Consider the following 70229-nt stretch of genomic DNA (forward strand, 5'->3'; position numbering starts at 1 on the left):
CCTGGCCCGCTCGGCCTCATACGGGGTGTTGTCAGACGTCACCAGCGTGGTGCTCTGTTCTTGTTCGATGATAACAGTCGGCTGCGTGCGTGTGTCCCCTCAGTGTGCTGTCCCGGCTCTGCAGACCCCGATACAGCAGACCCCAAGAGAACCCCCAATGACCTCTGTTAAGGTCCGAAGGCCCCCGGCCAGGTTTATTGTCAAACGACGCACAGGAATAGTTCCCTACAGACTCTACAGGACATACTACGAAGATGTGCCCCTGACAATGGACCGGCTCAGTCAGTGGCGGGACTCTCCACTGCCCCCTAGGCCTGACCCAGACACCGCCCCGGGGGTGAATTCTTATACACAGGTACAAACGTAGAAAGGTGCCGCCACTCACCTTGTACAAGTTGGTTCAAACAAAACAACCCCATCCATTAGGGTTACCATCCGTCCATATTTCCCCGGACATGTCCGGCTTTTGCGTCTCTAAATAGCCGTCCGGGAGGAATTGGTAACAAGGTTAAAATGTCTGGGGGGGTTTTCTCCCTCGCCTCCCTCCCTCCCTCCCTTCCATGCACAGTGCGGCTGCTGATTGGGTGGCTGGGCCGATTGAGCAGCTCCCATTGGCCTCCAGCAGCCAGAGCCCTCCCCTGCTCCCCCCTCCCTCTGTCTGCAGCCCTGTGTAACACACAAACCGACACATCAGGCAGCGTGTTTTGCCTACACGTGGAGCCAGAATGGTAAGGGGAGTCCAGGGGTGGGCAGTCAGGGAGCAGGGGAGTGTTGGATGGGTCCCCGGCCTCCACCTGCCACTCCCCCCGCGCAATCCCCCCCAGGGCCGGCTCTAGGCACCAGCAAAGCAAGCAGGTGCTTGGGGCAGCAAATTTGCAGGGGCGCAAGAATCTAGCCTGGGAGCTGAGAACCAACAGGGGGCTCTGGGAGCTGTAGTTCCTTGGTTAGCTCCCTGCCTATAGAGCCAGCCCTGGAGCAGGGAAAGAACTACATTTCCCAGCATTCCCTCGGCCACAATTAAGAGGAAAGGGAAGGAGTGTGGAACTGAAATCTGCAGCTTGCTGTAAATGGTAGGGACAGAGCCAGCTCTAGTTTTTTTGCTGCCCCCCACCCTGGGCTCCCCCCGCACCCCTGTGTTGCCCCAGCCCTGGACTCTTCTCCCACCCGCACCCCCTGCTGCACCAGCCCTGGGCTCTCTACAACCCTGCCACCCATGCGAGTGGATAAGGGTCAGGGGACAAGAAGCAGGGGGGTTGGGGTTCTGAGGGGGGCAGTCATGGGGTGGGAAGTGGGAGGGAGTGGATGAGGGCGGGGCAGGGGCGGAGCTAGGGCGGGGCTCCCCCCCCCAGTGTCCTCTTTTTTGATTGTGGAAATATGGTAACCCTACCATCCGTCATATTGTCCTTTTGCCCTGTCTTTAGGCTGGGTCAGCCTGTTCCTTGTTACCTGCGTGGAATGTGCCCGTAGTGGAGTTTTCTGGTACTATCCTGGGACATGTTTATATCTCTAGTGCCCAGGACCTTTTCGGTATGTGTCTTTTTGCAGCATCAGCCCTTTCCTTGCCAGCGTCTGTGAGCAGGGCCTGCCTCTGCTAACAGAAAGCAAAGTTAAGCTGTGAGCCAAAGTCTTAACCCTTACTTTAGCTCAGGCCTTAGGCCTCATGCTGGGCCTCTGGTACAGGTGTTTATGTTTCAGGGCCTCATCTTACTACACCAGAGGTGGGAAACTACAGCCTGCGGGTCACATCCGGCCTGCGGGACCATCCTACCCAGCCCCTGAGCTCCCGGCCAGGGAGGCTTCCCCCGGCCCCTCCCCTGCTGTCTCCCCTCCCCCGGAGCCATGCTGCTGCATGGGAGGGGTTGTGCGCTCTGGGGGGGGGGCAGCGCGTCTAGCTTCGACCAGGCGGCACTGCTCTGAGCAGCACGGTAAGGGGGCCAGGAGGTTGAATAAGGGGCAGAGGTTCAGGGGGGAGCAGTCAGGGGACAAGGAAAGGAGGGGTTGGATGGGGGTGTGGTCTGGGGGAGTGATTAGGGTCGGGGGATCTCAGGAGGAGGTGGTCAGGGGACAGGGAGGAGGGGAGGGTTTGGAAGGGTCAGGGACTCTGAGGGGGGCAGTCAGGAGACAGGGAACGGGGGTGTTGGATAGAGGGTTAAAAAAAGAACTAGCTAATTTAATCAAGGCTAGGTCCATCAATGGTTATTAGCCAGGCTGGGCAGGGATGGTGTCCCTAGCCTCTGTTTAACAGAAGCCGGGAGCGGCCAACAGGGGATGAATCACTTGATGATTCCCTGTTCCGTTCATTCCCTCTGGGGCACCTGGCATTGGTCATTGTCGGATGACAGGATATTGGGCTGGATGGACCCTTGGTCTGACCCGGTCTGGCCGTTCTTATGATACCTCAAGTCCTGTAATTAGGAATATCTTGCTGTATTATCTCCTGATTCTTCTATACTTACATATAAACATAAAATATGGCTATAATTGGTGGTTTTATATCTTTTTATCTTTCTTTATATAGGAATTAGGGCTGTCAAGTGATTAAAAAAATTAATCGTGATTAATCACGCTATTAATCGCTCTGTTAAACAAACATAGAATACCATTTATTAAAATATATATATATATATCAATATATTGATTTCAGTTACAACACAGAATACAAAGTGTACAGTGCTGACTTTATACTTATTTTTTATTACAAACATTTGCACTGTAAAAAAGAAATTTCAATTCACCTCACGGAAGTACTGTAGTGCAATCTCTGCATCATGAAAGTTGAACTTACAAATGTAGAATTATGTAAAAAAAAAAATAACTGCACTGAACAATAAAACACTGTAAAACTTTAGAGCTCACAAGTCCACTTGGTCCTACTTCTTGTTCAGCCAATTGCTCAGACAAAGACCTGGTCTACGCTGGGGGGTGGGGGGATCGATCTAAGTTACGCAACTTCAGCCTCATAAATAACGTAGCTGAAGTCGATGTACTTAGAGCGACTTTCCGCGGTGTGTTCACTACGGTGAGTCGGCTGCTGCCGCTCCCCCGTCGACTCTGCCTGCACCTCTGGCGGTGGTGGAGTACAGGAGTCGACCGGAGAGCACTCGGGGGTCGATTTATCGCGTCTAGACTAGACACGATAAATCGAGCCCTGCTGGATCAATCGCTGCCTGCCGATCCGGTGGGTAGTGTAGACATACCCAAAGACGCATTCAGTGCTGGGGGAGGACGGGGGAGGAGGGAAGGAAGCAATGACGTGTGCAGGAGGAGGGTGAGGGAGGTGTCTTGCTGCCGCTTCTGGAAGGTGGTTTCTGTAACCAGGGAAAAATTAAATCTACGTGAACCCGAATGTGCCTCTGTTTCCCTTTTACAGGTACAGGGTCTTGGCCTTGCTATCAGGGTCTATCACCTGAGGAAGCAGCTCCTGTGTCCCACCCTCCCTCACACGTGTGGTGTAAGAAAAGAGGAGAGACAAAAGTAACGTTTGAAAGAGGGGAGTGTTGTATGAAGGGTTGATTACAAGACAGGGGTAAGGAGAAAAGCGTAAGCAACACAAACACTCCGCAACCAGTGGACTGCAACCAAGGAGCTTGAAGCTCAGGCCCAATTTACCCCTCCCTTGGCAACAAGAACAAAACAGATCCAACCCCCTCTATGGCCCCTGCTAATCCCATGTCATCTCTGGGCAGGGCAGATGGTGGCGAGTGGTGGGTGCAGGACGTTCTGCCCTCGGCCGAACGCCGGCCTTTGGGGAGAAACGCTGGATCTCGGCTGCTGGATGGTGACAAGCGGCTGGGCCCGGAGCTGCGGATGGACCAAAGGACCCTGGGTGGCAGGTCAGTTGTTGGTGTCACAGGATCCTTCCCAGCTCTCGATCCGGAGACCCGGGCAATAGCCTGACCGCACACGGCTGCCCCCCGGCCGGACAGCGCTGTGAAGACGGGGCACAGTTCTTTATAAGGCATGAGTGGCGGGAAAGCTCTGAGGGGACGGCAGTTACAAGCCACTTCCAACCGGTTTGAACCAGCTGTTCGCGCCACAGCTTTGGCTCCCTAATTTTCCTGCCTCAGGGGACAAAATGGAGATTTGACTCCATTTCGAAAAGTCCCAGAGTCCATATTGATGAGGGGGGAAACCATATAAAAAAACCTGATCCTAGACATTTAAAATAACTTATTATATAAAATCATCAACATACTGGGCTCGCCAGGCTGGCCTCCTTTTACTGAGCTAGGTGGGCTCCCTTCCGCTGAGCGAGCCCTTGTTTGCAAGGGAGGGTGGATGTTACCTCAGGGACTCGCCGTACTGCAGGGGAGGAGAGGCTGGTGCAGGGAGGCTGAGCTCACCAGGCCATGTTCTCTGTGGGGTACCCCGGAGCGAGCGGCCGGCTAGAGCAGTGGGGCACGACGCAGGGGGGTTGGTACCGGGAGTGAGGGGCCGGACGGGAACAATAGGGGCCGGGCTGGGTAGGGTGATGATACGTCCCGTTTTGGCCAGGACAGGCCCCTTCTCCAGCTCTGTCCCGGCCGTCCCTCCTTCTTCGCCAAACGTGGGCGTTTGTCCCGGCTGCCAGGCAGAGCAGAGAGAGGCGGCTGCTGCCCAGGGTGAGCTGAAGGCAGCAGTGCCCCTGCCCGCCAGCAGGGAAGTGGAGAATTTGCTGTTGGCGGGAGGTGCTGGCTTCACAGCTGAACTCTGGGCGGTGAGGAGCTTCAGGGCGGGGGTCCACCTCAGCTGGGGGAGGCGTGGAGCTCGGGGGGGGGGGGGGGAAGATCAGCCCCTGAGCTCGGGATGGGGGTCAGTCCCAGCCCAGGCAGCACGGGACTCGGCGGGGGAGGGGTCAGCCCCAGCTGCAGGCGGCATGGGGAGGGCGGTGCGGGCGAGCCCTGCTAGCGGGGTGGGGGGCTGCTCCGGCGAGCCCCTGGCTGTCCTGTTGTTACCCCACTGTCTGTCACCTCGTCCCTTCCCGCCCCCTGGTGGCAGCGTGTGTTACTGCGCCTGACCAGACAGGTTTTTTGGAGCAGCCCCTGCTGGCCTCCCACCCTGAGGGTCTGCGATTAACGCGGGTTAAAAAATGTAACACATTAATTGTGCTGTGCGTTAATCGCAGGTGTTAATGGCAGTTAATTGACAGCCCTAATGGGAATTAGATACAGTTTCCTGTCAGCTAATTTCTAAGTAATAATCTGCAAAAAACCTCAATCGTTTTCAGGTGCCTAAGGAGCTCCTGGAATCACAGTTAAAGTTGCCCCCCCCCAAATCTGAAATGGCCCCCTGGGCTCCTACCATGGCCTGATTCAGGCCTGGCCAGGGGTGGGACCGCGGGGGGAGAGGAGGAGCAGGGGGCAGGGCCCCATGGCGAGTGGAGCTAAGGCCCACCTCAGCTCTGCCCTGGGAAGACGCTTCCTCTGCCTGACCTGTGCTTGTCTGTCTGGTTGTTTGAAGGACCGTGTGCTGTGGCTGGCAGTTGGAAGCTGTGAGCTTCAAAGGAAGATTTGAAAGCTAGAAGCCTCTGGTAATTGGCTGAGCCTTAATCGGTGGGTGGGGCTATCGAGAAGGCCAGGGCTTTATAAAGCAGTGCACAAGCCACCAGGGAGCTTTGTGAACATGGGCTGTTAACAGGGAGTTTGGAAGGGGAGTGGGAAGGGGACAAGGTTCACTTGCTGTTCTTTAAAACCTGTATCCTAAACTACATTCAGAACTTCTTGATTTAAACAAAACCCTTTCATTAACTAGGTAGCTGCAGGAGACAATGCAGGCAGAAGCCCAGCAGCAGAGTGGGAGCTACCCAGTTTATTGCGCTGAGTGCAGAATGTCTGATTACCTGCCCTGTGGGCGGGTAGCGTATGTGTGCATTCGGTGCAAGGAGCTCCTGCCCCTCAGAGACCACGTACGGGCTTTGGAGGCCAGGATGGCGGAACTGGAGGAGCTAAGGGAGGCAGAGAGGTATGTTGATGAGGCTTTCCGGGACACTGTAGAATTGTCCCACCTCCGGTCAGACAGCCCCTGCGCTGTTGAGGAGGATGAAAGACCCAGGGAAGCAGAGGGAAACCTTCCCATAGTTGGGACCCTCCTTCCAGATGATGCTGGGGTTACCTCTCGCACTGAGGTTACCTCTCTGGGGGAGGGAACTCCAGTTGCTAGGAAAAGGCGGGTATTAGTATTGGGAGATTCGATCATTAGAAACGTAGATAGCTGGGTTTGTGATGACCGGGAGACCCGTATGGTGACTTGCCTGCCTGGTGCGAAGGTTGCGGATCTCTCGAGGCATCTAGACAGACTTGTGTGTAGTGCTGGGGAGGAGCCGGTGGTCGTGGTACATGTAGGTACCAATGACATAGCGAAGGGTAGGAGAGATGTCCTGGAGGCCAGATTTAGGCTTCTAGGGAAGAGACTGAAATCCAGGACCTCTATGGTGGCATTCTCAGCAATGCTCCCAGTTCCACGCGCAGGGCCAGGTAGGCAGGCAGAGCTTCAGAGTCTCAATGCGTGGATGAGATGATGGTGTAGAGAGGAGGGGTTTACATTCATTAGGAACTGGGGAAACTTTTGGGATGGGGGGAGCCTATACAGGAGATATGGGCTCCACCTAAACCAAAGTGGAACCAGACGGCTGGCACTAAACATTAAAAAGGTTACAGAGCAGATTTCAAAAATAGGAGATGGGGAGTGATGAGCTGCCAAAATATTAACAACCGGTTCCCTCCTCCTCACCCCACGAGGGGGTTGTGCCCCCCATCCCCCAGGACTCCTGCCCCATCCACCCCCCTTCCCTGTCCCCTAACTGCCCCCTGCCGCCCCATCCAACCCATCCTCTCATTGCTGATGGTCCCCCAGGACCCCTGCCCCATCCAACCACCCCTTCTCTCTGTCCCGACTGCCCCTGGAACCCCTGCCCCTGACTGCCCCCCACCGCCCCATCCAACACTCCTGCTCCTTCCTGACTGCCCCCCAGGACCCTTGTCCACATTCAATTGCCCTGTTCCCTGCCCTCTGACTGCCCCGACCCTAATCCACCCCCTCCCTCTATCCAACACCCTCTCCCTGCTCCCTGCCCCCCTTACCGCGCTGCCTGGAGATGGGGGCCAGGAACTGGGGGCCGGGAGCTGCGGGCACCGGGCCGGAGGCCGGCCCGAAGTTGGAGGCCAGGGGCCGTGCCGCCTGGCTGTAGGCACCAGCAAAGCAAACACCTGCTTGGGGCAGCACATTTCCAGGAGCGGCATCACTGTCTGGCTAGGACCCGGGAGGAGCTGGTGGGAGGAGCTGGGCTCAGGCCCGCAGCAGGAAGTGACTCGCAGCCGCTGCCGTGACTCTGGCTCCAGGCTCCTGGCGAGATCCCCGAGCCCCGGCGGCTGGTGCTGGGAGCCCGGAGGGCAGGTGAGAGACCCGCCCCCACCCCCGGTCACACCCGGGCTGCAGGGGGGGGTTTGGCCCCAGGCTGCTCCCAGCAGAGCTGGCTGCGATTCCCGCCCTGGGCCCGGGAAAGCTGCCGCCAGCCCCCGGTGTGTGCGGGGCGGGGGGAGCCAGCCCGGGCCGTGCAGCCCCGAGCACTCAGCAGACAGACCCCCAGTCATGAGTGTGTCTGAAAATAATAAACTGGGAGCTGTGTGTGTGTGTGTGTGTGTGCGGGGGGTGATATTTGTGGTGAACGAATTCCCCTCTGGCTGCTGGGTGGGGCAGCCCCTCACCCCCTCCTGCCTCAGGGGTGGGGGAGCTGCCCTTGTATCTCTCCCTCTCATTCTCCTCGCTTCCTTCTCTGTTTTCTCCCTTCCCCAGCCAGTCTGCTCTTGCTCTCAGTCTCCCCCCAGCCTTCCCTCATCCCCCCTTTCCTTCATGGTGCCCCCACTCAGTTTCCCTCTATTGCAGCCCTGTTCCCATCCGCCCCATACATTTTCCCTCATTTCCCTGCATTGCCCCAGTCTCCCTTCAGCGCCCCCATCCCCTTCCCCCCCTCCTGCCCCTCCTACATTCCTGTTCCCCCCCTTATCTGCACCCCCTCCCCTCTTCAGCACTTTCCCACTCCCCCCCCCCCCCTTGGATATGTCTATGGTTATGTGCTGCATAACTTTGCTGGTCAAATTCTCTGTTTTCATTTTTTTTTTTAATTTTAAACAGTCAGAAAAAATTGCAAAGTGCAAATGTGTAAAAGCCACACACAAAAAACGGGGGGGGGGGAGAGTTTTTTTTTTTTGCTTGGGGCGGCAAAAAACCTAGGGCCAGCCCTGCCTGTTGCATGAGGTCAGGATCATCCCGGATGTCCCCATTTTTTGTCCCTCAGAGATAACCCTATGCAGCTCTGCTATTTCCTCCCCATTGGAGCAGATCAGGAACTAACCTACTGCACTAAAGGCTACAGGAAAGGCGGAGGCCAGCTCCAATTCTTGACAAACATTGAAGAGGAAAGTGAAAGTAATATTTTTTCTTTTTCACAGCAGCCATCATGTCAGCTACAAACCCTGTGCAGGAGCTCCGGGATGAGCTGGTTTGTCCCATCTGCCTGGAGCCCTTTAAAGACCCAGTGATTCTAGACTGTGGGCACAATTACTGCCAAGCCTGTATCACCGACTGCTGGGGGGGGTCGGGCACAGGAGTGTGCCCCCAGTGCAGGAAATCTCTCCCCGGGGGAAAGCTGAGGCCTAACAAGCAGCTGGAGGCGGTGGTGGACAAAGCAAGAGACCTAGACGGAGAATGCGAGAAACATGGAGAAAGTTTGGATCACTTCTGCAAGCAGGACCAGACCCTCCTCTGCATGATTTGCAAAGAGTCTCGAGAACACAGAGCTCACACAGTCATTCTTGTTAAGGCGGCTGCAGAGGAGTTTGAGGTAGGACATTTGGTTAGAAATCAGAGATGGGGATAGATCGATTTGGGCACAACTCCCCCCTGCTTTTGCACTTTGCTCAGTCATTTACATTGAAGAAAAGTGGGTATAAAATGCTACTGGATCCGAACAGTAGCATTTGATCTCAATTTTTCACAGGTGTATGTGACTCTGCAAAGCAGGGTGTGGGGCACAATCAGGATTATTTTATCTGCCTCTTCCCACAGGGTTCTCCCTTCTCTGGTACTAGGGTGACCAGAAATTCCAAAATTCCCGTCCCAGCTGCTGCTGTTGAAGGTGAAGAGGACCAGGCGGGGCGTTTTGTTTGATAAAGATTTCCGGGGTTGGGGATTTTGTAGAAGCCCTAGGAATAGACAGTCTTTACCCCCTATGTTCCTTTTAATTCTTTCTACAGGCCTGTTCTTTGTATGCTTTAATCATATATTTTTATTATTTTATTGCCTTATTTCCACCTCTGAGTTTTTCTGCTCTATTTTCCCCCTCTCTCACCTTAGTCCTTGTTCTTCCTAACCACAGTTGGTTGGGAAAAAAAAAAAAAAATCTCCTTCCTAGGAGATTTTGGGGAAAAAATCTTTAAAAAACAGACAAACAAAAATCCCACAGAAGTGTTATGAAAAACTATCCGTTTTCAAAAAAGTTTAAACTTAAAAATGTTTTTGTTTCTCATTTTCAAACAACCAAAAGAATTTCAGTTTGATTTTTCAGAAAGAAAAGAGAGAAAATTTAAAAGAAAAATAATTTCCTGCAAAAAAAGAACAATTTTCTCTAGAAAGCCTCCACTCCTTCAAAAAGTGGATGAATTTTTTTTTGAGCTGTTTTACTGCTTACTTTCCACCCAGGTCCTTCACACTGCACCGCCATCCCCCCCAGTCGCTCGCTCCTCTCTCCAGCCAGGTGAAATGCCCTACTAAAATGACACCCCTGCAGCCCTCCCTTCTCCCAGGAAGTGACTGCAGACTCCTTCTCTGCAGCTGCCTCTCTGTCATCTTCCTGTCTTTATAAACCCAGCACAGCCCCTTCCTCGTGGGATCCCCCATTATTCAGTCAGGGGATTCCTTAAACCACCTGATTCCCCTCAGCTGAGCCTGTCTGGTTAATTGGCCCCTTTTCTGAGCCTCCATTAACCCCTTCAAGGCAAGTGTGAAATGAACACCCCATCACAGGAAGCCCCTCCCCATATATTTCTAATGCACCCCCCCCCCCCCCCCCCCAGGTCCCGTTTTAAGGCTGACGGGTATTTTTAAGGTCACTTTTAAAGCTGAAGTAATTTCTTTGGGATTGTTGCAGAAGCAACTTCTGAGTCATCGGGATCGTGTTCAGCATGTGAGAGACGAGCGAGGGAGACGGGCAGCTGCTGAAGAAAGGGAATGTCAAATTCTACTGGTAAGTGTCCACTCTTCATCCTGATCATTAATAGTCACCTGTGTTAATAATAGTCCCTGTCATAGGATGTACCTCTAGAGCGCTCCCTGGAGGTGGAGGAGGGGGCATATCTCTCTCATCCCAGATGTCCTCCCCTGGCAGTAGGAGTGGCTGTGGAGTCAGTGTGGGGTGCACACTCTGGCTGTATGTCTTAGGAAGGCGGCTTCCGCAGCTCCCTTCTGCTTTTGTCCAAAATAAAAAAGGCAAACAAAATAATCCTGCAGCCCACAAACCAGTCCAGGCTCCCCCCGCTGTGCTTCACAGGGTGAAAGGTAAGTAGTCTCTGAAATGGGGCTGGGCTCCCAACCCGCTGTGTGTGTGTCCTCGGGGCGCTAATGACAAGAACAAAGTAAAGATGGTCCCTCTACCTCCCCGGAGGGTCCAGGTGGCAGATGCTTTTCAGTAGCTCTCTGGGCTCTGTGGGGCTGAGGGGCTGTAGTTCTGCTTCCCGCTGGATGCCAGTGTGGCCTACGAGCCCCCTTTGAAGGAGCAGCCCCCCCCCCCCCGCGGGTTCGACAGACCTCACAGGTGCGTGGGCTTGGGGTTGCCCCTCCTTCCTCTCTGCGTTTCAAAACGCTGGGCACTAAAACAACTCCCATTAAAGTCACTGGTTGCTGCTGGGTGCTCAGCACTTTTGAAAAATCGTACCTCTTAAAGCTTCTCTGTACAGTGGAGATACTAGCACTGTCCCACCTCCCAGCGGTTGTGTGAGGTGCCCAGATGATGGGGCCCAGATAAGCACCATAGAGAACTTCCTTATTTGGAAGCCTAAATAATAATGAGTGTAAATCCAGGATTTAACACCTACAGACCGTTTGGAGCCAGAAGTGGACAGGGAACTTAGCAGAGAGGTTTCCTCATCACAATCATTTTAAACAATCCCATTCACACCTTGCAATTTGCCATCACACAGGGAATTCCCCCCACTTGGGTGCAGCTGGGTTTGTGTTCTTTGTCTACACTACCAAGTTTTGTCACCAAAAACTGCCTTCTCTTCTGCAGACTAAATAAGCCCAGCTCTCTCAGTCTCTCCTCGTAAATCATGTGCTCCAGCCCCCTAATCATTTTTGTTGCCCTCCGCTGGACTCTCTCCAATTTGTCCACATCCCTTCTGTAGTGGGGGGCCCAAAACTGGACACAGTACTCCAGATGTGGCCTCACCAATGCCAAATAGAGGGGAATAATCATGTCCCTCCATCTGCTGGCAACGCTCCTACTAATACAGCCCAATATGCCGTTGGCCTTCTTGGCAACAAGGGCACACTGCTGACTCATATCCAGCTTCTCGTCCACTGTAATCTCCAGGTCCTTTTCTGAGAACTGCTGCTTAGCCAGTCAGTCCCCAGCTTGTAGCGGAGCCTGGGATTCTTCCAGCAGTATCCCACAATGCCTGCCCTGATCGCTCTGCTCCGTGTTTTGATCTCTGCTGCCGTGCAGGCATGTGCCCCTCCCTTTCCAACCTCCGGGGATGGTATGTGTTCACGGCAGTGCTTTAACGGGGCTGTGTAGTCGCGGCACTGGCGCTAGCTCTCCCAGCGCTGTGAAAAAACCACCCCCGTGTGGGGAGTAGCTCCTAGTGCTGGTGCACTGTCTACACTGCCACTTTACAGCACTGAAACCTGCATTGCTTGGGGGGGTGTTTTTTCACACCCCCGAGTGAGAAAGTTTCAGTGCTGTAAAGTGGCCGCGTAGACAAGGCCTGAGTGTGCTGTTCTCTTTGGGGAACAAAGAGCAGACTGCTGTCGCGGGGGGTGGCGGGGGAGAGACTGCCCTGCAGCTTTGACATTGCTCAAGAGCTCACAGAGCTACTCATGATGCCCCTCCCGGCAGCTGAGGGGAACTCGGAGGGAATCACAGAACCACAGGCAGGCAGACAGAACGGGCTGCTTCGGGAGAGTCAGCTCTGCCCAGCAGTGCTGGGGGCTGACATGGGGGGCGGGGTGTCCCCCTGCCTCAGGATAGGTCGGTCAGCTTGCTGTCTCCCCCGCCCCAGACGCACCACTCTCCCTCCCTCCCCCACCCCCACCCCCCGCACTTCAGTTGGAGAAGGATGCCCCTGGAAGGCTGGGACTGAAAACCTGCATCATGTGACGCTGTACCTGCCCCATGAGGCACTGCAAACCCTTCCCAAAGCACCCGGTGGCCAGTTGCATGATGGGATAGCTACCCACAATGCACTGCTCTCTGTGTCGATGGAAGAGCTGCTAGTGGGGATGCACTCTGCCTGTGCACATCCAACAGCGGTTTTAATTAAAGCGGTGTAACTTTTACCGACCAAACTTTGCAGTGTAGACAATCTCTTAGAGAGGCAGCCGTCACATGACCAGTCCCAGTTGTCAGCCCAGCCCTTCTCTGGCAGCTGGGGTTTGAAGGCAAGTTTCCTTCCCAGTGCAGCAGCTGCTGCTGCTAAGTGATGAACTGGGTTTCCTCTTCTTCTTCTAGGCCTGACACACCTTGCTGGTGTGACAAGACGGGCTCCTTGAGCCCAGAGCATTCCTGGCCAGTGCGGGGTTTGTACACCCATTGCAATATTATGGTTCATGTTATGTATGTATAATATAGGTACATAATATTGAAATAATATTTAAGTCAAAACAAAACGCTTCAACTGACACTGTCAAAAGGCAGTTTTTTTCAGATTGTTTATTTCATGGGAAATTTTGAAATTTCGACTTTTTGTTCCCATTCAGAATGGGATTTTTTTGGAAGTGTCAGAATTTCCCGTGGAATGTAAATTACAGTTCCCAGCAACTCTACTAAATATCGACTTAGTAGCTGAACTTTACGTTCTGACTTTTAAAAATCTTGGGACTGGTGATTTGGGGCCAGAGTATCAGTAAAATCTTTGAAAAATACCTTCAGTGGAAGATGGGGGCCTAATTCTTAAGTGCTTTTCGAATTCCCTTTCTTTTGGATCTATGCTCCCTAGAAGAATCGCACAGGTAGGCGCCGTGTGCTGAAAATTGTGTTTAGACACCTCCAAGTGAGACTGGTTCCAATATGATGTGTAAGGGCCAGAGGGCTATGCCAATGTACCCCCACTGAGGATCCGCTCCCCCCCCCCCCCCCCCCCGCCCTCCCAAGTTCTGCCCTGTCTTAACAGGGCTCAGTCTCTCACAGCTAAAATGCAGTTGCTACTAGGGAAGGGGACCTGGGAATCCTGCTTCACTTTGTCACAGGCCCATTTATATCTGTTCATGACAGAAACAGCTGGAACGCCAGAAGCAGGAGATTGCATCTGAATTCAAGCAAGTGCACCAGGTTTTGAAGCAGGGAGAGCAGCTCCTATGTGACCGCCTGGAAGGCGCGATACAGGACCTTGGGAAGACGAGGAATAAAAATACTACAGGGCTATTACTTCTCGATCACTGCATAGCTGAGATAAATCAGACGTGCCAGCAGCCGGGGATTGAACTCCTCAAGGTAAGACAGGTCAAAAAAATTTCCAATTTCCATAAGTGCTTAAATCACTTTTGAAAAAGAGACTTAGGCTCCTAAATCAATTGGGTGTTGCAGCGCCAAGCCTAGCAATGCCTAAATACCTTTAAAAATCTGGGTCTCAGTCAATATTAGGGCCCCATTGTGCCGGGTGCTGCACAGACACACAGCGAGAGACAGTCCCTGCCCCAGCTGAGATCAGGGCCCCGTTGTGCCGGGCGCTGCACAGACACACAGGGAGAGACAGGCCCTGCCCCAGCTGAGATCAGGGCCCCGTGGTGCCGGGCGCTGCACAGACACACAGGGAGAGACAGGCCCTGCCCCAGCTGAGATCAGGGCCCCGTTGTGCCGGGCGCTGCACAGACACACAGTGAGAGACAGTCCCTGCCCCAGCTGAGATCAGGCCCCGTTGTGCCGGGCGCTGCACAGACACACAGGGAGAGACAGTCCCTGCCCCAGCTGAGATCAGGGCCCCGTGGTGCCGGGCGCTGCACAGACACACAGTGAGAGACAGTCCCTGCCCCAGCTGAGATCAGGCCCCGTTGTGCCGGGCGCTGCACAGACACACAGGGAGAGACAGTCCCTGCCCCAGCTGAGATCAGGGCCCCGTGGTGCCGGGCGCTGCACAGACACACAGCGAGAGACAGTCCCTGCCCTGAAGAACTTATAGTGTAACTAGTAAAGATCATGTGCAGCTGCAGGGAATTGTTGAGGGAACAAACGTGCACAGAAGAAGTGTGCAGACCAGTAGAATTGCCGAAAGCGTGTAGATCTTTGATTTCAGTGCAGCACAGCTGTTTACACTGTGTTTGAATGTGGCCCGGTGTGTATTATATACAGAACATGCATGTGTCTGAGGTGCCATGGTATTAAATGCAGTAAAAAAACGTAACTGGATATTTATATATTGCACCAAATTGTCACACACACACACACACACACACACTCTGATTCTATCCAACAGTCACACACACACACACACACACACACACAGTCTGATTCTATCCAACAGTCTGACACACAAGATATTTTGATTCCATCCCGCATTCACACACAGAGATACACTTCCTGCTGTCATAATTTCCAATTCTCTCTGTGAGCTTCTCTGGCCCCCTTCTCTATCTCATCTGTTAAAATGATTAGCAATGAAATAGTTAATGCTGACGTCAAATTGTAATCATTAGGCTTCAGGGTCAACAACCAGTGAGACTAAAGAAGGGAGTTCTTTCCCCTCAGAGCTATTGTTTCAGACTCTCTGTAGACTTGGCTCCATTGGTCACACTTTTATCACCGTTAGAAAGTTTTTTTAGCATCCACAAAGGCTATAAACGTACCTTTTTTTCCTAATCAAGGCTGAGATTCTGCAGTATCAGGATATGTCATGCAGGCCCCATTACTATATCAAGCAGACCAGATATTTGACAGCCCTGCCATAGACGAACAGATGGAGGCGGACAGCTTAGATAAATGGTAGAGATGGCTGAATTAAAAGGGGGGGGGGAAGGAGTGGCATCATACATTTTTCCTTGATTATGATTTTTAATATTTAAATTCAAAATTAAAAAAATTCTCACCTACTGCACGGTTGGTCAAATAAGAGGGGGAAATTCGGCAAAAATTTCTCATGTCATCTAAAAGCCAAAATCTAAAAAAATTCAACTAGCTCTGACATAAACAATAATAATACTTAATAACTCCTGGCTCTTCTCTAGAGTTTTCCATCAGTAGCTGTCACAGCACTTTCTGAAGGAAGGTCAATATCTCTATCCCTATTTTACATATGGGGAAACTGAGGCACAGGGAGAGGAAGTGACTTGCCCAGGATCACCCAACAGGGCTCTGGCAGAGCTGGGGAGAGAACAGAGCCACACATGAAGTTTTCAAACATGCCCAATTTCCTATAGGAACCAAAATTAAAGTCAAAGTGAGTCCTCTGCCTAGGAGGGATTTCAGGTTTGTGACCGATGAGCTGAGTTTCTTTTTGTTTCCTTTTCCCTTTCTAGGACATTGACAGCACATTAAGCAGGTATGTGTCTCCTTAGTCAGCTTCATGCTTCGTCACACTGGGGAAAGGGTGCAAAGCCCAGCTGGAAATGTATAATGCCCCTCCCACCTCATCCTCCTCGTGGCTAAGAGGATGGAACAGGGACGTAGGAATTACCAGAGCAGATCAGACCAAGGGCCCATCTAGCCCTCTGGCTTGTCCTCTGAAGCATGAATCCTAGGAATGAAGATGCTGCTTATTGTGGGCTTGAATACTGGTCTTATGATATGGGACAACAAGGGTGAACAGTCTGCTCAGTAAAGATCATCTTGAGCATCTAGTGGCCCTGACCTGAGGCCAGGAGGCCCAGGCGGGGGCTGAGCAAGGGGCCCCGAGGTGAGAACTCCTCATGTTTAGGGCCCTACCAAATTCACAGCCATGAAAAATGTGTCACAGACACTGAAATCTGGTCTCCCATCATGAAGTCTGGTGTTTTGTGTGCTTTTACCCTATACCATGCAGATTTCATGGGGTAGACCAGCATTTCTCAAATTGGGGGTCCTGACCCAAAAGGGAGTTGCAGGGGGGGTCACAAGGTTATTTTGGGGAGGGGGGTCTCAGTATTGCCACAATTACTTCTGCGCTGCTGCCTTCAGAATTGGGCGGCTGGAGATGGTGGCTGTGGACTGAGGGCCCAGCTCTGCAGGCAGCAGCACAGAAGTAAGCGTGGAAATACCACACCAGGCCCAGGCCATCCTTACTGCTGCGCTGCTGCTGGTGGCGACGCTGCCTTCAGAGCTGGGATCCCGGCCAGCAGCCACCGCCCTCCGGCCGTCCAGCTCTGAAGGCAGCACCACCACCAGCAGCAGCGCAGAAGTAAGAATAGCGGTACTGCAACCCGCCCCCCAATAACCTTGAGACCCCCCCCCCACAACTCCTTTTTGGGTCAGGACCCCTCCAATTACAATACAGAGACATTTCAGATTTAAATGCTGAAATCATGAAATTTACGATTTTTAAAATCTTACGACCGTGACAATGACCAAAATGGATGGTGAATTTGGTAGGGCCCTAATCATGTTCTATATTAGCTCCTTTTAACTCCCAAGTTTACATTGTTATACGTACTAAATAACGTACCGGGCCAGCGTGCTCAGAGCTTGTGCTCGCCCCGGTTCTGACTTCCCGCTGGGTGGATTCAGCAATTAGGATGGAGCATTCTGACAGGAACCGCGTTCTGTCTGCGTTAGGTGTGAGCAGGTGAAAGGGGAAGAGGAGACGCCTGTTGATTCTTTGACTGAAGTGAAGAGCAGAGTGCAGGCTCTCTCGGAAAGCCGGAAAGTTCTACGTGATCTGCTGAACAATCTCAGAGGTAAAGTTGTGACGGTAATGTTACTGCTACTACTAAAAATTAATAAAAGTATTCCTGGTGGGCCTTTGGATTTTAAAATATTTGCTAGTGTGGTTCCCAGTAGTGATCACTTGAGGGTTTGAGTCCCACTCACACTCAAGTCCTGGTGAAAAGCTTAAAGGCACCTTTAATTGGGTGCACAGACAGCAGGTGAAGCTTTCCCTTGGGGAGGCTCGCCCCTGCCCCACCTCTTCCAACCGAGGCCCCGCCTTTTCCAGCTGAGGCCACGCCCCCACTCCCACACCCGCTTGCTGCTCTCAGCTGCCCCCCCCATGGCCCCAGTCAGGGTCAAGCTCTCAGCCTCGGCTGGGACCGTGGCCGAGCTCTCGGCCCTGGCTGGAGCTCTGAGCCTGGAGCCCCTCCCCTGTTCCACCCCTTCCGCCTGCAGCCCCGCCCCGGCTCCACCCCTTCTCCACAGCCCCGCCCCTGTTCCCCCCCTTCTCCACTGCCCCATCCTCATTCAGCCCCTTTCCTACTGCTCTGCCCCTGTTCCACCCCCACTCCGCTTCTTCCCCTGCCCGAGGCCCTGGCCCCGCAAGTGCAGCCCCGACCATGTCCCCACCCCATCCCTCCCCTTCTCCACTGCCCTGCCCCCGTTCCACCCCCACTCTGCCTCTTCCCCCGCCCGAGGCCCTGGCCCCCCCACTGCAGCCCAGAAACTGGAAAAGCCCTGGGGCCACGGCAGCTCCAGCCTGGGGATGTGGCAGGGGGAGATTTTTCCATAGGCCCCAAATCTGCCACTGCTCCCCCCACATCTTATCGGTTACCTTTCAGTTCAGTTTTTCCAACTAAGCCACATTCTTTCAAGGCCTCCCCACTGCTGCTAACAGGCCCTGAATTTCACACAAACTGCAGAGCATGTATTTGCTTTAGCCAAGCTATTGTAACCCTTTATATCCTGATCTAATCCTCCAGTGGGCAGCCCCTGCGTAAACCCAAATACGGGGAGTGCAAAGACAGCTTAATGCTCAGCCCCCTGTTCGCCCCCAAACACAGGAACAGCGTAACCGGCCCTCGGGATCCGATAGTAACAATATTCTACCACAGCAATGAACTGGGCTGGAACTCTTCCTTATTGATTGTTTAACATTTAGATTCTGGTAGCGCCTGGAGGCCAAGCAGGTCAGGGACCCTTTGTGTCAATGACAGGCCCTGCTTCAGAAAGCTCACTGTTAAATGGGGCACAAACGATGGTTCTGAGTCTCAGTCTCTCTTATTCCCAGTGAAATTGGCTCCAGAATTGGGTCCTCTTGAAAACGTCTCATCTGAGGTTCAGAGACAAGTGAGTGGTGAAGACCCAACGGAGGATGTGCCGGACAGCCCTAAACAAGAGGACACTTCTGTTTGCCTGCTGGACTATGAGGTATTGTATTCTGTGGCTGTTCGGGGAGCCAGGTGCCAGGAATGGGCGTTAGTGGTCGTCAGAAAGTCTAGAGCAGATCCGCAGTAGGTGTAAACGGGTGTAACTCAATTGAAGACAAATGGATTGAAGTCAGTGACGCTTCTGTGGTCGACACCAGTTGAGGATCTGGCCCTTTGAGTCCACTAGGGATGTTACTAGTGTAAATCAAGTCTCTGTGGAGGGTGATAAGGTGCTACATGTGGAATCTAACTACGTCAATGAAATGTTTGCAGTAGGGCTGAGTGAAAGTCAGTGTTTCTGTTTGATAGATCCACATTTGTTTCCATCTTGAATCAGGATGAAAAGTCAACATATCCATTTTTTTTCACTGAATGGAAAGTTCTGAAAAATTTTGATTTGGAAATGTCCAAACATTTAATTTCCAGTGAGTTTTGACATTAAACTGCATCTACCTTTGATGACTGCAGTGCCTCATGGGAACTGTAGTTGGGTGCTTCATGCCCCCATTCTCCCTTATGGGCCTGGTCCCCTTTTTGGACTACATCTTATGATGCATCTCAGTCGGAGGTGGGAATGCAGTGCATCGTGGGAGATGTAGTCCACCCATGTGCCTGGCCTACAGGGGAGAATGTGGACATGAGGCAACTGAACTACAACTCCCATGGGGCATTGGAGCATGTTAGGCAGATGCAGTTTAATGTCTAACTGACTCAAAACAAAATGTTTTGATTCAGGTTTCAGTGGTAGCCGTGTCAGTCTGTAGCAGCAAAAAAAAAAAAACCAGGAGTCCTTATGGCACCTTAGAGACTAACAAATTTATTTGGGCATAAACTTTCATGGGCTAGAACCCACTTCATCAGATGTATGAAGTAAAAAATACAGGCGTAGGTATAAATACATGAAAGGATGGGGGTGCTTTACCAAGTGTGAGGTCAGTCTAACAGGATACCAAGGGAGGAAAAATCACTTTTGAAGTGGTAAGAGAGTGGCCCATTAGACAGTTGACAAGAAGGTGTGACTAACAGTAGGGAGAAATTAGTATTGGGGAAATTAAGTTTAGGTTTTGTAATGACCCAGCCACTCCCCGTCTTTATTCAGGCCTAATCTGATGGTATCCAGTTTGCAAATTAATTCCAGTTCTGCAGCTTCATGTTGGAGTCTGTTTTTGAAGTTTTTTTGTTGAAGAATTGCCACTTTGAGGTCTGTTGTTGAGTGACCAGAGAGGTTGAAGTGTTCTCCTACTGGTTTTTGAATGTTATAATTCCCGATGTCAGATTTGTGTCCATTTATTCTTTTGCATAGAGACTGTCCGGTTTGGCCAATGTACATGGCAGAGGGGCATTGCTGGCACATAATGGCATATATCACATTGGTAGACATGCAGGTGAATGAGCCCCGGATGGTGTGGCTGATGTCGTTAGGGCCTGTGATGGTGTCCCTTAAATAGATATGTGGACAGAGTTGGCACTGGGGTTTGTAGCAGGGTTTGGTTCCTCGGTTGGTGTTTTTGTTGTGTAGTTGCTAGTGAGTATTTGCTTCAGGTTGGGGGGCTGTCTGTAAGCGAGGACTGGCCTGTCTCCCAAGATCTGTGAGAGTGAGGGATCGTCCTCCAGGATAGGTGGTAGATCGTTGATGATGCGCTGGAGAGGTTTTAGCTGGGGGCTGTAGGTGATGGCCAGTGGTGTTCTGTTACTTTTTGTTGGGCCTGTCCTGTAGTAGGTGACTTCTGGGTACCCTTCTGGCTCTCTCAATCTGTTTCTTCACTTCACCAGATGGGTATTGCAGTTGTAAGAATGCTTGATAGAGATTCTGTTTGTCTCTGGGTGTTTGTCTCTGTCTGAGGGATTGGAGCAAATGTGGTTGTATCTTAGAGCTTGGCTGCAGACAATGGATCATGTGATGTGGTCTGGATGGAAGCTGGAGGCATGTAGGTAAGTACAGCGGTCAGTAGGTTTCCGGTATTGGGTGGTGTTTATGTGACCATCACTTATTTGCACTGTAGTGTCCAGGAAGTGGATCTCTTGTGTGGACTTGTCCAGGTTGAGGTTGATGGTGGGGAGGAAATCATTGAAATCTTGGTGGAATTCCTCAAGGGCCTCCTTCCCATGAGTCCAGATGATGATGTCATCAGTGTAGCGCAAGTAGAGTAGGGGTGTAAGGGGATGAGAGTTGAGGAAGCGTTGTTCTACGTCAGCCATAAAAATGTGGGCATGTTGCGGGTACCCATAGCAGTGCCACTGACTTGAAGGTATAAATTGTCCCCAAATCTGAAATAGTTGTGAGTGAGGACAAAGTCACAAAATTCAGCCACCAGGTTTGTCATGATGGTATCGAGGATACTGTTCCTGATGGCTTGTAGTCCATCTTTGTGTGGAATGTTGGTGTAGACAGCTTCTACATCCGTAGTGGCTAGGATGGTGTATTCTGGAAGATCATCAAAGGATTGTAGTTTCCTCAAGAAGTCAGTGGTGTCTCGAAGATATATGGGAGTGCTGGTAGCGTAGAGCCTGAGGAGAGAGTCTACATAGTCAGATAATGCTGCTGTCAGGATGCCTGAGATAATGGGGCATCCAGGATTCCCAGGTTTATGGATTTTGGGTAACAGGTAGAATACCTCTGGTCGGGGCTCTAGGGGTGTGTCAGTGTAGATTTGTTCCTGTGCTTCTTTAGGGAGTTTCTTGAGCAGATGGTGTAGTTTCTTTTAGTACTCCTCAGTGAGGTCAGAGGGTAATGGCCTCTGGTAGAATGTGGTGTCCGAGAGTTGTCTAGCAGCCTCTTGTTCTTATTCTGACCTAGTCAGGATGACGACAGCACCTCCTTTGTCAGCCTTTTTGATTATAATCTCCGAGTTGTTTCTGCGGCTGTGGATGGCGTTGTGTTCTGCACAGCTGAGGTTATGGGGCAAGTGTTGCTGCTTTTCCACAATTTCAGCCCGTGCACGTCAGCGGACACACTCTGTGTAGACGTCCAGTCTGTTGTTTCGACCTTCAGGAGGAGTCCACGCAGAATTTGTTAGTCTCTAAGGTGCCACAAGGACTCCTGGTTTATTTTGATTCAGTTCACCAAACTGAAGGTTTCAATTTGGGTCAAATCAACCCAAAACAAGATATTTCATTTTGATTTTCCCAAGAGAAAATTTAATAATTTTCACTGAAATTGAAATATGTTGATGGAAAATTCCTGACCAAAGGTACCAAACCATGTATAATTTCTTGTAACAGTCAACCTGTGAACAGAGATGCCATGGGGTGACTTGTTTTCTTTTCCTTCTAGGATGGCAAATGTACCTCAGACAGGTAAGTGTCTTCTACTCTCCGTCACACTCACACTTCACTACAGGGTGGGTCCAATGCTCACTGACGTCAGTGTGAGTCTTTCCATTGACACCAGTGAGCTGTGGGTGAGCCCTATGTTGGAAAGGGGGGTTAGGAATTGATTGAAGGTAGGACTGCTCCAGCACACAGTGGCTAACAGGATTAATCCATAAGGTCTAATAAACTCTAATTCCTATATAAATCATAGCCCATCCATCCTTCCTGTACCAAACCTGGACAATTCAAGTGCATTCCCTACAGTCTGTTCTCCAGGGCTTTGTCCAGTTTGACTTCTGCACTGGGGCTCCGATCCCTTCACTTGGCGAGATGACTTCATAATTTAAAATATTTCTCATTATCCTGCTAGGATTTTCCATCCCACCACACACATTTTCCTGTTACTTGTTTACTCCCTCGGGGCCGGCTTTAGCAAGAGTGGGGCCCGATTCCTGGGGGCGGGGCTTGCTGCAAGCCCCGCCCCCAGGAATCGAGCCACGCTCCGGCCGGGGTTGCCGGGCTTGGGTCCGACCCGAGCCGCGCCGCGGGGGCCGCGCCGGGCCGGAGCCGCGCTGCGGGGGCCGGTCCGGAGCCGCGCCGCGGGGGCCAGAGCCGCTGGGGCCTGCGTGCTCGGTGGGAACGGGCCGCGCCTCCCCGGAGCCCTTCTCGCGCCCCCACTACCCCAGCTTACCTGGTGCTGCCTGCCCGCCCCTGCTTCTTTTCAGACTTCCCGCGAATCTCTGATTCGTGGGAAGCAGGGGAGGGGGCAGGGCGTTCAGGGGAGGGGAGGAGGGGGAAGTGAGCTGAGGGCGGGGTGGAGAGCTGCAGCGTGGGGCCCTCTTGGCGCGGGGCCCAATTCAGCCGAATCGGCTGAATCGGCCTAAAGCCGGCCCTGCTCCCTCCTACTCTTAAACAGTACTTCTGTGCCATGATGCATAGACTCACAATAGGAAGAATGTATTAAACAGCCACAACTATAGACTCAAACAAAGTCTTCTACATAGCTTGAGTTCCAGCTTTGTCTTCCTGTTTACCTCTATACATCACAAAAGAGACAGCTGAATAATAATAATCAGTATTGACATTCCATGTCCATTAGTGGAACTGTATTCTGTAGGGCTAGCAGGAGTATGATGCAATACACATTTATTCTAGCCATTGAAGTGAACAGCTCTGACTCTGGTACATCCCAGAAACAGACTCTGTGTGAGTGAGAGAGGACCAATTTTACAGCATCACTTTTCAGAGTGGAGAAGCATCATTATTCTAGCTCAGTAACGTAGGTCTAAAGCCGGTTGAAATTCTGTTGACCCTCGCTAGAGCACGCGTCTTTATAGCGCGAATTCGGTTATAGCACGGGACCGCGCATGGATCCCAAATTTAATTACCTTCATTGGAATCCATGGTAACGCGGTCCCCGCTATAATGCGGTCCCCGCGTTAACGCAGGACCGCGCATGGATCCAAAACCCCGCGTTCTAGTGGGGGTACGGTGTATGGAATTTCCAAACCATGGAGAATTGAGATTTCAAAATTTGTCTTTGTTCCAAATTGGAATGAAAAGTCGAAATTTAAAAATGTACTGTGAAAGAAAATGTCTGAGATTTCATTTTGGAAATATCAAAACAACCTTATTGAACAGAAACATTTCAGTAAGGTCAGAACATTTTTTTTTAGACTCTATCATGGATATAACATCATATGAATTCTTTTCTAACTCTCAGGGGAGTGAAGCTCTGGAACAGGCTTCCAAGGGAGGTTGTGGAACCCCCGTCACTGGAGGTGGTTAAGACCAGGTTGGACAAATGCCTATCAGGGATGGCCTAGGTTTACTTGGTCCTGCCACAGTGCAAGGGGATGGACTACGTGACCTCTTGAGATTCCTTCCACCCCTACATTTCTGTGATTCTGCAATATATTATAATGTAAACAAAAGGCAAAATGTCAGTCATTCCCATAGAAAATTTTGACAAAATCAACAGTCGTGTGAAACATTTTGATTTTGTGTAATCAGCATTTTCAAATTGTTCAGTAGGAAAACTTGACCAAGTCTACTTATGTCCCTTCCCTGCACTGCTGAGTCTTGTTGGACACACACTGGCCGTAACCTTTTGGAATGAACAATTTTTCAGCATCCCACATACTTTGCATTGACTGCATGAAACAGAATATAGAGCTGGTTAAAAAACGGGTAAAAATTTTGTGTGTGTGTTGGGGGGCGGGGGAGGATTTGGGATTTCTCTCTTTTTTTGCGTGTGTGTGTGTCAACATTCCAAGCAAAGTTTTTAATCAAGACTTTTAAAATATTTTGACCAGCTCTAAATTTAATCAAAAATTGGGGAAACAACAAAAATTTCATCAATTCACCCCCACACACACACACACACATTTACTTTATTGTCAAAATTGGAATTCTCCACCAGCTCTCACACAATAACAAATAACTGGAATGTATCAATATATTTTTTTCTCTACAGCTGTCAGAAGCAAGAAGCTATCCCTACTGACAGACAGAATAATTTAACTGACTTCATAAACATTGAGCCAGAGAGAGACATAGGTAAAGGATGATCTTCAGGGTATTTTGGTCCTAAATTGTTATGCTGAAAGCTGCTAATGGCTCCCATCAAGTGAGTCTTTGATCCAAAGACAATCACAGAGCTCATTAAAGACAGTGGATTTGCCAAGCACCCTCCTTCAGGCTGAACAAAAGGGACTGGGCGTGAATGGTAACAGGGTCTTATAGAAAACAAAGTCCCTAATATTGGGACAGTCCCAATAAAATCGGAACGTCTGATCACCCTATACTGGCCTGCCAGGTGACCTTGGACAAGTCACTTCAAAACTCTGTTCCTCAGTTTCCCCATCTATAAAATCATATAATGATCGTGACCTCCTTTGTACAGCACAGGATAAAAGCTAGAGATAATTAATCTTGTCTATTTACAAAGAAGGCTCACACAGTCCTGTCTCCCTTAACACTGTAGCAACAAACAGCAGGAGGCCTTCTCCTTGCTCAGAAATCCCCATGTCTTCCCCTCCAGCAAGCTCTGTGCGCAGAGAGCTCTGTCTCTCTGCTTCCTCCCAGGGTCACTCGCACTTCTCCAAGTTTCCTGCTTCCAGCACACCCAGGCTTGCTAGCCCCTGTGTTTGCAACCAGGGAAGCCCTCAGCCCACACAGTCCAGTTCCAAGTGCCTAATCCCATGGCAAGAAGGTTTAGAACCTGGCACCTTTAGCACCACAGTATAGGTTGCAAATACCTTAGCTACAGCTGTAATTCTGTAGGTGTTTAGCAGTTGGAGGCTGTTATCCTCTATGTGGACCAGCTGCTCGAGGGGAATGCAACACGCATTGTTGGATTGTTATATCAGCCTGGCAGTCTGCTAGAAATCCAGCTTCTGATGTGCCCTGAATCTCTTTCCAGTTAGCAGAGTTCAACTCTCCAAGTCCCTTTATATCACCAGGGTTTTTGTAGCTCACCTCCTGCTCAGGTCGCATCGCTCTGTCCCTCAGGCAGCATCCATTGTGTGCTTTCCAAAGTCACTCACTACTGCAGCTGCTGCCACTGATCACAAGGGGTGTCTCAGCACCACAAGGGATGGGAGAACGTCTGTTAGCTCAGAGTTCAGCTCTAACAAGCATCCACAAACTCAAGGGTGAGATTTTCAAAGGGGATTTGTGCTTCTAACTCCCTTAGGCACTTTGGAACTCCCAGCCCAAGCAGTTACCTGAATTATCCAGACTTTTGAAAATCTTTCTCCCAGACCCCATCTCCTCTGACATTGGATCACAGTCCTCTTATAGGCTATGCAACCTTCCCGTCCCAGATCCACCTCTGAAGATCTGGGAGGAGGTTAGGCCGGCCAGTGGCACTCATGAAAATCCTGAGTGGGTTAAAGACCCCTGAGTCCACAGTGATGTCCTACAGAAGGTTGAAGTGGGTGGGGAATGGTCAGAACTCTGCCTCTGCGACGGGAGATGGGAGACTGTCCCAGTTTCAAAGCAGGGTGACTTCTAGAAATGGGTCAAGCTTCATGGTGGTGGCGTCTTAACTGTACTAGGCTGGTTTGTCCATGTCTTTTGCTTCGGGGCTAAAGGCAGCCTTTAACTAATGGGGTCAGGAGGGAATTGTCCCTGGGGGCACGTTGTCTCATATCTCCTACCGCAGGGTTCTTGCCCTTTCCTCTGAAGCAGCTGGTGTCGGCCGTGGTCAGAGACAGGACACCGGGCGAGATGGACCCAATGGTCTGATCCAGTCTGACAAGTCCTATGTTCCTATGCCCAGTAACCCACCTTTACCTGTAGAGCAGCCCAGTGATAGTATTGATGGCTTGTTCTTTGATAGGTCACTGGTTTGACTCCAAGGTGAGGAGACGTGGTGCATGGAAAATCGTAGCTGCTGTTGAAGCTACAGTACTTGCAGTTCTCCTTACCGCAGTGATTGCTTGGTCAGGTGAGTGTGTAACCCAGCTCTGTGCTTTCCATTCCGACCGAGAACTGTCCTAATGACATCCCGGTCCTCTCTGGTTTCACGCACATCCGCTGCAGTTACAGTGCCACAGCCTTGCTGCGGGGCCTCCTGCTCCTTCTATTGCCAGTCCAGCCAGAACAGAGCCTCAAAGGGTTAAACATGCACAGTTAGTGCAATATAGACCCCTGGTCTGATCCAAAAAGAACAGGAGTACTTGTGGAACCTTAGAGACTAACAAATTTATTTGGGCATAAGCTTTCATGGGCTAAAACCCACTTCACCCACTTCATCCAGTCTGCCCTACCTCTGTGACAGAGGTGGGCAAATGACAGCTCGCGGGCCACATCCAGCCCGCGGGACCGTCCTGCCTGGCCCCTGAGCTCCCAGCTGGGGAGGCTTCCCCCGGCCCCTCCCCCGCCTTCCCCCATCCTGCGCAGCCTCGGTGCGCCACGCTGCCAGCACTCTGGCCCGCTGCTCCTGCCGGGCTACACGGCTTGCGCCCGCCCACCTCCCAGGCTTTCCAATGAGCCTGTCCTACCACTCTCAGTGGCATGGTAAGGGGGCGGGGGGGTTGGATAAGGGGCAGCGGGTCCCGGGGGGGCGGTTAGGGGACAAGTAGCGGGGGGGGTGTTGGATAGGGGGTGGGGTCCTGGGGGGCAGTCAGGGGACAGGGAGTAGGGGGCGGTTGGTTGGGGCGGAGGTTCTGAGGGGGGAAGTCAGGGGGCAGGAAGTGGGAGGGGGCAGATAGGGGCAGGGGCCAGGCTGTTTGGGGAGGTACAGCCTTCCCTACCCAGCCCTCCATACAGTTTTGCAACCCCGATGTGGCCCTTGGGCCAAAAAGTTTACCCACCCCTGCTCTATGAAGTCCTCCTGTCAGGGTTCCCTCCCCACTCTGAACTCTGGGGTACAGACGTGGGGACCTGCATGAAAGACCCCCTACGCTTATTTCTACCAGCTTAGGTTAAAAACTCCCCAAGACACACATTCTCCCTTGTACCTTGTATTAGGTAACGCTGCACCAAGTGATTAGACAAAACTCAGGGAAAGGACCCCTTGGCATTCTTACTCCCTCCTAATATCCCCCCAAGCCCTACACCCCCTTTCCTGGGGAGGCTTGAGAATAAACAACATGAGCACAGACCAACCTTGGGTTTTTTTAGGACACTAAAAAACCCAATCAGATTCTTAAAAAAACAGAACTTTATTAGAAAGAAAAAAGGTAAAAGAAGCACCTCTGTAAAATGAGAATGGAAGATAATCTCACAGGGCAGTCAGATTAAAAAAACAGAGGATTTCCCTCTGGGCAAAACTTTAAAGTTACAAAAAGAAAACCAGTAATACACCTCCCTTTCAGCACAGAGAAAATCACAAGCCAAAATAAAAGTAAACTAACACATTCCCTTACTAGTACTTACTACAGTAACTCCTCACTTAAAGTCGTCCCGGTTACGTTGTTACGTTGCTGATCAATTAGGGAACATGCTCGGTTAAAGTTGCGCAATGCTCCCTTCTAAGGTCATTCGGCAGCCGCCTGCTTTGTCCACTGCTTGCAGGAAGAGCAGCCCTTTGCAGCTAGCTGGTGGGGGCTTGGAACCAGGGTAGACCAGCAGCCCCCCTATGAGCTCCCCGCTCCCCTAAGTTCTCTGTGCAGCAGCTGCCGAGCAGGCTACCAATTGCAGCTGTCCCTCCCCCCACTGCCATGTGCTGCTCCTGCCCTCTGCCTTGGAGCTGCTCCCCCAGACTCCTGCTTGCTGTGCGGGGGAGGGGAGGGTTAATGTCAGGGTGTCCTCCTCCCCCCTGCTCTTACACCCCGCTTACCCCTTCTTCTCCATATAGAGCAGGGTGGGGACATGGAGGGAGAGAGATACAGAGAGCCTGGGGCAGTGGCTGCTGTCTCAACTTCCTGATCCACTTAAAAAGACAATGCACTTAAGAGTGGGTCAGCTTACTTAAAGAGGCAGTGTGCATCTCCCTCTCTCTCTCTCTCCCACACACACAAGGTGTATGTTTGTCTCTGTCTGCTATGCTATCTCCCCTCCCCTCCATTCCTGCTGCCTTGTAGAATGTGGGGTTACATTGACAACAATGTCTTAACCCTTGAGGGCTCAGCCGAGTGCTAGTTCATCATTTAGCACAGGGGGTCTCAAACTGGGGGTCAGGACCCCTAAGGGGGTCATGAGGTTACTACATGGGGGTTCGCGAGCTGTCAGCCTCCACCCCAAACCCTGCTTTGCCTCCAGCATTTATAATGGTGTTAAATATATAAAAAAGTATTTTTAATTTTTATGGGGGGGGGGTCGCACTCAGAGGTTTGCTATGTGAAAGGAGTCACCAGTACAAAAGCTTGAGAACCCCTGATTTAGCAGGAAGGTATTCCCTGGGAAATATCCCACCCTCTTCCACCCTCTGACTTCACCACCTTAACCAAGCTTCACAATCATCATCGCTGTGAACAGTATTAACTTGTTTGTTTAAAATGTATACTGTGTGTGTGTGTGTGTGTGTGTGTGTGTGTGTGTATAAACAATAGTTTATTGTCTGGTGAAATTTTTTTTCCTGGAACCTAACCCCGCCATTTACATTAATTCTTATGGGGAAATTGGATTCGCTTAACATCATTTCGCTTAAAGTTGCATTTTTCAGGAACAGAACTACAGTGTTAAGTGAGGAGTTACTGTAATTCTAATGGAGTTGGATTGTTGCTTCCTTGATGTATCTCCAGCAAGCACCCCGAACAGACAGACACAGAACAGACAAAATAAGCCTCCCCCCGCCGCCCCCACAGATCAGGACCAGCTCTAGGCACCAGCAAAGCAAGCACCTGCTTGGGGCAGCACATTTCCAGGGGCAGCGTTGTACCGCTGTATCGCTAGCACCTGGGAGGAGCTGGTGGGGGGAGCTGGCTCAGGCCCGGCAGCGGGAAGTGACTCACTGTGGTGACTCTGTCTCCCAGGCTCCTGGCAAGTTCCCCGAGCCCCGGCGGCTGATGCTGGGAGCCCGGAGCCCTGGCTGCAGCCGGGCGAAGGGAATCTCCAGCAGGGCCCTTCCCACTGCTCCCCAGGAGCCTCTCCCAGGGCAGAGCCCCCAGCCTGGCTAGGGCCCCTTCCCGGCCTGGCCCCTGCCCCAGGGGGGCCCTGCTCGGAGGGGAGGTGAGAGAGACCCCCCCCCCCCATCACACCCGGGCTGCAGGGGAGGGTTTGGCCCCAGGCTGCTCCCAGCAGAGCTGTCTGCGATTCCCGCCCTGGGCCCGGGAAAGCTGCCGCCAGCCCCTGGTGTGTGCGGGGCGGGGGGAGCCAGCCCGGGCCGTGCAGCCCCGAGCACTCAGCAGACAGACCCCCAAGCATAAGTGTGTCTGAAAATAATAAACTGGGAGCAGTGTAATCAAGGTGGCCCATTTCAAACAGTTGACAAGAAGGTGTGAGTATCAGCAGGGAGGGGTGTGTGTGTGTGTCTGCGAGGGCTGGATATTTGTGATAAAAGAATTCCCCTCTGGCTGCTGGGTGGGGCAGCCCCTCACCCCCTCCTGCCCCATGGGGTGGGGGAGCTGCCCTTGTATCTCTCCCTCTCATTCTCCTCGCTTCCTTCTCTGTTTCTCTCCCTTCCCCAGCCAGTCTGCTCTTGCTCTCAGTCTCCCCCCAGCCTCCCCTCATCCCCCCTTTCCTTCATGGTGACCCCCACTCAGTTTACCTCTATTGCAGCCCTGTTCCCATCCGCCCCATACATTTCCCCTCATTTCCCTGCATTGCCCCATTCTCCCTTCAGCGCCCCCATCCCCTTCCCCCCCTCCTGCCCCTCCTACATTCCTGTTCCCCCCCTTATCTGCACCCCCTCCCCTCTTCAGCCCCATCCCGCTCCCCCCCCCCCTTGGAAATGTCTATGGTTATGTTCTGCATAACTTTGCTGGTCAAATTCTTTGGTGCCTCTGGCCAGGAGGGATTTTATAGTACTACTCTTCCCTTTATAGTTATGACACCTCCTCTTGCATCTTATGTTTGTAGCAAGGCAACGGTGACACCTGCTGATTGATTGTAGGCACTGCCTGCGTTTTAAAGCAGGGATGTCAAACTCATTGGGAGAACAGGGCCAAATTCCATTTTAATGATGGTCTACAGCTAGTTTCCTAATGATGTCAGTGGTAGGTTTGAACAGAGCTCAAGGGGGAATCTGGCCTTTTTATGCTAACTAAGCTCTTGATTATTCTCATTATTTATTGCTTATTCAGTCACTTACTGTCACATTCAGCATCGCCGAGTGGGGGAACTTGCTCTTCTTTGGGACGCTGCTATTCCTGCTCTTTGTTGCTTTTCCTCTCCCATCCTCATTTCTGTTTCCCTTCCCCTTCCCTGTGGTTATTTCTCTGCTCCTTTCTTCCCTCTGCATTTCCTCCCCTGCAGCAGTTCTCTAATCAAGAGCCCCAGGGGTTTCACTCCCACACCATTCTCATTCTATCTGCTGAAATGACAGAACAGTTAACTAGTTAACGCGGGTTTAAATATGTCCTCATGAGGGTTTAGAGTGAACACTGCAATGAGATGAACTGACACCTCTCAGAGCAATTGGCTCAGGCTCTCTGCAGACTCAGGCAATGTTGTGGCAGCTTTTCCCCTCAGCTCTACTGGCTCAGGCTCTCTATAAACTCAGGCCGATGTTGCTGCATTGATTACACTTGGGTCACATTTGAAGGTTCATTTTGGTACCATGAAGGCTAACAGTGATAGTTTTAAAAAGATGAAAGCTGAGTGGCTACGGGGAGGCAGTGTGGTCTAGTGAATAGAGTGCTGGCTCTGCCACTGGGCTACTGGGTGATCTTGGTCAAGTCACCTCTCCTATCTGTTCCTCAGTTTCCCCATCTGTAAAATGGGGATAATGATACTGATCACTTCTGTAATGCACTCTGAGATCTACGGGTTTAAAAAGCTATATAAGGACTAGTATTTTTATTACTATTTAATGATTGTTACAGAATTTGACTGTGCCATGCAGGTCACAGCAATACATGGGGGGTTGACTTGACTTCCATGGGAGCAGTATTAGCCCAGGGCTGAGCAGTTTTGAAAGTCCTGCTCTAAATGGGAAAGCTGTTTAACACCCCTGCCCTGAAGGTAACACCCAGAGCTTGTGTCTGTGAATAAATCTGGTAAATAGGCATTTTCGCTGTATAGACCCAGGGGATGCTATCACACGACCTAGTTTCCAAGTAGGAGCTTGACTTTGATTTGGGGATCGTTTCTCTCTATAAATCTCACCCTGTTTTATTGCTGATGCTTTTAGTCCCTTGCAGCAGCCACCAGACGTTCTGGAGCCTGTGTCTGAAGGGTTTTTCCCTCTGATTCCCAGCAGATCCAGAGGTGGGGTGGGAGAAAGATGCTCTTACCCCTTTTTACTTTTCAGTGTCAAAGGCCAATCTGACCACTCCTGACAGCCCTGCCGCCTGCTGCCCTGAAAAGTGGATCGGGTACCAAGGAAAATGTTACCTTTTCTCTGAGGATGAAGCAAACTGGACCTCAAGCCAACATTCCTGCTCTTCCCACGGTGCCTCCTTGCCTTGGCTTGACACCCTACAGGAAAAGGTGATTAAATTAAAAAAAAAAATGATGATTGTAGGTACCGATTAAAGTATCTCAGCTCAGGAGAAACGGATAGCACCCTCCAAAACAGAGTGAACCCATTTCTGAATGCAAAATACAAATTATATTTATTTGCATTGTAGCAGTGAGCCTCAACTGAGATCAGGCCCCGTTGTGCCGGGCGCTGCACAGACACACAGCGAGAGACAGTCCCTGCCCCAGCTGAGATCAGGGCCCCATTGTGCCGGGCGCTGCACAGAGGGACAGTGAAAGACAGTCCCTGTGCTGATGATCTTACACTCTAAATATGCAAAACAGACAAGAAGAAGATTATCCCCATTTTACAGATGTGGAACTGAGGCACGGGGAGAATATGGGCAGGATTTTCAAAAGGGCTCAGCGTTGGCCTTACCTGCACAGGGAGAGAATATCAGATACTAGAACAGCCTAGCAGGTAAAGGAAGAGGAAGATCCAGAGGTTCAAAAACTAGATAAATTCAACCTGGAAGAAAGACACAACGTTTTGTCAGTGGTTAATTAACCCGGGGAGCAGCTTCCGGAGGGAGGTTGTGGATTCTCCATCACTTGCAGTCTTTTAATCAAGTGTGGATGACTTTCTGAATGACACACTCTAGCTCAACCATAAGTTAGGGGCTGGATGCAGGAGTCACTGGGTAGACTCCTCTGGTCCTTGTGATGCAGGAGGTCAGGCTAGATCATCTGATGGTCCCTTTCGGATCTAGGGCCTGAGTTCTCTGTGATGCTGAGGCCCTTTTACACTGACCTGTCGTAGCATCAGGGAGAATCCGGCCCTATGACTCTGAGTAGGGAGAGAAGGATGAGTCCAAGGGGTTTGGTTTGTCATCATAGACTCATAGGACTGGAAGGGACCACGAGAGGTCATCTAGTCCAATCCCCTGCGCTCAGGGCAGGACTAAGTATTATCTAGACCATCCCTGATCTGTGTTTGTCTGACCTGCTCTTAAAAACCCCCAATGATGGAGATTCAACAACCCCCATGGGCAATTTATTCCAGGGCTTAACCACCCTGATAGTTAGGAAGTTTTTCCTAATGTCCAACCTAAACCTCCCTTGCTGCAATTTAAGCCCATTGCTTCTTGTCCTATCCTCTGAGGTTAAGAACAATTTTTCTCCCTCCTCCTTGTAACAACCTTTTATGTACTTGAAAATGGTTACCATGACCCCTCTCAGTCTTCTCTTCTCCAGACTACACAAACCCAATGTTTTCAATTTTCCCTCATAGGTCATGTTTTCTAGACCTTTAATCATTATTGTTGCTCTTCTCTGGACTTTCTCCAATTTGTCCAACATCTTTCCTGAAATGTGGCGCCCAGAACTGGACACAATACTCCAGTTGAGGCCTAATCAGCGCGGAGTAGAGTGGACAGGGCCGGCACTGCCCATTAGGCGACCTAGGCGGTCGCCTAGGGCACTGCGATTTCGGGGGCCGCGACCGCGGCGGCCGGATCTTCGGCCGCCCTGGTCGTCAGCGGTATTTGGGGGTGGGACCTTCCGCCGCCCCTGTCGGGGGCAGCATTAAGGGGGCGGGACCTTCCGCCGCCTAGGGCGCCAAAAAAGCTGGCGGTGCTCCTGAGAGTGGAAGAATTACTTCTCGTGTCTTGCTTAAACCAATGTTAAAAAAACAAACAATGTAACGTCTATTTCCCCTTTAACAGGATTTCTTGATGCGACACAAAGGCTACCTTGATGCCTGGATTGGCCTGAGGAGGGAACCGGGCCAGCCCTGGAAGTGGCCCAATGGCTCAGTATTCAACGACCTGTGAGTCATTTTCTTTCTATTCACTCTCTTGGGTCACAGGCAGCTGAGGTGGGGGCTCCCCTGTTTGTGGGTCAGTTCTAAACTCCCAGCCCTTGCTGTGGGATGGATGGAGACCCCTCCTACAGTCCTTGGGAGTTCCCCCGGAAATCACTCCAGCACCTTCATTGGCAAATGCACAGTCCAAGTGCCCCTCAGCATCACTCAGAGCATTTCCTTCCCTTTGGGCTCTGGCTGATTCTCAAAGGCCGTGTGGGCTCACAGAGACCAGAGCTGCTCCCTTAGCAGGAAGGATGGCTCAATGGTTTCAGCGCTGACCTGACACTAGGAGACCTGGGCTTAATTCTTTGCTCTGCCACAGACTCCCTGTATGACCTTGATCAAGTCTCTTAGCCTCCCTGTGAACCATCTGCAAAACTGGGATAAAAGCAGGGGAGTTGTAAGGATCAATACATTAAAGAGTGTGAGGTGCTCTGATTCTATGCGAGGGGGAAGGGTAGATATGGACCCGCGACTGATAAATAGAAACTGTTCCCAGACTCTCCTCTTGCTGTATCCCGGCAGCAGTCTGGGGAGTCCCTTCTCCAATAGGAGAAGAGCTGGGAATAAGGCAGGGTTTCCTGCCAGCGAATCAGGGCTCTGGGAGCAGAGGACTGGCCTATTCACACTGACAAGATGTGGATTAGAAGTTCCACACAACTAAAAGTCTGAATACAGACAGATCTACTGGAAATAATCACTGGTTCTTAGTCTGCTTGTGTAATAATTCAATATTTTCACTAGGACTTGGACTCAAATTCTGTGCTGACTCCACAGGGTAGAACTAACAGGGGAGATGTTAATGCCAGAGGAGAAATTCCATCGTCAGGGAGGTGGCAGAAAAGACTTAAGTGGTTGATAGGTCTTGTAATTACTGCTAAATTAAATTTTTCAGGTGAAACTTTTTTCCGAATTGCAGATTCAGCTACGCTGAAATGGTTTGTGAATTCATGTTGGTTTCATCAAATTGTTTTGGTTAAAAAAAAAAAAAAAAGAGAGAATCCTGAAAAAATCAAAATATTTTTGTTTGTTTGTTTGTTTGACGCACCTTTTTTTTTGGATTTGGAATTTCCTTTAATTTTATTTAAAAAACAATCAAACATTTTAAAATGGTCACAATCAAAATGAAGTGTTTTAGTTTTGTCAAACAAAACATTTTGACCCCAAACTAACTTTTTCGACGTTTTGATTCTCCAAAATTTTTGAAAATGTCATTTTCTAGGTCAACCTGGAACTATTTTTTTCGTCGTTTTTTTAGAATCGCCAGTGAACTGAAAAATCTATTATTCACACTCTACTTGTAATGGCCTCCTACACAGGGGTCAATTTCATCCTCTCCAGAGTTCTCAGAGATGAGAAGGAACGGTCTGATCCCTGACTGATTGTAGCTTCATTGCTCTTACTTTTTTGCAGGTTTCAAATAGGAGAAGGAGGAGAATGTGTCTATATGTACAAAAACACCATCAGCAGTTCGGGGTGCTACATAAAGAGGAACTGGATCTGTAGTGAACCTGATGAATTTGCGAAGAGAGAGATGACTTGAGAACTACACGAACTCCTCACTTAACGTTGTCCCGGTTAACATTGTTACGTTGCTGATCAATTAGGGGACAGGCTCGTTTAAAGTTGTGCAATGCTCCCTTATAACATTGTTTGGCAGCCGCCTGCTTTGTCCACTGCTTGCAGGAAGAGCAGCCCATTGGAGCTTGCTGATGGGGGCCTGCAACCAGTGGTGTAGCCACGATCTAAGAGCAGGGGGAGCAAACATAAAAAAGGCGCCCCCACCTTGGCTCCTCCTCCGGCCACACCCCCTTGGCTCCTCCTCTGGCCGCTCCGTGCCCCCATTGGTTGCCGGCCATCATGATGCGCCCTCCCTTGCTCCTCCTGCCAGGGGCTGCCGGCCACGCTGTGCGGGCCGCCTTGCTGTGCCCCCCCCCCTCGCTCTGCCTCCTCCAGCCGCACCCGCTGCCCCGGCCCATTGGCTGCAGGCCGCCCTGCTACGCGCCCCCTTGCTCCTCCAGCCGCCGCTGCCGGCCGCCATGCTGCGCCCCGCCCTCGCTTTGCCTCCTCCGGCTGCGCCCGCCGCCCCCCTATTGGCTGCCGGCCACGCTGCGGGCCGCCCTGCTGCGCCCCCCCCTCACTCCTCCAGTCATGCCACCCTCTCCCCATGGCTCCTCCGGCTGTGCTGCCCTCCCTTGCCTGCAGGAGTTCAGCGCCGGCCGGCAGGCACGCCGCCTTTTGAAAACGTGCTGAGGGGAAGCAGCTGCTTCCCCTACACCCCACTAGCTATGCTACTGCTTGGAACCAGCGTGGACCAGCAGCCCCCCTATCAGCTCCCCACTCCCTGAAGTTCCCTGTGTGGCAGCCACCCAGCAGGCTATCGATTGCCGGGCAGTTCAGTTGTCCCTCCCCCCACTGCCATGTGCTGCTTCTCCCCTCTGCCTTGGAGCTGCACCCGGGAGCTTCCTGCTTGCTGTGCGGAGGGGTGGGGGTGGGGAGGAAAGAGGGTGCTGATGTCAGAGTGTCCCCCTCCCCCGCTCCTGTACCCCATCTCCACAGAGCAAGGGGGAAACACGACAGGGCTCAGGACAGAGGGAGCTTGCTGGCAGCAGCTGCTGTCTCAACTTGCTGATCTATTTAAAAAGGCAATGTACTTAGAGTGGAGTCAGTGTACTTAAAGGGGCAATGCACGTCTCTCTCTCTCACACACCGTGTGTGTGTGTCTCTCACACATGCACCTCCTGGCACTTTGGAAAGTGGAGGGAGTGGTGCGCGCCAGTGGGATAGCCTGGGTTCATCATCACGTTCAGTTTCGCAGGGAATATTTGAAGCCACTGCCATGCGTCTATTGTGTCTCCTCCGTCCATTTGTGCTGCCTTGTAGAGTGTGAGGCTACATTAACAACGTGTTAACCCTTGAGGTTCTCAGCCGAGTGCTAGTTCATCATTTAGCAGCAAGACATTCCCTGGGAAATATCCCACCCTCTGACTCCAGCACCTCAACCAAGCTTCACAATCATCATTGCTGTGTACAGTATTAACTTGTTTGTTTAAAACTTATACTGTGTATATGTGTGTGTATGTGTATATATATAAAATATAGTCTTTTGTCTAGTGAAGATAATTCCCTGGAACCTAACCTAACCCCCCTCCCCCCCATTTACATTAATTCTTATGGGGAAATTGGATTCACTTAACATCGTTTCACTTAAAGTCGCATTTTGCAGGAACAGAACTACAACGTTAAGCGAGACGTTACTGTCCGTTACTCACCTAACAAGTAGCTGGAGTAATTCAGTCGACGGGAGACCTCTCCCGTCAGCGTAGAGCATCTGCACTAGAAGGGCTACAGCTGTGCTGCTGTAAGTCCTGTAGTGTAGCCATAACCTTAGTGGGGGGAACTTGTATCAATTTCTTCCCCTAACAGACCCAGGCTCACAAGACCAAGAATACTGGCGAACCGCTCAGGCCAAAGGGGCAACACATTTTTCTGTTTCTTTGCTTCTATTTGTGCTGTTCCCGTTCAAGGCTTTCATTATAAATAAATAATGTTTCCCATGGCTGAAGTGGTGCATAAACTGGCTCTCTCTGCCAGTGGTGTATTATGGTGCTTAGACGGGAGGTTCTGTGGGGACTAGAACATGGATCAGCGGCGCTGCTGCCCGGCAGCCATGAGAGAGTCATGTTTCTTATCATACAAACCCTGTGAAGACAGGAAGTCCCACCTCAGAAGACCAGACTTACAGCTTTCCTCGTGGCCCCTGATTGGTCCAGGGACCCTGTTTAAGTGCAGGAGGGGTTCTAGGAAGTGTTTGTGTGATGAGGTGAACTCCCTTGCCAGTTGTAGTGATGGACCTGCCTCTTGGCTTGCTCTTGGGATCCTGACCCCGGCTCTGACTCCTGGTTCCTGACTCCAGCTCTGACCGGAGCTGTTCCTGCCCTCTGCTCTGACCACTAGACATGGCTGGCCAAGCCCCAGTCATGACAATAGGTGACCCGCTGGGCAGGGTGTATTACACATCCCACGCCTAATGCATCTAGGATGTGCGTTCTCTAGCTGCCAGCCAGGGAATGGACCCTTTAGCTCAGCTGTAGCAGCTCCTGGTCTTAGCTCTGAAGCTCCCACATGGAGCTAGACAGAATCCCTGCCCATGAAAAATTCACATTTAAAAAAAAAAAGTCCATCCCATATTGGACAAAAAGACAAAAATGTGAAGACTTTCACAGAAAGGGTTTCCCCCCAAAAAAATCCACTGGGGGGAGAGTATCAGGGGGTAGCCGTGTTAGTCTGTCTCTACAAAAACAACAAGGAGTCTGGTGGCACCTTAAAGACTAACAGATTTATTTGGGCATAAGCTTTCGTGAGTAAAAACCTCACTTCTTCGGATGCATAGAGTGAAAGTCACAGATGCAGGCATTATATACAGACACATGGAGAGAATCAAAACAGAAGTTTTTCAGCAGCTGAGCAATGGGAAAGGCGGGGCACAGAACGCCACAGCAGCCCCCCTGGCAGGCTTTTGTCAGTTTCACTTTCTGCCTGCACCTGGGGAGCGGTCATTTGATTTTTGCGAAACGGGGATATTGTGTTGAAAAATCATCCCCATCCAAAATTCCCAACCAGCTCCAGTCCCAGATTCAACCCTGGTGATGAAAAAGATAAAAGTCGTTATCTCTTCGGAAAGGTCCTGTCTACCACCCCATCCCAGCAACGCACTTAAACTGGGTCTTCCAATGGGGCCTCGGGGAGTTACTGCCATTGCTTTTCAAACTCCCTAAGGCTCCTTTGACAATCCACGCCCCAAGCAGTGACTTCAGTGGGGTTACTCGCATGTGCTTTGCTGGAGCAAGGCGTTCCACCCTGGCCCCACTTTGGCGAAGGCAGAATAGTGGTGGGGAGGTAAAAGGTAGCCCACTCTCCCCCACCGGCACCCCATTCTTTGTGCTGCTCCCTAAGAGAACAGGTTTTCTCCTCCCTGAGAATATTCGTTTGTAATACTACCCCCCCCCCGCTGTTAAGAACATAAGAACAGCCCCACTGGGTCAGACCAATGGTCCACCTAGCCCAGTGTCCTGTCTTCCGACAGTGGCCAGTACCATCATTGAGTATCTGTCCCCTGTTGTCCACTCCAGCTAGCATGGGGTTGCATCCCTGATCATCTTGGCTAATAGCCATTGCTGGTCCTTTCATCTATGAATTTATCTAGTTCTTTTCTGAACCCGGTTATAATTGTGGCCTTCACAACATCCTCTGGCAACAAGTTCTACAGGTTGACAGTGTGTTGTGTGAAGAAATACTGCCTTTATATGTTATGTTATATGAGTGTTCCACCAAAGACAGTGACTCCCCCTGTAGGACATTTGCCATGCTATACAGGGTCTCATCCTTAAAGAGGTAGGGGACAGCCCTCTCTGCCTGCCAAGCCGCCACCTCCTCTACTTAGAAATAGGGCTGATCAATCGCAGTGGTCTCCAAAGTGGGGGGTGCACACCCCAGGGGATGCACAAGAGGATCCTTCAGGGTGCGTGGCAGGAGGAGCGCCACCGGAGCAGCACCGCTTCCGCAGTTTGGGCGGGGTTTTTTTTTGTTGTTGTTAAAAGAACAGGAGTACTTGTGGCACCTTATGCATCCGAAGAAGTGGGCTGTAGTCCACGAAAGCTTATGCTCTAATAAATTTGTTAGTCTCTGAGGTGCCACAAGTACTGCTGTTCCTTTTACGGATACAGACTAACACGGCTGCTACTCTGAAACCTGTCTGCTGCTGTTGTTGTTTTTGCTTGGGGCGGCAAAAATGGTAGAGGCGGCCCTGTGGCACAGCAGGGGATGAGTGCTCAAAAATTTTTGCTGATGGGGTGCGTGATCAAAAAAGTTTGGAGTCCACTGATCTATCACAGTCAATTTTGTCCTCCCCCAACCAAGAAGCAGAATGGCAGAATTAGTTTCTAGAGAGAAGGTGGGTGAGGCAATATCTTTTATTGCAGGGGTTCTCGACCTTTTTCTTTCTGAGCCCTCCCATGCCATAAAAACTCCACGGCTCACCTGTGCCACAATAACACCTTTTCTGCATATCCAGTAGATTAAAAGCCAGGGCCAGCATTAGGGGGTAGCAAGCCAGGCCACTGCCTGGGGCTCCATGCCACAGGGAACCCAACAAAGCTAAGTTACTCAGGCTTCGGCTTCAGCCCCAGTGAGTCAGTCCTGCTCTCTGGTTTATTTTGACAGACCCCTGAAACCTGCTCACAGACCCCTGCTTGAGAACCACTGTTTCACTGGACCAACTTCTGTTGGTGAGAGACACAAGCTTTCGAGCTCCTCTCTGCTTCCTTCACCCCCACATTCCCCAAAGGGGTGGCCTTCCACACAAACTCCTTCAGCATTCCTAGCCCCCAGCCTGTACTATGTTTACTTGCAGTATATTATTCAGCCACTAGATGTCACCATGTGCTGTATGTGTTACAAGCAGGGTGTGGGACCTGGTGAATGTAAGAGACAAAGCTGGGACTCAAGCTGTGTGGAAGCCTGTCTTGGTTTTTTTGTTTGGTTGCATTTTTTGTCTTGTAACAAACTCCTGTATACTACAGACTATGGTATCAGGACACTGCTAACTAGTGAATGAAAACAGAATCTGGCCTGTGAACAGCTCTCAATAGTTCTGAACCTCAAGGAATGAGGAACCAAACATGGGGAAAGAAATTTCCTCTTAGATTTTTGTGTTTAGAAATCATATTACTCTATAAAGGTATAAAAGCTCCTCACAAAATTTCCTTTTGGTGACAGTTTGATTCAAGTGAGATGTGTTCAAGTCACCAGGGCCTGATGAAATGCCTCCTAGAATACTCTAGGAACTGACTGAGGAGATATCTGAGCCATTAATGATTATCTTCGAAAAGTCACGGAAGATGGGAGAGAAACCAGAGGACTGGAAAAGGGAAAATATAGTGCCAATGTATAAAAAGGGGATTACGGACAACCCAGGGAATTACAGACAAATCAGCTTAACTTCAATACCCACAAAGATAATGGAGCAAATAATTAAGCAATCAATTTGCAAACACCTAGATGATAACAAGGTGATAAGTAAGGTGTGACAATGCGGTTCTGGCGGAACCCAACTGAGAGTGCCAACTCAGGACAAATTGCTCAAACAGGGCAGTTACAGCCCAAGGCTGGGGTTTTTTCCAGGCAAACCAAACCAGCCAGACTAGGAGGACTTCAGTCTCATCCCACTGGCTAACCCGCAAGTCTCACAAGCAATCTCCTTAGACACTCCAGTTTCCCAGTATTACCACCAGTGCCACTCGTACGGGGACAAATGGTTATGAAAACCAATACCCCAGTAAAAGAAAAAGGTTCTCCTGATCCCAAAGGACCAAGCCCCAGACCCAGGTCAATATACAAGTCAGACCTTACCCACAAATCACGCTGTTGCCAATCCTTTAGAATCTAAAATCTAAAGGTTTATTCATAAAAGGAAAAAGATAGAGATGAGAGCTAGAATTGGTTAAATGGAATCAATTCCATACAGTAATGGCAAAGTTCTTGGTTCAGGCTTGCAGCAGCGATGGAATAAACTGCAGGTTCAAATCAAGTCTCTGGAATACATCCCCCGCTGGGATGGGTCCTTAGTCCTCTGTTCAAAGCTTCTGTTTGTAGCAAAGTCCCTCCAGAGGTAAGAAGCAGGATTGAAGACAAGATGGAGATCAGGCATCAGCCTTATATAGTCTTTGCCAGGTGTAAGAACATCTCTTTGTTCTTACTGTGGAAAATTACAGCAAAATGGAGTCTGGAGTCACATGGGCAAGTTCCTGCATACTTTGCTGAGTTACAAGGCGTATTTGCCTTCTCTCAATGGGTCAGTTGTGTAGCTGATGGTCCTTAATGGGCCATCAAGCAGGCTAGGCAGAGCTAATCTCAGCTTGTCTGGGATGTCACCCAGAAGCACAGCATAAATTTGCCATACAGACAGTATAGAGCCAATATTCATAACTTCAACCACAAAACTGATACACACATATAGACAGCATAATCATAACCAGCAAACCATAACCTTGTCCTAGACACCCCATTTGACCCCCTTTATACAAGATTTGGTGCCACTACAGGACCTTGGTTGCAACAATGATCTATATGGTCCCAGTTTATGTCAATAACGTCACACCCCCAGTCCTGCCTTCGGCCCCAGCTTCAGCCACTGACAGCTGACACAAACCACGTCACAGAGGTCTGGAATCAGTGAGTCTAAATTATAGACTTAATCGTAATCCATATTTAAACATACAGATTGATTTGTTCACTAAACAAACAACAGGGGTAAAGGGCTGGGGTTTTTTATTCAGTCAATAAATCAACTTCCCAATTTGCATCTCTCTCAGATATGCCAGAAGTCTAGTACTTTTTGGCTGACTTTATAGCCATAACTTGCTTCTGGGCAATCACAAAGCTGGAGAAGTCCTTGCAACTCATCCGGAAATTCATTTTGACAAGGGTTTCACTCCGCACCAAGTCTATGCTGCTTGGATTCCGGACATCAGTCCATGCACCTCTCATGATTGAAAATACACGCTCTGACTATGCATTGCTTACGGGTATACTGAGCACGGATGATACCAGCTTTGCCATGTTCGGGAATTCAGTGCTACTGTCCTTGTTTCTCAGCACTTGAGACCAGAGTTCCCCAACTGACTAGTTTCCAGGCTCCAACTTGGAGTTGATGTCTTTGATGATACAGTACTCATCATAGAGCTGATCAAGATCCACTGTTTTCTGAAGGTTTACAGCTGTCACGGCCGCAGACAGATCCTTGAATTCGAATGCCCTATTAACTTTGATGTTCAAGCACTGGGTATTGAACAACTAGCCAGCTGTTGAAAAATCAAACCATTTCTCCAAATACAGGATCGACACATTGTAAAAGTTCAGGAAGTCTTTCTGGAGACATGCAGCAGTGACGGGCAGCATCTCAGTTAATGCACTTTCAACTTTGGAGCCAAAGAATTTGTCATTTTTCCGTTGCTGAAGTTGAATTCTCAGAGTACTCACTATGGCATACACTTCACATGCCGTCATACTCTCATTTTCCAAACACAGCACAGTATCATTGAAGATTTTCAGGACATTCTGGAGGAAAAACAGATGAACCTCAACTTCGCTAGGCCCCTCACCTGGTTCACCGTTTTCCATGTCCGAGAACAGCATCCATAGAAATTTTGGACACTTCTCACTGCCCAGAGAAACAAAGTAGCACTTAACAGCCTGCCAGGTATTTACAAGCCTGTTTACAGCTGGGAAAAGACTCACCCAGCGCGTCAGAACATGGCTCAGTAAAGTGGCGCACTCCATATCCACAAAGTCAAACATATCCTTCAATGCTGCTACTCTCTTAGCAGAACTGCTGAAATGATTGAATATCTTAATCACCAGAATCTCAATGTCCACTTGTAGGGTATTGCTACCATGTTTCACGGCGTTGTGCACAACATGGGCAGGGCAGTTTGCTGGCAAGATGTTTTCGTTTTGTTTTTTTAAATTCTGGTACACTGTCGCTTTCCATCATTCACGTTTGCACTATCAGCACTGTAGGAAGACACTTTGTCCAGGTCTAGTTTGTGTGTCGCAAGTTTTTCAAGTAACGTGTTGCTTATTGCCTCTGCAGTCTCTTCGCTTTGCTCATAGAATCTAACAGTTTATCTTGGACCCCATGTTCAGGTGTCCAGTATCTCAGTGATAAGGGGAAAGTTTTCACATTGCCCTTGTTAGATGCGTCTGTGGCAACTGAGAAATAGGGACCATCTGGCTTGCTGAGGTCTTTAAAAATTCTGTTGAGAGCGGCGACAGCACATTTTTGAGCAATGCCTCCGCTTTAGTCCAGCCACAGCTGACGTGCTTTGCAATCGTTGAATCTGGATAGAAGGTAGGTGCCAGCTTAAGTTCACAGTCAGACGAGTGATAGGAGTGTTGATGGACTGTGTGGTAAACTTGAGTTAGCTCAGTAGCGATAACCTTGTTACTGAAGGATTCATTTGGCTTGCTGAAAAAATGTGAGACCAGGGTATTGCTCTTGTGAGTCTGGGTGTTTTGTCCATGATTTTTTGATTCAGCATGATGCTTAACATCAGACTCACCGCCATGGCAAATGGTAAATTCCTTCCTGCATGCTTTACAAAAGGCTTTTGAATCACACACATAGGATTTCCGAATCCAGGTGTAAGTGGCTTCCCATTCTGTCCTGTATCTGCACTGTCTCTTTGTTTTTTGGTAGTTGGCTCCTCCCTTGCCGTTGCCATTTCAGGTGGGGTTTTCGGCTGAGGACTTGTTAGCCAGATAGCTAGCCACTGAAAAGAACTGCAAAGTCTCTGTGCTTCTTATGTGTTCTTACGTGCCCACTGTAGTTTGTCCTACGGTATGCACTGTGGTTCAGAACTGTACACTACCGTAAATTTGCGTTACACTGGGAAACAACCTGAAAAACCAAAAATGCCAGCAGATAACCAATCACAGTCGGGTTTAATGGGACATTCCCAATCAACTAATTTTCTATTTCACTACCAAATGTAAACTTTTACCTGAATATCGAGACAATGGCACCCGATTGTACATCAAGCAGATGTACACTGCCAGGTGCAATCCCTGCTTGCTAATGTGGGCAAGTGAACTGGGCAGCAGCCTAGCAGTGCTCAGCCCCGGCCTGCCCTGTGTAGAATCAGCATGTGCAGAGGCGGATAGTGTAGACAAGCCCCCAGAGCCCTCCCCATCTAGTGCCCCATCCATGGCTGCAGGGGTATTGCTCCTAGAAGTCACAGATCAACTACATGCCATTGTAGGCATCCTTCTGCTTCATACATTCCTCTCTACCCATAAAGTTTAACTGACATTGCTCACTGTATTTTGCCTGTCAGTTTTGATCAAGCCCATCTAAAGAGGGGATGCATGTTTAAAATATCACAGCGTAAATCATTTGAATCAAATACAGGTTTGCATTAAAGCTTTGGTGTGTGATTTGTGGCTAAAGTTATTTTAAATCTTCAAAATTTGCCATCATGAAGTGGGGTGCCATATACTGGTCAGAATAATCATTGACTCTGAATGCAAATCATCCTTTCCATACCAATGTTTGTCTCGCCTATGTGTGTGTGAGTGGATGGTTTTTACAAGACTTTGACACCCCCCCCCCGAGCCAGACTCTGAGTCCAGTCAGGAGAGGGACCCCCCCGCGCCGGTCCTGCTTCCCCTGCCAGGCCGCTGGGGCTGTAGGGCCAGCAGCGGTGACCCTGTCTGCCAGCTGCGAGCGAGCAGGAGCGGGCGGAGGGCCAGGGTCAGCGGACCGACCCAGCCACACCATTAATTGCAGTGTAGACACTCTGGCTCAGGTTGTAGCCTGAGCTCTGGGACCCCCCACCTCACAGAGCCCAGGCTTCAGCCCAAGCCTGACTGTCTACACCACAATTAAACAGCCCCTTAGCCCAAACCCTGTGAGCCCAAGTCAGCTGGCCTGGGCCAGACGCAGGTGTCTAATTGCAGTGTAGACACACCCTGAGGTGTGGCCACAGTATGTGGAATACAGACGTTTTCTCCCCTCTTCTGCACTGTGAGCATGTTGCAGCTATTTTTTAAGCATTATGAGGCTTTGTTGCACCACGTGTTCACTTGTAATCAGTAAGTTTGAATTCAGAATGTGGGATCAGTCCTGCAGTCTGTACTAAGGGAAAACATCCAAGCTTTATTTTGATTAGACTAGTTATCTTGTCTGTGCCATGGGCTAGATAGATTGTGGCTTCCGAGCCCCTGCCTTGCATGCAGTGGTGGTGAAAAGCACTACCTCAGAAGGCACACTCTCTCCAGTACTGCTCCTTGAGCATGGCATGTGTGTGGTGCCCTTTGCACAAGCCCACATTGATTTACCAGCAACTTCTTCGCGGGCGGGCAGAACAAGAGCCCCCCCAAGCATAGGCGGCAGGTTTGTATAACTTTTGGTGGTGCCCCCCCGCTCCCGCCCTGTAAGCCAATATAAAACGAAGCTACAACACGTCGGCACCACAAGATTACAAGGGTCAATTAAAAGTGGAAAGTCAGAAGCAGCACTTGCCTGCTTCAATATACAGTATTATATTTTGTTGCATCTGTTGTGACGAAGTGGGAATGTTCTTAATGTTTTCTCTGCATACTGTGTGGGTGCCTCAGTTTCCCCTGCAAGGTGCCAACTGAAGGTGTTGGGGACAAAGAGATCAGGTGGCCTCCTTGTCCGGAAGAGACACAAAGGCTAGAGGAGGGAGTGTCAGTTTGGAGCTGGCTCGGGAAATGGGGAGAGGCCCAGAACTTGGGTCTGGGCTCTCCACCCCCACCCCAAGATGGACCTGACTGAGGGGTCCTGTTTTCTGTACCTACAAGCTCTGTTTTAGACTTTGTTCCTGTCGTCTAATAAACCTTCTGTTTTCCCGGCTGGCTGAGAGTCACGTCTGACTGCAGAGTTGGGGTGCAGGGACCTCTGGCTGCCCCAGGACCCGCCTGGGCGGACTCGGTGCGGGAAGCGCACGGTGTGGAAGGGGAGGCTGAATGCTCCGAGGTCAGACCCAGGAAGGTGTGAGCTTCTTGCCCTGGAGACACTGTGCTCAGAGAGAGGAGACTCCCCCAGAGTCCTGACTGGCTTTGTATGGAGTAGTTCCAGAGCATCCCAGCATCCCCTTCCACACCATGCGCTTCCCAGGAGTCCGCACAAGCACTGACACTCCCTCCTCTGGCCTTTGTCTCTTTTCCAGGCATTAGGAGGCCACTTGATCACTTTGTTCTCCAACACCTTCAGTTGGCACCTTGCAGGAGAGTGGCCCAGGCCATCAGTTGCCCGGAGGCAGGGTTTCGGCCATTCTCTGTGTAGCCAGCATCACACTGGCCCTCTAGGGCTCTACAACAATCATACCCCCTTATCCCGCCATCTAGATCCTTAAGAACTGCATAGGGGAAACTGAGGCACCCACACAGTATTCAGAGAAAACATTAAGAACATTCCCACTTTGTAACACCTGTATACAACTAGTTATATACTTTAAAGTGTGTAAAATAATCAAGTATTGTGCTAAACACGATACTCCAAACTGACCACCAACTTTAAGTTGCGTGTTTTTCCCCTCAAGTAAGGACTCTGGGGTGGGCTGGGGTGTGGCCGCCCCCCAAATCTGGCCGCCCTAGGCGACCGCCTAGTGGAAGTGCCGGCCCTGCATGTGTGGCCTCCCCTACTCCTGCCCCTCACCATAGCCTCACTGGGGATGGGGCTGCCCCTTGCCCAGTGTGGGGCAGGAGTGGGGACTGCAGGATGGTGGCTGTGGGGGGGGGGGGTCACAAAATTCACCCAAGCCCCAGCTGCTCAGGACTAGGAAGCCCCCCTCCCCCATCTCCCCTGTGGTGAGTGGGTGCTGGGGGGAGGGGACTGCCATCACATGTGGCTTCCTTCCTCCCCTGCTGCAGCCTGCTGCCCCTCACCAGGGGTGGGGGGTGGGGATGCCCCTTGCCCAATGTTGGGCAGGAGTGGGGGCTGCGGAGGGTGGGGGGTGGGATCAGAGGGTCAAACACTCACAGAAGCCCCAGCAGCTGCTCAGGTGAGTGAGATCCACTCCAGATGTCCATCTCCTGGCAGGAAGTCCCCTTGGCGTCTCCTCCAGGTGGTTGCTGGGGGGAGGGGAGGGGCTGCCAAACACATGTGTGTCTCCTCCCCCCTCTCCCTTCCCCTCCTGCTGCTCTTGTGCGATAGCCCTTAGGCAGAAGCAGAAGCAAGCAAGGGAGAGGCACTGGGCTCTTTTCTTTCAGGCAGGGAAGCTCTGGGTGGGGGAAGGGACTTGGGGGGATGGTCTGCGGGGGCCGGGGCCCGCTCCAGGCAGGGCCAGGGGAGAAACCCAGCTCCAGATATTGGTGGAGCACAGCCCTCAGCCCTGAATATTCCTGGTGCTCGGGCACCACGAGCCCATATAACCTGCTGCCCCTGCCCCCAAGCTGGGGCAGATTGGCAAGAGCAGTAAGGGCCGGGCTCACCCCGTTTCCTAAAGCCTTGCAGCCCCCAGCTGGGGGGAGCGGGGGTCTCCCCCGAGCCCGCCCCGCTCCCTTTTCCGCAGCTGTTCGGAATCGGAGTCACTTCGCCCCGCACCCTCCCTGGGAGTCCCCCCTTTGGCTGCCAGGTTTCACACCTGCTTGGCCATTCCCCCACTGGGTAGCCATGCAAAATATAGGGGAAACTGAGGCACACAGGATTCATCGAAATCTTTCTGAATATTTGTCACAACTTGAGCCTCCCGCTCCCCAACCCTACTGGACAGTCGCCCTCCTTGGCTTATTTCTTTCCTCCCCCTATTTTTTATTTTATTTTCACCCCCCCTCCCCAATCACTCAATGTCCCCACCCCCCACTGGCGCCTTCCTCCACAAGAGAGGAGCTGCTTCCCAGCATGCAGCCGAGCTGCGGAGAATTCCTCCCTGCGGCCTCACTCTGTGTGCACCTCGGGCTGCTGCTGCAGTCGGTAGGGTCCTGCCTGGCAGACACAGTCACCTCCCATCAGGGCCGGGTATTGTGGCTGGGGGTTAGGGTGTGGGAGAGTAGGTCTCTAGTGGGTCTGGGGGGGTGCTGTGCAGTGGGGGGTGGGGAGATCTGTGTGTGTTGGGGCACTGGGAAGTGTGCAGGGGTCTGGGTGGGGCACTGTGCAGTTGTGGCAGTGGGGCGGTGGGGGGCACTGGGCAGTGAGGGAATCTGTGGGGGGGCTCTGGGCGGGGAGGGGCAGGGCACTGTGCAGTTGTGGGAGGGCTGTGGGGGGTCTACAGCTAGGGGGCACTGGGCAGTGAGAGGATTGGGGGGGTTTGGAGTGGTCTGTGGGAGGGCACTGGGCATGGGGGTTTGTGGGGGTCTTTTAACGTATTCACACACAAAAACGTGAAACAGCGCGCCTCAATTGTCCAATAGATCAATTTGTCACATTAACCAGGAGGAAGCAGATCAACCAAAGGGGCCACTCTGGTATCACCTTGGGGTCATGGGCCCATCCCGAAGGGGAAGAAGCATGATGGGAGCGCAGGGCCGGGCTGGCCAGTGTGCGTCTGGCAGCTCCCGGTTTGTAAACAGTGCCATTGTACTGGGCTGGGTGGAGCAGGGTTGTCCCTGCTGTGCCATGACCCATCTCCCATTGCCCCCGGCCAGCCCGTCGCTCTGAGGACTCTGCCCCCCATGCCCCATGTCCCCATTTCCCCCCTGGGGGACCACAAATATGTTTAGCACCAGGCCCACAAAAAGTTAATCCAGCCCTTTTTGGGGTGCAGGCTCTGGGATGGAGTTGGGGTGCAGGAGGGTTGCAGGCTATGGGGAGTTTGAGTGAGGGGTGCAGGCTCTGACCTGGGGCATGGGATTGGGGTACAGGAGAGGGTGCAGACATGTGGGCTCTGGGAGGGAGTTAGCAACTCAGCATGTTGTATAAGAGAAATGAGCTGCAGTGATTTTATATAGGCATAGAAACTGATAGAAGACACTTTTACATATTCAAAATGTGAGAGGCAGAGTTGGAGGGAGAGGGTGTCTGTACAATATTTCACCGCATTCAGTCTCCTGGCTGGAGCAGTAACGTAGCCGTGTACAGGGCCGCCCAGAGGATTCAGGGGGCCTGGGGCAAAGCAATTTTGGGGGCCCCTTCCATAAAAAAAGTTGCAATACTATAGTAACATGTATTTGGAAATGTAAAAAATAACCAGTGACATACATTCAAAAATTAATTTGTAATAATTTGAAAATACACTAAATACATTATTTAAAAACATTAAATGCTGTAATGGTATGTATACATTTGCAATTACATAATGGGCTGTTGCTGGGTGATGGTGATGGTTAGGATGGGGTCGGGGGGGGTGCCCCACCCCTTACCATGGCGCTTACCCCCTCTCCTGGAGCCTCAGCGTGCTGCGACCAGGAGCGGCCCCGGACAGCGTTGGAGCCACCGCGCTGCAGTGCGCCAGGGCCACTCCCGGACGCGGCACGCTGAGACACCGGGGGAAGACGGAGGCGGGGGCAGCCTCCGACATATTCGTGGGGGCCCCTGCGGAAAATTGCCCCACTTGGCCCCCCCGTCTGGGCGGCCCTGGCCCTGCAACACTTGTATAGGATAGAGAGGAGCTGCGGTGATTAAGCTTTGACAGGCTAGGAATTGGAGGCCTGTGCCTTTAAGACCCCAGTCCCAGGAACCCGCCCCCTGCCCCGAGGCTGACATGCAGCGTCCCTGTGAGAACAACAAAAACAGCCTCTGCCCCCCCCCCCCCACACCCCTAGATTAGCGAGCACAGTGGGTGGCTCATCCCACGGGGTCACTGTCCCCCCCCCCTCCCTAAACGGGGGTTTTGTACCCGCACGGGGTCTGGCAGTGTCACCCCTCCCCCGCTTAACCCCGGCTCTCCCCCCCCCCCGCTTAACCCCGGCTCTCCGCTTAACCCCGGCTCTCACCCCCCCCCCCCGCTTAACCCCGGCTCTCACCCCCCCCCCGCTTAACCCCGGCTCTCACCCCCCCCCCCGCTTAACCCCGGCTCTCACCCCCCCCCCCCGCTTAACCCCGGCTCTCACCCCCCACCACCGATTTTTACCCTTCAGCCCCTCTTCTGCCACTAGCTACAGTAGTTTGAACCCCCCAGGCCAGTAAAATTCTGCCCCCTGCTCAGACCCTGACAGCCCCCCGCTGCGATTTGCCCCCCTTAATCCTTTTAAACCCCCCAAAGAGGAGGCAGCAAATCGCAAGTAGAAGTAAGGGCAGAGAGAGGGCAGTGGCTACAGCGAAGGTTACTGGGCATGCTCAGTTCGAGTGACATGCTCAGTACACCCAAGGTAGCGAAAGGGGAGCGAGAGCTGTTTGTGCGGCTACAGCCCGGAAGAACAAGTGAGTGGTGCCCGGAAATCAGGACAAAGTGCATCCAGACCAATGTAAGGTCGGGACACGGGACAAGTCCCCTAAAATCGGGACGTCTGGTCACCCTAAATACAGCGCTGGCCCCTCTGCGCTTTAAGGGTTATGATTCTCAAGGTGGATTTTTTGCAACGCTGCAACTGAGGAGTTTCTGCGCACACAGGCGCTTGGCGGTGTGTAACCTCGGGAGTTACAGCCAGGGCCGGCTCTAGGCACCAGCAAAGCAAACACCTGCTTGGGGCAGCACGTTTCCAGGGGCGGCGTCACTGTATGGCTAGGACCTGGGAGGAGCTGCATGGGAGCAGCAGAAAGTGACTTGCAGCACTGCGATGACTCTGGCTCCCAGGCTCCTGGCGAGAGCCATGCGCCCCGGCGAGCCCAGAGGGAAGGTAAGAGAGACCCCCCCCACCCCCCCGGGAGCGGTGCCCCCACATCACACCCGGGCTGCAGGGGAGGGTTTGGCTCCAGGCTGCTCCCAGCGGAGCTGGCTGCAATTCCTGGCCTGGGCCCGGTGCTGCCAGCCCCGAGCACCCAGGAGACAGACCCCCCAGTCATGAGTGTGTCTGAAAATACTAAACTGGGAGCTGTGTGTATGTGCGCGTGCCGGGGGTGATATTTGTGGTGAAAGAATTCCCCTCTGGCTGCTGGGTGGGGCAGCCCCTCACCCCTCCTGCCCCATGGGGTGGGGGAGCTGCCCTTGTATCTCTCATTCTCCTCGCTTCCTTCTCTGTTTCTCTCCCTTCCCCAGCCAGTCTGCTCTTGCTCTCAGTCTCCCCCCAGCCTCCCCTCATCCCCCCTTTCCTTCATGGTGACCCCCACTCAGTTTCCCTCTATTGCAGCCCTGTTCCCATCCGCCCCATACATTTTCCCTCATTTCCCTGCATTGCCCCATTCTCCCTGCAGCACCCCATCCCCTTCCCCCCTGTTACAGGGCTTATTCCTTCACCCTCTCACTTCCCTGGTCCTTCTTGCATGAACAGAGAGCAACAATACCCAAAGTCCAAAGGTGCAAACAATTTGATATTTTTTGGGGTGAACTTCCAGCAAGCATGATTCCAGTTTCTTTCCTTAGTGTCCCCCTTCCCAGCTCTGACACCACAGAGCCTTGCCTGTGTCCCTGTTCCCCCCCTTAACAAAACATGATCCCAATTCCCCCAGTCCCTGTTCCCATTCCCCCCCACACTTCCTGATTGACTGCAGACTATATAGTAAAACTTGAGTTCTGCTTAGCTATAGCTTAACCAATCATTTTACTAACATTTACCTAACCAATTCTAATACATTGTAACATGATTAGCTAACCAATTATATTCCACCACCTTAATTGGTTTACACCCAACAAAATTAATTATACAGCAGACAGAAACAATTACAGAACCAGACAGAGACCATGCAAATAAACATACAAAACAATACAGAAGTGAGGATTTCACAACTACATTTATACAGGCATAAGGGTTTTACAACTACATCTATACAGACATAAGGGTTTTCCAGCTGTGTCTATTGATAAGTGAGTTCTTACCAGACAGAAAATTATTAACCTAAATTCCCTTTTACATCTTCTAGGCTCTTCCCTTTCTCTGGAGGCGATAGGAATATCAGGACAGGATTGTATTCCTAACAGCCCAATAGCACCTTATTTCCATGTAACTAGTTTGGGATGTGAGGATGTGACCGTACATTTCCCAGTTTATGGCTGTCTCTGCTGCTTAGCCGAAGGCCTTAGCCTAAGAACCAGGCCTCAGACTGTCACAGTAAGAAAAGGCCCTTTCACAGACAGACAGTGATTTTGATTCTTTCTTTTATACCTCTAGAACAGGGGTCGGCAACGTTCAGCACGTGGCTCGCCAGGGTAAGCACCCCAGCGGGCCGGGCCAGTTTATTTACCTGCTGACGCGGCAGGTTCGGCCGATCGTGGCCCCCACTGGCCGCGGTTCGCCGTCCCAGGCCAATGGGGGTGGCGGGAAGCCGCGGTCAGCACATCGCTCACCCGCGCCACTTCTCACCGCCCTCATTGGCCCGGGATGGCAAACTGCGGCCAGTAGGGGGCCGCGATTGGCCGAACCTGCTGCGTCAGCAGGTAAATAAACTGGCCCGGCCCACCAGGGTGCTTACCCTGACGAGCCGCGTGCCGAACGTTGCCGACCCCTGCTCTAGAACTAGAGGTAAATGATAAGAATACACCTAAATTCTTAAAGTGTAGGCCAGTGAGGCTTGAATATCTTATAGGCCAGACAGTCTTGAATATCTATATCCTAACACCCTCCTTCTGCCCCCTCCTACATTTCTGTTCCCCCCTTATCTGCACCCCCTCCCCTCTTCAGCCCCCTCCCACTCCCCCCCCTCGGATATGTCTATTGTTATGTGCTGCATAACTTTGTTGGTCAAATTCTCTGTTTTCATTTTTTTTTAATTTTAAACAGTCAGAAAACAAAACAAAAAGACATTGCAAAGTGCAAATGTGTAAAAGCCCAAAAAAGCGGTGGGGGGGGGATTTTTTTGCTTGGGGCGGCAAAAACAAAAATCTTACCCCTGGCTGTCTGGGTGAGGTGATTAGTAAATAAATCTCTCTGGCTCCCTCTAACCTGTGCCTAGGCAGTGAAGCCCAGATGTAGAGCTGGTCAAAAAATGGAAAAGGAAATTGTGGGGAAAAAATAAAATGTCAGAATAAATTTTAGAGAGACAAGATGGGGGAGGTGATGTCTTTTATTGGACCAATTTTTGTTGGTGAAAGAAACAAGCTTCCAAGCTTACACCAAAACTTCCGGAAGAAGAGCTTTGTATGTTCAAAAGCTTGTTTCTTTCACCACAGAAGTCAGTCCAATAGAAGATATTACATCACCCACCTTGTCTCTCTAATATCCTGGGACTAACACAGCTAAAACACTGCAAAAAATAAAAATTTGATTTGCAGATTTGGAAAAAAGCTCTTTTTCATTTATTAAAATTTTTTAATACCCCTTTTCCCTGCGTTCTTCCTTTTTCTATTTGCTGCTGAAAAAGGGAGGGGAGACAGGCGGGAAAAGGGAAAACGAACAACAAAAAACTTTTAAAAAGAGCAATTTTTTTCATTTTCCAATTTCATTAAAATTAAATTTTCAAAAATACAAAATGTTCACAAAAAATTTTTTTTTAAAAGGCCTTTTTTTTAACAAAATAAGTTTTAACCAGCTCTAGTCTGATTACACCGGCTCTCATTTCTTGTGGCCTGTTGCAGTTAAGCTGTTGGAGGGTCTTTAATCTATCAGACAAAGACAGAACAAGATTCAGTGACTGGAATTTCAAGCACAAAGAATTCAAACTGGAAATAAAGTGCAAATTTTGAACAATGAGAGTAATTAATTATTGCAACAATTGTAGTGGATTCTCCATCACTTGGATGCTTTAAATAGAGATTAGCTGTCTTTCTAGAACAGTGGTTTTCAAACTTTTTTTCTGGTGACCCGGAGCTGGGGATGAGGGGTTTGGGGTGTGGGAGGGGCTCAGGGCTGGGGCGGGGGTGAGGACTGCGGGATGGGGCCGGGAATGAGGGGCTCTCAGTCAGCAGCGCAGTGGGGGTGCTAAGGCAGGCTTCCTGCCTGTCCTGGCACTGTGGACTGCCCTGTGCCCTGGAAGCGGCCAGCAGCAGATCCGGCTCCTAGGCGGAGGCACACAAGCAGCTCCATGTGGCTCTCGCCTGCAGGCTCTGCCCCCCCCCAGGCACTGCCCCCCCAGCTCCCTTTGGCCAATGGTAGTGCAGAGTCAGTGCTCGGGGTAGGGGCAGTGTGCGGAGCCCTGTGGCCCCTCCCACCTAGGAGCCAGACCTGCTGCTGGCCGCTTCCGGGGCGCAGCGCGGTGCCAGAACAGGTAAGGACTAGCCTGCGTTAGCCGGGCAGCACCGCCGATGGGACTTTTAATGGCCCGCCTGACCAAAGCCGCCGTGACCCAGTGCCTTACATTCCACAACCCAATACTGGGTCGTGACCCGCAGTCTGAAAACCACTGTCCTAGAAGATACTGTCACCCATTTGCTGAGAAGTAGCAGATTTTGAGACCTTGCAAGTCAGTTTCCAGATGGAGGAGAAATTTGTGACATGGAGTCAGGATATTTTCTTAGGGTTTGTCTACACTTGAAACCCGACAGTGGCACAGCTGCACCTCTGTAACACTTCAGGATAGACATTACCTACGCTGATGGGAGGGCTTCTTCCATCAGCGTCAGTAATCCATCTCCCTGAGAGGGGGTAGCTAGGTGAATGGAAGAATTCTTCTATCGACCTAGCGCTGTCTACAAGTGGACTTAGATCGACTTACCTATGCCTATGAAATACCTATGAAATGTTTAAAAATAATTTCTAACTATGATGGTTGAAGGAAAGTATAATGGCATATTTGGGGCATAATTCTGCCAATACTGTTGGCCTCTATAAAGTTTTTGTGGGCATGGAATGAGGGATTATATGATCGGCTCTTTTAATTAGAAATGCTTGTATCTCTTCAGTGACTCGATTTACTTAATTCTGTTTATCACAGCACGGGGAAATATTTGTTTAAAGTCTAATCTGTACAGATGTAGGAGTTCAATATATTATATATGTCTCTCCTATCTCCTTATATTGTCTCCTTTCCAGAACTGAAGGGTCCCAGGCTCCAGCGAACACATTCAGGACAGATCAGCAAGGAGGCAGGAGGCAGGCAGCTGCAGGAAGGGTGGAGGCCAGCTTCACTCTGGGATAGACACATTTCTGAGCAAAGTGAATGTGAAATTTATTTTCCTCTTTCTCGTAGGTGCCGGGGCCACAAGAAGCCGGGTAAAAGATCTCCAAGAGACTGTTATCTGTTCCATTTGCTGGGATTATTTTAACGATCCGGTGATTCTCGAGTGTGGGCACAATTTCTGCCGATCCTGCATCGTTCGGCACTGCAAGGAGTCCAAAGTCTCCCCCGGTATCCCTGCCCTCAGTGCAGAGAACTCTTCCGGGAAGGGGAATTCCAGCCCAACCGGCAGCTGAGGAATGTAGTTGAAATAGCCAAAAAATTCCCAGAGCCGAGGGGGAAGAAAGCGTGTGAAAAACATGAGGAACTTTTGAAACTCTTCTGTGAAGTGGATCAAACCCCCATCTGTGTGGTGTGCAGACGGTCCCCCGCTCACAAAGACCACTCCGTGCTTCCTATCGAGGAGGCTGCCCTGGATTACAAGGTAACAGTTAGTCATTTTGCATTGCAAGTGCCTCCCAGCCCAGACCTGCTCGAACAATCAGAGCAGCCATCTGAGCACTATAAAACCAGCAATGTAATGAAACTAGTTTCCTACAATGACAAGGTAGAAAAGCAGAAGATGTTATACAAGAAGAACGTTGAGAGACATGTTTTTAAGGCCTGCTCTGCATATAGTTTTTGTACTGATCTGTGTTGGGGAGGGCTGGGATTTTTTTTCTTTTCTTTCTAAAAACAAAAGAGTTATGTCAGCAAAACCACCGGTGTGCATACAAGTTTACTGGTATAAAGGTGTCTGATGCCAGGAACGCTTGTTTCCCTTTCCATACAGGAATAAGCTACACCCGGTTATACAGGTGTAACTACACCCACGCTAGCAGGGCTGTATGGCTTTAATAGTACCAGGATATGTAAAGCAGGGTATGATTTGTGTGCCCTAGACTAGAGCAAGGTCATCCTCTGTGTAGGGAAAAATCCATGTGGGGGCAGGAAAGTCTACAAGTTCCAGCTCACAGAGTTTCCTTTTAATCGTTGCAGGGTGGGGGGAGCAGGGTTTGGTTCTCATACAGGATGGGACAACTGCTGGGGCCTGGCCTATTCCAGCAGATTTCTTGAAATCTGCGGAGGCACGAGTAGGGTGACCATATTTTCAAAATGAAGATCCAGGGTCCTGTTATCTCAGGGGAAGGAGGTGGAGGATCAGGGAGGAGAACACGCCGGCTTGGCAACTGGGAAAGAATTATGTCCATTTCTTACCATCTTTTCCTCCTCAGCCAAGCAACACCCCCCTTTCTCCTTCTCGTCCCTCTCCATAATAAAAACCAAGGCACGTTAAATACCTTTCATAGCAGGGAGTCTTGAAAATGTAACGGATGTTCATTAATCGCTGTGGTTACAAGGATCAAGCAGCTCGGCTGCCCTTTTTGGGTAGGGGTCGGGGGAGGGGGGGTAAAGAAGAATTAAAGCTGCCACATGCCCACAGTTTGTGTCTGTCATTGAGTTAGTTCTGTTTGGACTGTGTCCCTATGACTCATCTCACTGACTCTCCCCTACATTGTCAGGCAATCCCAGTGCTTGGGGGGTGGGGGTCAGGAATTGGTTATGCGTAGGAGGAGGGGGAAGATTATTTCTCAGGTCCACTTAGAAATGCCAAGACCGGTGATGTATCAAAACATGCCCTGCCATGCCCGAATGTGGTTCGGAGACTGCTCAGAAAATTCGCAGTGCACATGAGCAGAGCGAACACATGTGCACCGAGGAAGTGAAGCCTCAGTCCAGCCCCGTCCTTAGCTCAGTTTCCCTGTCAGTGAGGCCTCGATTCACAGTATTTACTTAGGTGCCTAAACCCCAGTTGGAGCCTCCACTGCCATTCACAAAACTCCTGCTGAGCCCTGTCGGTGCCTAAACTCCCTCGGCCTCTGTGTTTTCAGTAACTAGTTCCCTCAGCACCTGTGTTTCTGCCCCTGGCCATGCGCACTGCTGCCTCGCTCAAGGCATCCTGATGCCGGTCTCCCACCTAAGCCCCAGGGAAGATCAGCCTTAGGCCACCTAACTCCTGTGTGGGGCCTAAGCTGGTAGGCGGCCTGAGGCCCCTCAGGTGAGTTCACTCACAGAACGCTCTCCCTCATCGTCTTTAGCCCAGTGTTTAGAGCATTCACCTGGGACATGGGAGACCATTGGTTCAAGTCCCTCTTCCACCTGGTGAGGAGAAGGGATTTGAACAGGGATCTGCCACCTCTCTATGGGATATTCTGAGGTAGGGCTCCCTCCACCTCTCCTGTTGAAGCTGTTTCACTGTTCTGTGCTTTTGTTGGCTTTCCTGCAGCTCCAACCGATGCTTCATCATGTCTGTTTGCTCCCCCAACAAACGCTTCATCATGTCCATTTGCTCCCCCATTAGCCTCAGCATTGCGTCCTGCCTCCACTCTTCGCGCTCACTTAATTCTTTCCTGGCCTCTGCCACTGAATGCCTCCATGCATTAAGCTGTGCCCTATTAGTGCGGGAGGACTGCATGAGCTTGGCAAACATGTCATCGTGAGTGCGGTTTTTTCGCCTTCTAATCTGCAATAACTTCAGGGACGGAGATGATATGGGGAGCATAGAAACATTTGCACCTGGGGGGAGATAAAAAGGGAGAGTAAAATTCAAGAAGATACATTTCTGAGAGCAAAAGCGAGACTCTTTCACAGTGAATCAAGCAATTCACAGCAGACAGCACATGTGCTTTAGGTAAAGGTCGCATTTTGCCTTTTATATTGAGCACCTGCCAGTATGGTGACAATCACACATGGCTGGGCAACAGAATTCGGTTTCCAGGCAGCCATGGTAAGCCAAAGGGTATGCGGGTTTGGCTTCTAACGCCTTCATAACATGTGGGAATGTGATCCCTTCACCCCTCCCCCCCGTCGCGTGGCTATTCTCCAGGATGATCCCTTTTAGCCAAGCGCAAACAGCTGAGCATGAACGGGGTCCTTTACAAAAATTCCCCTATTCCAGCCAAGTGACCATGAATGATATCACTCTCCTGAGGCTGACACAGAAAGATAAAGACCGAATGTTGCTTGAATGCGACCAAACCCCAGGACCATTCACTGCCATGCTGTGTGCTGCAATGATTCCAGACTACTTGCTACTGCCTTGGCGTGGTAAAGTGTCCTACCATGGCGGACGGGATAAGGCAGCCCTCCCCAGAAACCTTCTGCAAAGGCTTTCAGAGTACCTTCAGGAGAGCTTCATGGAGATGTCCCTGGAGGATTCCCGCTCCACCCCCAGGCACGTTAACAGACTTTTCCAGTAGCTGTACTGGCCGCGAATGCATCCCAATTCTGCAGGGCAAATTAACCATTAAACACTATTGCTTTTAAACCCTGTACTGTAGTTACAAATATGCACTCACCAGAAGTGCCTTCTCTGGCTTCAGGGTCGGGGATCCCGCCTTGGGAGGGTATTGGCTCCAGAGTGATGAAAAGGTCCTGCCTGCCAGGGAGAACGGATTCACTGCTTGCCTGCTGCGCATTCTCCTCCTCCTCCTCCTCCACAAAATCCTCCTCCCTGTTGTGTGAGACTCCCCCCTTGCAGGTGTCCATGGACAGTGGTGGGGTGGTGGTAGGGTCCACACCTAGAATGCTTTGCAGCTGGTCATAGAAGCAGCATGTATGGGGCTCTGACCCGGAGCGACCGTTTGTCTCCTTTATCTTTTGGTAGGCTTGCCTGAGCTCCTTAGCTTTCACACGGCATTGCTGTGTGTTCCTGTTGTAGCCTCTGTCCAACATACCCTGTGAGATTTTGGCACATATATTTGCATTTCTTCTTTTTGATCGGAGTTTGGCTTGCACAGATGCTTCTCCCCATACAGCGATCAGATCCAGTGTCCCCCTTTTGGTCCATGCTGGAGCTTGTTTGCGATGCTGGGGGGACTGCATGGTCACCTGTGCTGCTGAGCTCGTCACGCTGATCAAACAAGAAATGAAATTCAAAAGTTCCCGGGGCTTTTCCTGTGTGCCTGGCTAGTGCATCGGAGTTCAAAGTGCTGTCCAGAGCGGTCACAAAGGAGCACTCTGGGATAGCTCCTGGAGGCCAATACTGTCGATTTGCGTCCGCACTACCCCAAATTCAACCCAGCAACGTCGATTTTAGTGCTACTCCCCTCGTCGGGGAGGAGTACAGAAATCGATTTTAAGAGCCCTTTAGGTCAACGGAACGGGGTTGGTTGTGTGGACGCATTCATTATAAAATTGACCTAACGTGGCTAAATTCGTCCTAAACCCCCCATAGTGTAGACCAGGGCTTAGAGAGTCATTTGCAGGAGAGAGAGACTGCAAACGTGAGAAGGACTGTATAGTCATGTGGCTGGAGCACTCACCCATTTTATTATGTATTTGATATTCTTGCAACTATAAATAAAATGGGGGGAAATCCTCCAAAAGCAACTGAAACTAAACCATTTTTTCTTTTGTTAGGAACAAATTCGGAGCCATTTGAAGAGTTTGAAGCAAGAGAGAGACGAGATTCTGTCGTATAAATCAAGTGGGGAAAATACAAGCCAGGAACTACTGGTAGGTGCCGTTCTTACTCAGAGACAAATGTGCGCAGGGACATTATTGATACTCTGCTTAGTCTAACAGAAGAAGAATAGTGAGAAACATCTTCCCTTCCATGAAAGATTGTTACTTATTTATTTGCATTGGAAAGAAAAACTGTTCTGCTTTAATTGACTATAAACAGGAAAATGGAGCATTAGGGAAAGTTTTAATAATCCAGATATTTCCATTGATAATGTGAGTGTAATTTGTTTAGCTAACAGTAGTTTCTCCTTTAGTCTTTCAACTAGAGCTGGTCAAAATTCAACCACAAAAAAGTCCTGTAGGAAAATGGGATTTAGTAGGAAACAATTTTTTTCATGGAAAAATGTCTTTTGCAAATAAATAAATTAAATTAAAAACCATTTTTGGACAGGAAATTTCAGAATGAACAAAAATATTTAGTTTCACTTCAAACTGAAGTTTTCATTTTGGTTTTAAAAAGCTGAATTTTTTTCAGAGTAGCAGCCGTGTTAGTCTGTATCTGCAAAAAGAACAGGAGTATGTAGCATCCGATGAAGTGGGTTCTAGCCCACGAAAGCTTATGCTCTAATAAATTCGTTAGTCTCTAAGGTGCCACAAGTACTCCTGGGTTTTTTGTTTTTTGTTTTTTTTTAATTTTTTTCAGAATTTTGAATTTATTTTCTTTATCCTTTTGTTTCCCCATTTCCTCCCTTTTGCCACTAAATACAACAGCATGAATAATTTCCAGTTTTTTTCTCCTAGATTTTCCTTTTTCTTTTTGCCAATTTTTCTAAAATGGGAGAACTTTTGAAGCGTTCCAGAGAGAATGGAATAAAAGGAACAAATGGGGTGGTGGACATTTTCTTACATTTTAGAAAAAAGGGGAAACAGAAATGTGATTTTTTTTCAAGTTATTTCATGATATTTTTCAAACAAATGAAAAGTTGTTCCATTTTGAACACTGAAAAATGGAAACAACTTTGAAATTTCATTTTTTTTTTTTTTTTTTTTTGCAAATTCCTCCCCCATTTTTTGGCTTTACTTTCAAGGGACGTAACTGTTAGCATATAAGCCTGTTTGTGAGCCTGAGATAGAATTTTGGGTTTGACTTTAGATATTCTGACATCCTTACTAATGTGTGTGAAGGACAAAGACACTGTGTGTTGCTTCTGCCTGGCCAGATGGGTTTGTTAATATGATGGGAACGGATAAGAACAGAGAAAGTGTTACAAGGTGACTTTTAAAAACTAACTTTATATTTGTGGGTAATCTAAGCACTATACCCAGATGTACAGACACTCTCTTTTCCCAACCTATGTATTATATAAATTTTTAACATTAGTTTCAATAAAATTTTTAAATATGAGCACACACTGGAAGGCTGCCTGGCTCCTCTCTCAAGCCAAGGTCAAGCAACCAGTTACGAGGGGCAAAGGGGAATTGGGGGGGGGGGGGGGGGGGAGACATAAGAACCACTAAAAACCAAAGAAAATCCTGGCCTTGTCCAGGACACAACCTCACTCCTCACCCCTCCCCTGGGGTACAGAAGAGGTGGGATGAAGACCCCAGACTCCCGACCCTCCAGAACGGAACATGACCACAAGTTGTAAGGGGAGTGACTAGGGGCGCGCACTGCAGGTATATTTGGACCTGCTGAGAAGGAGGAAATGGGGAACACAGGCAAGGCTCTGTGGTGTCGGAGCTGGGAAGGGGGATGTAATGATGCTCGTTCAGGTGGGACCCAACTGAGAGTGTCAATTCAGGACAAACAGCTTAAAGCAGGGCAGTTAAAACCCCATGCTGGGTTTTTCCACCTCTAAGGCAAACCAAACCAGCCAGCCAGAGAGGACTTCGGTCTCACCCCACTGGTTAACCACAAGTCACACAAGCAATTCCCTTAGACACTCCAGTTTCCCAGTATCACCACCAGTGCCACTCGTTATGGGGACAAATGGCTATGAAAACCAATACCCCAGTCAAAGAAAAAGGTTCTCCTGATCCCAAAGGACCAAGCCCCAAACCCAGGTCAATATACAAATCAGATCTTACCCACAAATCACGCTGTCGCCAATCCTTTAGAATCTAAAGGTTTATTCATAAAAGGGAAAAAAAGATATAGGTGGAGCTAGAACTGGTTAAATGGAATCAATAACATACAGTAATGGCAGAGTTCTTGGTTCAGGCTTGTAGCAGTGATGGAATAAACTGCAGGTTCAAATCAAGTCTCTGGAACATCCCCAGCTGGGATGGGTCCTCAGTCCTTTGTGTAGAGTTTGTAGCAAAGTTCCTCCAGAGGTAAGAAGCAGGACTGAAGACAAGATGGAGGAGCTGCAGCAGCTTTTAATAGTCTCTTGCCATGTGGTCTCTGCTTTCTTTGTCCCAAGGACAAGCTGTCCAGCACATGGCATGGAAAAACCTCAGAGTTCTGTCCATAGGCATGTCCCTGCATCCCTTGCTGAGTCACAAGGTGCATCTGCCTTCTCTCAATGGGTCAATTGTATAGCTGATGGTCCTTGATGGGCTATCAAGCAGGCTAGGCAGAGCTAACACTAACTTGTCTGGAGTATCACCCAGAAGCACAGCACAAGTTTGAAATACAGACAGGGTAGAGCCAATATTCATAACTTCAACTACAACAATGATACACACATATAGAGAGCATAATCATAACCAGCAAACCATAACCTTGTCTTAGACACCTTATTTGACCCCCTTTATACAAGATTTGGTGCCATTACAGGACTTTGGTTGCAACAATGATCTATACAGTTACAGATTCTGTCAATAACGTCACCAGGGGACGTGGGGTAAACACTCTGCGGCGTCGGAGCTGGGAAGGGGGTCACGGGGTAAAGGCTCTGCAGCATCGGAGCCGGGAAGGGGGACGTGGGGTAAGGGCTCAGCGGCGTCTGAGCCGGGAAGGGGGACACGGGGTAAAGTCTCTGCTGGCGTGTAGAGCTGTGGAGATCCTTGCTTGGAACTAACCCCAGCAAACATCGCATTGCCTGCGCTTTGGACTTTTGGTCTCCTGCTTTCTGTCTGCGTGACAAGAACCAGGGGCGGGGTTAAGGGAAAGCCCTCGAACAATAACCACAACAGAATAGCGCGGGCAGCCACTAGAGAAATCTGCTGCCCCAGGGACGGCTGGTCACTTAACACCTCACCAAACCCTACTGAAGTCATTGGAAAGACTCCTATTGATTGTGGTGAGCTTTGGAACAGGCCCTAGTGATATCGCTGCTAGACGTTGCCATGAAGAAGATCTGGGTTCTAAATATGATGTAAGTTTCTTGCTCCTGGGGTATCAGGAGCTAGAGTGCTCCAGAAAGAGCATGAATTGGTGGGCTTGTGTCCAGTTCACATGCACACGTTTCTAAGTGCCCTGCAGATGCAGATTTGTACATGCAAATAGGTGTCTTGCCAGTCACCCAGTTTGTGCTCAGAATCCCTCTGTGGATAAAATTGGAGATTTATGATGTGACAAAATGTATGTATCCTAACCTGTGCATTCAAAACTCGTCAGAGCAATTGTTGCTCTAATTTTAAACCTGTTTTAGAAACATGGCCCTATTCATCTAGGTGTATTTTGTGGAGAGCCTCTGTTCCCCAGTTCAAGTCTAGCGCTTCTGAATTTGGGTTCTGCTGTTTGCTCCCCAGAAGTAACCTTGCCTGTCCAGTCCTGGATCCCGCACCTGCTGTACTTTCTGTTGTTTGAAGGATCTGGTTTTCTAGCTGCCACTGATAACAGAATATCCTAATAATGCAAGATACATTCATATTCTAAACACCCGTTAGGATTCTTGAAAATCCATTGTAAAATCATCTGTCTATTGAGCATAGCGTTTGTTCTCAATAAAATATCAGGAGTTAAATTCTCTGGGGTTGCAATGACATGCTCCCGTGTGCATACATAAGGCTTTATAAAATGTCCCATAACTCACTCCATGTTCCTGTCCTTGACTTGTGCTTTCCCTGTTTGTGTCTCTTCATTTCAGAAACAGCTGGAAACTGGGAGGCAGAAGATTGTGGCTGAATTTCAGCAACTGCGTCAGTTTCTGGAGGAACAAGAGCGACTCCTGCTGGCCCAGTTGGAAGAGATGAATAAGGAAATTGAAAAGGGGAGGACTGACTATGCTGCCAAACTATCTGAGGAAATATCTTCTTTCAGTTCCCTGATCAGTGAGATGGAGCAGAAGTGCCAGCAGCCAGCATGTGACTTCCTGCAGGTGAGACGGTGTTAGAAACACCCCAGAACCTTTCTCAGGGCAAGAAAGTCTCCTAACCCTTCACTTTTGGAGTGTAGGAGTGAATGATCAAACATAAGAGTATTGCTAAAATATACATTATTTTTCCTGAAGGGGTTGATAAAATTCCCAGTAAAGTCAATGGACATATACTTCTTGAGTACAATGGGCATTGGATCAAGCCCTAAATGGAAAAAAAAATTGCATTTGAACTCTAGTGGGAGAAGACTCCTCCAAAAATGGCAGACTCCAAATTCTGTTCTCCCTGTCTCATAATGCAAGAACAAAGGGAAATTCAATAAAATTAGAAGGTGACAAATTCAAAACTGATCCACTGAACACTTTTTCATACATCACGTAATTAGACTGTGGAACTCACTGCCACCAGATGTCGTTGAGACCCAGCATTTAGCAAAACTCAAAGTGATCAGCTATTGATATGGATAACACAGTATCCAGAGTGATATTAAACCTCATTCATCACTAGACTGAGCCCTCTGATTCCATGTGCCGGGTGGTTGTTCAAAGAGCTAGTGTGCTTCCACGTAGAAACTTCCTGGGCCCAGATCCTGAACTTACAGCACTTTTCCAAAGGAGCAAAGGCAACACATTCAAAGTTTTTGTTTGTGTTAATAAATAACAAATAATTTCACTTTGAACCTCAAGTTATGAAGACAAAGTGAGTCCCTTCCAGAGCAGGAGGGATCCTTAGTGTGAGAGATGGGACTGAATTTCCTTTTATCTTTCTCCTCTAGGACATCAAAGGCACCTTGAGCAGGTACGTGGCTCCTTCTCACTCTCCCTTTCACTCCCCAATGCAGGGAAGGGATTTTGGACATGAGACCTGGCTCCCCATGGTCCAGCAGTGCAGAGTGTGGGGCTGGTTCCCAATCTCCCTCTGTTAAATCTAATCTTGGGGCTGTTGTTATTCTGACTAGACTCCAGAATAGAGCAGCCTGAGAAAAGAGTCATTGACTTATAGACAGGGTATTGATTTGTAGTGTGGCTGGTGGAATGGAGACCTCAGGAGATTGGGGATGGAGGATGAGTCTCTCATTTCTAGGTCATAGACTCCAAATTCACCTAGGTGGGTAGGGATGGAAAGTCAGGGCCATCTGATGACTATTCAATGAGCTGTTTGTTAATTGTTTCTTATTATGCAGTGAGCTCTATCCGTGTGCTGGGCGTGGCAAGAGATATGATGGAAGAGACATTCCCAGCTCTAAGGAGTTTATAATGTGCTATTATCAGTAGCACTATGGCAGTGCCTAGAGGCTCCAGGCAAAACCAGGGCCCAACATGCTGGGTGCTGCACAGACACACAGACAGAGACAGTCCCTGCCCCAGGGCGTTTACAGTCTAAATAGACACAAGAGACACAGGGCGGAGGGAGGAAGGATTAAAATCAATTGAAGGGGACATTGAATAAAGACAAAGTGCTGCACTTTGGAAGGAAAAATCAAATGTACAACTACGAAATGGGGAATCACTGGCTAGGCAGCAGGACTGCGGAAAAACTTCTGGGGGTTCCAGTGGATCACACATTGAAGGAGTCGGCAGTGTGATGCTCTTGTGAAAAAGGCAAATGTCATTGTGGGATGTTATCCCAGGTTGCTGTATTCACCGCAGGTGGTGCCTCCTCCTGGCTGTTGGGGGGATTAGCTCTCTTCCAGGGCCAACCCCTCCCCTTGCCGTCTCTCCCCCGTTGTCTCTCTCTCACTCTGCAGCCTCATCTCTCACTCCAAGAGCTGCAGCTTCCTCTCCGTGACTCAGCCTCCAGCCAGGTCACTAAATGGTTTCCCCTTCTGGGGTCCAGAGTCTCACTGGTCCCACTGCCCAGGCAATGCCGCTCCATCAGTGGCGGGTTGGGGAACTCGAATCCGCCCACTGCTCCAGGGCCCAGCCCAGGGACCCTACCACATGCAGGCAAGGTCTGCTCGCTCCCTGGGCTGCTTCCTACTCACCTCCCATAGGCTTTATTCTCCGCCCTTCTCTCTTATAGGGGTTAGGCTACATGACCCTGGCAGTCCCTTTTAACCCTGTGATTCTAAGTACTCCCTTCCCCCAGGGCCAGGCTCCCAGCATGCTGTTCTTTCTCTGGGTTCCCTCTTTCCCGTTCAAATGCACAGAGGGGGGCTGCAGACTTTCTCACTACAGCCAATTTCTGTTGCCAGCTTCCTGGCTTTATACTAGCCCAGCCCCCACCTGCTCAGCTGAGCTTCATCGTCCAATCAGGGGTTGCTTCTCTGGCCTAAACCACACATGTGTGGCCTGTCTCACTAATCTCCTCTTTCTCAGCTTCCTTCACTCATTCGGGGGCTGATGTGGGGTAAACACCCCATCACAGATGTATTAACAGGAGTGTCAATGTAAGACACAGGAGGACGTTGTTCCACCCTTCTTGCCAGGGTGAGGCCTCAGCTGGAATCCTGTGTCCAGTTTTGGGCACCGCACTGTAAGAAAGATGTGGAAAAATTGGAGAGAGCTCAGAGAAGAGCAACAGAAATGATCCGAGGTTTAGAATGGATGAGCTGGGAGGAAAGGTTGAAATAAATGGGGGTGTTGAGCCTTCTCTTCTCTAGACTGAGGGAGACCCTGCGAACAGTCTTCAAATCTGTCTGAGGCTGTTCTACAGAGAGCGCTGATCAGTTGTTCTTCAAGTCCGCTGAGGGCAGAACAAGAAGTAATCGGTTTAATTGGCCACAAGGGAGATTTACATCAGTGTGACGGGTTCCCGGGGCGCAGCCTGGACTGTGAGATAGCTGAGCCCTCCAAATCCCCAACCTGGGCTGCCTCTCGACTGTGATGCTGATGTCAAGCTCCAAGCCTGACAGGCCCTGCGCTGACACAGACACCTACGGGCAGGGACCCGCCCAGCTGTGTTACATGAATCCTCTCCCAACCATTGATGAACCAGTAATAGAAGGCGTCAGCCAGTTCCCCCCAGACAGGGCCGGCTTTAGGAAGTGCGGGGCCCGATTCGAACAGTTTCGACGGGGCCCCGACAGGGATGACTTAAAAAAAAAAAAAAAAAAAAGTTAAAAAAAACACGTGGAGCTTGTACTCACCGGCCTGCGCTCCTAGTCTTTGGCGGTGGGTCTTTCACTCACTCCAGGTCTTTGGCGGCACTAAAGGACCCGCCGCCAAAGTGCCGCCAAAGACCCGGAGCGAGGAAGGACCCGCTGCCGAAGACCTGGAGCGCCGCCGGGTGAGTAAAAATTAAAAAGGTGCCTCTAGCTAGGGAAGGGATTCTCTGCCACTTGCCCCCCACTCTGGGCGACCCTGCCACTGGGCGCGGGGCCCTCTTAAGCGCAGGGCCCGATTCGGGGGAATTGGTGGAATTGGCCTAAAGCCGGCCCTGCCCCCAGATCCAGCCCTGCCCCCCAGAACTGCACCAACTCACACTGCTCAAGGCTCCCTCGGGCAGTGCAAGTTCATTCTGTAGTTTGCCGTCCCTCAGTGTGGAGTGGACACATGCTGGCCTTTGTAAGCTGAGAACCCCTGTGCTAGTGGACTGACCATTGTACGTATCCAAAGAACTAAATAAGAACATAAATTATCTTTGAAATGGGTTAGTGGGTCTTACGCCAGGTCCTGGTACGATGGCTATCTACATCACCACAAGGATTGTCACTAATTATCTCCCTTAAATGGTGTATAGGATATAAGTCAGGGGATCCTGCTTACCCACACTCACAAAGACTGAGGGGACGTTCAGTGCAACTGAAAGGCAACTAGTGTAACACTGAGAAAAGGAAATACTGTTTTTTCATTACACAATACATTATTAACCTGTGGAACTCATTGCCCCATGATATTACTGAGTTTCATAAATGCATAAAGTTGAATGCCAAAAACAACTGTAAGATCATCACATTTGACCTCCTGTATATCACAGCACAGGCTCCGACTTTCTCATTTCCCTGTGGGTGTTAGACCCCTGCTCGGCCCCGGCCCTGCCCCCACTCATCCCCTTCCCCCAAGGCCCCGCCTCTTCCCACCCTTGCTCCTCCCCTCCCCCCAGCACCTCCTGCCTGCTGCTGAACAACTGATCCCCGGTGGGTGGGAGGCAGAGGGAGGAGCTGATCGTCAGGGCCAGCTAGCGGGCGGGAGGCACTGGGGGGGAGGGGAGAAAGCTGATCTATGGGGCTGCTGGTGGGTGCTGAGCACCCACAATTTTTTTTCTGGAGTTGGTGCCTCTGTATCACAGGTCCCTAAATTTCACCCAGTTATTCCTGTATTCAGCCCAATCACTTGAATTCGACTAAATCCTAACGTGTGTTGACTAAAGCACCTTCCAGAAAGCCAGTCAGTCTAGATTTAAAGACATCAACAGACAGTAACTCCTCACGCTCCCTAGAAGTGGGGGGGGGGGGGGCAGCGGTGCCCAAACCATGGCCCCAGCCCTGGTCTGCTTCTTCCCCCGAGACCCCGCCCCCTGATCGCTCCTCTCCACCCCCTCCCCCAATCACCTGCCTTTAAGGCAGGTACAAAGGCAGAGAGCAGAGCTGTCCCACTTTTAAAAGTGATGGGGCCACGGCCCCCGTGTTCCGGAGCCCCTGTCAAGAGATGGAGAATCCACCACTTCCCTTGTCATTTTCTTCCAATGGTTAATCCACCCGCACTCTTAACAATGTCTGTCTGATTTCCCATTGGAATTTCTCTGGCTTCAGTTTCCAGCAATTGGTCCTTGTTATGCCTTTGTCTGCTAAACTGAGGAGCCCTTTAGTACCAAGTCTGTTCTCCTCATGACGGTATTTATACCCCACACTCAAGTGCCAGGGTTCTCTCAGTGCAAGGCATTTTTACCAGCCCTCAAATCAGTTTTGTGGGTCTTCTCTGCACCGTCTCCACTTTCTCAACCTCCATTTTAAAATGGGGACACCAGAACTGGAGGCAGTTTTCCAATATCGGTCTCACCAAAATGAAGGGGAAGCTTGTAGTGTCCAAGCTGGGATTGGACCTATTCCTGGGGCAACAGAGACTTTAATCCTCCAGGGTCTGCTGAGCTACAACCATCCACTAGAGTAAAACACATTTTAGTAAAACACAAATATGACCGAACTCCACAGCGAGTAACACTGGGTTGTTCTTCAGATGCGAGAGGGAGAAGTTTCAGAACCCAGTGGCCTTTTCTTCTGACCTGAAATGGAGAATCTGGGAATCTTCTCAAGGAAATGCACCTATGGAGACCATAATGAAGAAATTCACAGGTAATAAAGGTTTCAGAGTAGCAGCCGTGTTAGTCTGTATCCGTAAAAAGAACAGGAGTACTTGTGGCACCTTAGAGACTAACAAATTTATTAGAGCATAAGCTTTCGTGGACTACAGCCCACTTCTTTGGATGCATACAGAATGGAATAAATATTGAGGAGAGATATATACACACATACAGAGAGCATGAACAGGTGGGAGTTGTCTTACCAACTCTGAGAGGCCAATTAAGTAAGAGAAAAAAGACTTTTGAAGTGATAATCAAGCTAGCCCAGTACAGACAGGTTGATTAGAAGTGTGAGAATACTTACAAGGGGAGATAGATTCAATGTTTGTAATGGCTCAGCCATTCCCAGTCCTTATTCAATCCGGAGTTGATTGTGTCTAGTTTACATATCAATTCCAGCTCAGCAGTCTCTCCTTGGAGTCTGTTTTTGAAGTTTTTCTGTTGTAATATAGCCACCCGCAGGTCTGTCACTGAATGACCAGACAGGTTAAAGTGTTCTCCCACTGGTTTTTGAGTATTTTGATTCCTGATGTCAGATTTGTGTCCATTAATTCTTTTGCGGAGAGACTGTCCGGTTTGGCCAATGTACATGGCAGAGGGGCATTGCTGGCACATGATGGCATATATCACATTGGTAGATGTGCAGGTGAACGAGCCCCTGATGGTGTGGCTGATGTGATTAGGTCCTATGATGTAAAGTTGATTGAATGCTAATCAGTGAAAAAGTGTCTGTGTGTGGGTCTGTCTGTGAATGATGTGTTGGTTTCAGAGGGTTTCTCTACACAGCAATTAAACATCTGTGGCTGGCCCGTGTCCCCTGACTCCGGCTCACGAGGTTCGGGCTCGGGCTGGAACCGGGGCTCTGTGACCCCCTCCCATCGCAGGGTCCTAGAGCCCAGGCCTCTGCCCAAGCCTGAGCATCTACACCGCAATGAAACAGCCCCAGTGCCCGAGCCCTGCGAGTCCAAGTCG

At 50.3% G+C, this 70229-nt stretch overlaps 2 protein-coding genes across 3 annotated transcripts in view; both read left to right on the forward strand.

Moving 5' to 3' along the window:
- Nucleotides 1–1036: 1036 nt before the first annotated feature.
- On the forward strand, nt 1037–37205 carry LOC101931660 (E3 ubiquitin-protein ligase TRIM39-like). 2 transcript variants are annotated; one of them, XM_065564117.1, is made up of 14 exons: nt 1037–1070; nt 3371–3833; nt 8427–8818; nt 10124–10219; nt 13463–13681; nt 15700–15722; nt 16931–17052; nt 18315–18454; nt 21728–21750; nt 24242–24324; nt 26111–26218; nt 31628–31806; nt 33501–33604; nt 35054–37205. In XM_065564117.1, exons 2-14 carry the CDS (start codon nt 3692–3694, stop codon nt 35181–35183), a joined length of 1761 nt encoding a protein of 586 aa, XP_065420189.1. In that variant the 5' UTR covers nt 1037–1070; nt 3371–3691; the 3' UTR covers nt 35184–37205. The 2 variants fall into 2 exon arrangements, with proteins under 2 accessions (XP_065420189.1, XP_065420190.1); XM_065564118.1 differs by lacking the exons at nt 1037–1070; nt 3371–3833 and adding an exon at nt 7084–7371.
- A 13173-nt stretch (nt 37206–50378) lies between these two features.
- Nucleotides 50379–70229, forward strand: part of LOC101931951 (E3 ubiquitin-protein ligase TRIM15-like) — a 23147-nt gene continuing 3296 nt past the window's right edge. Inside the window, exons 1-6 of the mRNA XM_065564131.1 lie at nt 50379–50938; nt 55320–55731; nt 59709–59804; nt 63788–64018; nt 64792–64814; nt 69134–69249. Of these exons, the coding sequence (XP_065420203.1) occupies nt 63890–64018; nt 64792–64814; nt 69134–69249 (268 nt within the window). The 5' untranslated portion in view covers nt 50379–50938; nt 55320–55731; nt 59709–59804; nt 63788–63889. The remainder of the gene's footprint in view (nt 50939–55319; nt 55732–59708; nt 59805–63787; nt 64019–64791; nt 64815–69133; nt 69250–70229) is intronic.

Source organism: Chrysemys picta, chromosome 12 (assembly GCF_011386835.1).
Source record: "Chrysemys picta bellii isolate R12L10 chromosome 12, ASM1138683v2, whole genome shotgun sequence".
NCBI lineage: Eukaryota > Metazoa > Chordata > Testudines > Emydidae > Chrysemys > Chrysemys picta.

Excerpts from the sequence above, each read along its gene's own strand:
- LOC101931660 (XM_065564117.1), top strand. The coding sequence starts at position 3,692 with ATGGTGGCGAGTGGTGGGTGCAGGACGTTCTGCCCTCGGCCGAACGCC. Across the intron at positions 13,682-15,699 it reads CGGGGATTGAACTCCTCAAG|GACATTGACAGCACATTAAG; the intron begins GTAAGACAGGTC and ends TTCCCTTTCTAG. Across the intron at positions 24,325-26,110 it reads TGAGCCAGAGAGAGACATAG|GTCACTGGTTTGACTCCAAG; the intron begins GTAAAGGATGAT and ends GTTCTTTGATAG.